At 42.5% G+C, this 69,380-nt stretch overlaps 5 protein-coding genes across 11 annotated transcripts; 4 read left to right on the top strand and 1 right to left on the bottom strand.

Annotated features, from left to right (window-relative positions):
• The first annotated feature begins 1,312 nt into the window (after nucleotides 1-1,312).
• Nucleotides 1,313-13,320, top strand: LOC121309463 (high affinity cGMP-specific 3',5'-cyclic phosphodiesterase 9A). 2 transcript variants are annotated; one of them, XM_041242405.1, is made up of 20 exons: nucleotides 1,313-2,828; nucleotides 3,276-3,516; nucleotides 5,662-5,732; nucleotides 5,867-5,944; nucleotides 6,085-6,128; nucleotides 6,265-6,319; nucleotides 6,560-6,630; nucleotides 7,013-7,097; nucleotides 7,831-7,912; nucleotides 8,099-8,173; nucleotides 8,663-8,749; nucleotides 8,867-8,971; nucleotides 9,313-9,395; nucleotides 9,774-9,930; nucleotides 10,182-10,295; nucleotides 10,435-10,539; nucleotides 10,672-10,800; nucleotides 11,109-11,204; nucleotides 12,143-12,219; nucleotides 12,917-13,320. In XM_041242405.1, the coding sequence occupies exons 2-19, from the start codon at nucleotides 3,448-3,450 to the stop codon at nucleotides 12,191-12,193; spliced, it is 1,557 nt and encodes a 518-aa protein (XP_041098339.1). In that variant the 5' UTR covers nucleotides 1,313-2,828; nucleotides 3,276-3,447; the 3' UTR covers nucleotides 12,194-12,219; nucleotides 12,917-13,320. The 2 variants fall into 2 exon arrangements, with proteins under 2 accessions (XP_041098339.1, XP_041098337.1); XM_041242403.1 differs by lacking the exon at nucleotides 1,313-2,828 and having other exon boundaries at nucleotides 3,129-3,516.
• A 1,338-nt stretch (nucleotides 13,321-14,658) lies between these two features.
• On the bottom strand, nucleotides 14,659-19,859 carry LOC121309470 (cell adhesion molecule 1-like). 4 transcript variants are annotated; one of them, XM_041242417.1, is made up of 7 exons: nucleotides 19,651-19,859; nucleotides 18,526-18,825; nucleotides 18,089-18,376; nucleotides 17,591-17,887; nucleotides 17,031-17,138; nucleotides 15,525-15,607; nucleotides 14,659-15,095 (listed from the first exon to the last, which is right to left on the bottom strand). In XM_041242417.1, exons 1-7 carry the CDS (start codon nucleotides 19,742-19,744, stop codon nucleotides 15,015-15,017), a joined length of 1,251 nt encoding a protein of 416 aa, XP_041098351.1. In that variant the 5' UTR covers nucleotides 19,745-19,859; the 3' UTR covers nucleotides 14,659-15,014. The 4 variants fall into 4 exon arrangements, with proteins under 4 accessions (XP_041098351.1, XP_041098349.1, XP_041098348.1 ...); XM_041242415.1 differs by having other exon boundaries at nucleotides 14,659-15,098; nucleotides 15,525-15,604; nucleotides 19,651-19,858; XM_041242414.1 differs by having other exon boundaries at nucleotides 14,660-15,098; nucleotides 19,651-19,855.
• A 14,177-nt stretch (nucleotides 19,860-34,036) lies between these two features.
• oafb (OAF homolog b (Drosophila)) lies at nucleotides 34,037-47,337 on the top strand. Its single transcript, XM_041242407.1, has 4 exons — nucleotides 34,037-34,839; nucleotides 45,070-45,204; nucleotides 45,298-45,478; nucleotides 45,694-47,337. Exons 1-4 carry the CDS (start codon nucleotides 34,609-34,611, stop codon nucleotides 45,966-45,968), a joined length of 822 nt encoding a protein of 273 aa, XP_041098341.1. The 5' UTR covers nucleotides 34,037-34,608; the 3' UTR covers nucleotides 45,969-47,337.
• Nucleotides 47,338-50,844: 3,507 nt separating this feature from the next.
• On the top strand, nucleotides 50,845-65,862 carry pou2f3 (POU class 2 homeobox 3). 3 transcript variants are annotated; one of them, XM_041242412.1, is made up of 13 exons: nucleotides 50,845-50,994; nucleotides 54,061-54,117; nucleotides 57,102-57,136; nucleotides 57,551-57,652; nucleotides 58,390-58,495; nucleotides 59,442-59,530; nucleotides 61,250-61,429; nucleotides 61,525-61,666; nucleotides 62,069-62,202; nucleotides 62,922-63,083; nucleotides 63,912-63,975; nucleotides 64,311-64,425; nucleotides 64,807-65,862. In XM_041242412.1, exons 1-13 carry the CDS (start codon nucleotides 50,967-50,969, stop codon nucleotides 64,847-64,849), a joined length of 1,257 nt encoding a protein of 418 aa, XP_041098346.1. In that variant the 5' UTR covers nucleotides 50,845-50,966; the 3' UTR covers nucleotides 64,850-65,862. The 3 variants fall into 3 exon arrangements, with proteins under 3 accessions (XP_041098346.1, XP_041098347.1, XP_041098345.1); XM_041242413.1 differs by lacking the exon at nucleotides 50,845-50,994 and adding an exon at nucleotides 53,301-53,506; XM_041242411.1 differs by lacking the exon at nucleotides 50,845-50,994 and adding an exon at nucleotides 53,796-53,888.
• Nucleotides 65,863-66,393: 531 nt separating this feature from the next.
• Nucleotides 66,394-69,177, top strand: LOC121309467 (TLC domain-containing protein 5-like). The gene is made up of 2 exons (XM_041242410.1): nucleotides 66,394-66,633; nucleotides 68,926-69,177. The coding sequence occupies exons 1-2, from the start codon at nucleotides 66,581-66,583 to the stop codon at nucleotides 69,170-69,172; spliced, it is 300 nt and encodes a 99-aa protein (XP_041098344.1). The 5' UTR covers nucleotides 66,394-66,580; the 3' UTR covers nucleotides 69,173-69,177.
• Nucleotides 69,178-69,380: the final 203 nt, after the last annotated feature.

Below are 69,380 nucleotides of genomic sequence, written 5' to 3'. Positions count from 1 at the left end.
AGTTGTACCCCCATAATATTCCACAGTCTTGGGAGTGAAAGATTTTACATTTTGTAGGTTTCACATCAAGGTGTGTCTCTGGTTTGCTGTTAGTGAATAACCTGATTTTTTTGTTTTGTTTTGTTTTTGCTGTCAATTGAAACTTGAGAGATCCTCATATGAATTTGCCCAATAATCCCGATCCATTAATTACTCTGCAGGGATCTCTCCTTTCTGTTTCTGTTCTGATTCCTTTTAATAACTGCTTTCTTCTGTTTTGGGAACTCAAAACTAATAATTTCCTCTAGAGGGTAATTAAAGTGCTCTGTGTTATTGAGAATTACAAATAAGTTAATTACATAACAGGCTTGTTCTTGTTTTGTCGTGTGTGTGTTATTTTACTTATTCAAGTTTTCAAGAGCAGAGCAGTCTGGTATAAAAGGCGCGCTAGCAAAGTTATTGCTGGTCCCCCATTGAATCTGTTGAAGTTATTTTGGCTTGGATAAACTCTAAATTATGGTGCCGCCATATCAATTATCAAATACAGCTGTGGTGGCGCTGTCCCTTTTGATTGAATTGAGGGCTTTGCTTGTATTTTGCACTTCAGTTTCGAATTGACAGGCATTTCAAAGGCGGTGCTGTAGATGAAAGTCTCCTGCTTGCTTCTCCCTCCTCACCACATCAAGATTTGTTGTTCAAACTCATTACAAAGGCTGAAGTGTAATCAGACTGTGTCACCTACAGCACAGGATCTGTTGATCTGGTATGTTGCACCATGTCCTGATTCAACACAACAAACAACTGAATTAGCCATGGGCTCAACTCTAGGTTTAGTGTGATTAAAAGCTATTGCTAGTATTTGTTACAACAACTGCCACTGGATTGAATCTCTTAATGTAAGCACAGCAATCTGCAGTTTGTTTTTTCCCTGTTGAGTGGCTTTTCTAGTAACCTGTGCATTCATGAACTGCAAAGCCACCAAGACTTCCTTGAAATAAGGATGCAGCTCTATTCAACCTTGTCCTGATTCAATATAGATTGAACGTGGCGTTAGAGCCACCTGATTATCTGCTGAAGCACGTTTTCCAAGCCCTTTTGAATTAAAAGGAATGGAAAGAAACACAGGTGCATGGTCCTGCCCAAGTGATGCACATGCACTTATTTCAGATTATCCGGTTGCTCTGAAGAGGTCACCTTCTGGAAAGGAGATGCCTCATTATGAGCTCCGGAGGTCTCTAAACCTTTGCAATGATGACCGTCTAGTCCTTATCTAAACCAGAGCTTGATTCCCATTGATTGGCCCTTGAGCTTGAGTGTAACGTGCATTTAAAAGTGTAACATTTTTGCGTTGCCTGTTACGCAGGTAGGAGGGTAGCTGGTGACTGCATTAACCAACATGTTCATCAATCTCCTGCATGTCGTGATAGATCGCTTCTGCAAACCCGAATGAGAGAAACTTATAAAACCAGAAAAGACACACCTTGTTTCGAGGACCTACACACAGTGCGATATTAAGCCTATTCTGTAACCTTTTGGTTCATGATGAAATCGAAGAAATATTTAAAGAACAAACCTGCCCATTAACAACAGCATTCCCATATTGTGCTTCCAGCTACTATATTGTGGACAGTTTTAGACTCAACGACTGCGCTTAAAGCAGAGACCAGCTGAAAGCTAAGCATCAGCTCAAGAGGCTGTCAATGACTTTCTCTGACAAAAACATCTGCGATCTCCCATCTCCCGGCCACTTGTGCTTCAATGGAAGGTGACAGCAATCTCTCTGACCTAAATAGAATGTGTTTTTTTTACATCGAGCAGAGCTACTGTTTTTATAGTCCTACACCTGAGTGCTTGAAAATATAGTGCGTGTGTGTGGAAAAAAAAAAAAACTGCCCTTACCCTCAGCCTGAACAAATTTCTCAACATGAATTATACAAGATCTCATTAGCGTGATGTTAAGGTCCACAAAGAGGTCTGGTTACTCCAAACTACAAGCAATGGCTGCTTGCTTGTTTGAATGAGAGATGTGCAAGATAAATTACATTGACGTAGTCTTTAAAACAAGGCAAAAAAAAGAAACAGTGAAATGACAGTATTTGTTTTCCCCCAAAAATAACCCAAACTTTAACAAAATTCCAGGCATTTAAACGTAGTCCTAGCCACCTGCTGGTCACTAAACTCATTACACTTGATTTAAACTTAGTCTTAGCCACCTGCTGGCCACTAAATTCATTACACTCGATTTAAACTTAGTCTTAGCCACCTGCTGACCACTCAACTCATTACACTTGATTTAACGTTGGCTTTAGCTGACTGTTGGGTACTCAAAAAATGGCACTCTATATTTTTTGCTGAATGAGGACATTGCCCATTTTATTGCAGGTTCTGTGGCCCCCACAGACCCCCAGGTGAACTGTGCACGGCAGTAGCTCAGCTGCAGTCACAGACAGCAATCACTACTTATTCCATCCATGACACTCCCGCCACACAGCACAATGAAGATGCCTCTAACGAGCGAGGAACTGTCGCTTCCTTCTCCTTGGCAACGGTGCCTTGGTAACGGCAGGGAAATTGAACATCAAACTCAAACTAGTCCCATCCTTCCACCACCATTGCCCCCTCCCCTCCCCTCCCCTCACTACTCCTTTACTTGTCACTGTGCATCAGCTGCACCTGCAGACAGAGAGAACAAGCAACACAGACACAGCAAGAGACAGAGCCGAGAGGAAAGGGAAGCTTACTTCTTCACTTCCAGAGAAGGGCAGCTAACGCTAGCTCTGTGTTTGTTGCTGGAACAACACTGGGAGCCTAAAATCGTTTGACAGAGAAAAACAACAGAAAGCATACAAGTAAGAAGAGAGAGGTAACACAAACGGGTTTGCTTTAAAAAGGTGGAGGTAACTCCTGCGGAATGAGGATAATATTATATTTGTTTCTCAGCACAGCAGTCTAAAAGCTTCCACTTTGGAAGCTCTTGCGGTGCTTCTTTGCGGTGGAGTGCGAATGGACAGACTCTTCGATCTTGCTCGTTTTAATAGATCTCTATGTACTGGTACAATGCATGTTTATTTCCTATCATGGACAATATTTAGACAGCGTTTTAAAACCCTTTCTTTTACAATGTACTTGTTTACACATCTTTAGGCTTCTGTGAAACTGTATTCTGAAACAAATTCAAACACGATTTACGTTAGTACACATTAGCATATGGGTCATCTTGGATATTTGAGTTTGCAGGTGTTGGAGATCTGACCATGAAATATTCTCTCTGCTTTTTTTTCTGGTGAACAAACAAGGTGTAAAGCCCTGTGTGAGTGCTTTGACCCAGAGAATCGTGGAAGACAACAGCAGGGTCTGTGACTCTAGAGGAGGAGGGAGCCAGAGAGCCAAGGCTAGCGTCAAGCAGGCCTTATCTGTCCTGCAGCAGCCTCTTTTCCACACCTGAAGAAAAGGAGAATAAACAGCAAGATGGGATCTGGTTCTTCAGCCTACGCCCCCAGAACCATCCACCTGGACGTGGAAGGGAAGGTGCAGAAGGTATTAGAATAATACTGTAACACTCTGCAATGGAACTGCGCTCGTGGTTTCGTTTTTGATGACGTTAAGCTAATAGCTGTTGCTACTGGTGCCGTGATAAGATCCGTTCAATGGCATGAGCAACAAGCAAGCACAGCAACTAACTCTCTAGAGTCTAGGTGGGCAATCGCAAGCTACTATTTCCATTGTGTTCATGCTGTACCACTATCCTTACAGTGACCAAAATACTACTAATAATAATAATAATAATAATAATAATAATAATAATAATAATAATAATAATAATAATAATAATAATAATAATAATAATAATGATAATGATAATGATGATAATAATAATATTAATTAATTAATTAATTAAAGTCACGTGACTATTTGCAATTTCATTGTGCATTTTAAAAAAGCATGAACTATATTTATCTCTGTTTTTGTTATTTGGTACTTATTTAAAGGTGTTGTCCAAGACCCACTATTTATATATTCCCTCACTATGGTGCAGCGTGTGAGACACTGAGGGCAGTCGAGAAATAGTTCTGTTGAGCACGGGGCCAGGCATGTGATTGCGCCGAGTAAACATCAAGCAACAGCTTCATAAACCCGATCCTACCGTACAACATGTCCCTTATTATTCAAAATGGGCATCGATCGAGTCAGCCAGGTGCTGTCACACACGAAGACGCAATCGCTGTAGTGTGCTACTGGATAGACACCCGCTTGAACACAGCTTGATGTCTGATTAGAGCAAAGCTGATATTGTGATAATTATAAAGGCTGCTAAAACCCAGTGGAAACGGATACTCAGACTGCCTGGCATGCTGTCAGACTTTACTGCAGTTTGTCTTTGACGCGCTGCAGGGCTCTGGTCATCTCACCAGTCTCATGCATTATTTCTATGCGAGGCCTGTGAAGGCGACGCGAGTTTATAGACCGCGTTGCTACAAAAGAGTGAAGAAAACATTTCAGAAACGAAATTCACAGTGAATCCTGGCTGACTGCCACAGGAACGACACTTGAATATCTTCTGCGCGTCCTCGGAGTTCTGGCGCAATTCGCTCTGAATTCAGCCCCCCTGTGAATTCCTGTTTAATTACCTGTACGCATTCCACGATCCTTTGTAACGAATGATGCTGGACACGAGTACAAGGTCATTCATAAGTTGAAATCTTTAGTGCTTTGTGTGTGTACTGTATTTGTTCAAACACAGCAGTGGATGTTTTGTATCTGCTGTTGTAAGAGATAGTGTTTCACAGCAGAACCTGTTGCAGCCGTTTCATTAAAAAAAAAAATAATCTGCTGGCAAAATGATTGCATGAGGAGGATTTCAATGTCCAGAATCAATTCTACTTACCTAGTCAATACTAATTTTAATCACCAATGTTGTAATGGAAACTGATCACAAAACATTTATATATATATATATATATATATATATATATATATATATATATATATATATATATATATATATATATATATATATATATACACACACACACAACTCAAAGCAAACTGCTGGCAATAAATCATAAAAGATATTTAAACAGTTCACGTTTTGTGAAGGGGAATCAGCATCTCGCCACAGTGTGTGTGTGTGTGCATTTACTGTAATCACATCTAACCACAGCAATCATTTCCGTCGCTGTCTGTCTGTCTGTCTGTCTGTCTGACTCTGGTGGGCTTCTGTGTTTTAATTTTATCCCCAGATTCAAAACTAGGTCAGGCAGGTTCAGCTGATTGATAAGAGGGCAGCTGTAAGTGACCTTTTGTAAACCACAGAGGAGACAAAGGGCTTGTAGCAGGAGCGTGTGTTTGTCTTCACCAGCTGCTCCCGGAGCATGCGCACTGCCGAGCTTTCACAGCTTATCCAAACGTATTGGAATGAGAGAGTGTCTGATCCTATTAGCAGTGTGTACCAGTTCTTTCTTTCTTTCTTTCTTTCTTTCTTTCTTTCTTTCTTTCTTTCTTTCTTTCTTTCTTTCTTTCTTTCTGTACAATATTTACCCCGCCCTATATTACACACGTTCAACACTAATGGGGTAACTTTTGAAGGTAACCCTAATACAGTCAGTAAGATGGTTCCCAGGTCTTACCGTCTCCGTGTCTGCGGTGTTGAAAGGGTTAACTGTTGCTGTCTGTTTTGCTCAGGTGATGTTCAGCCGACACTGCAGTCCATGTGATATCAAGGAGCTGCTGTGTTCTTCGTCTAATATCCCCAGGTCAGTGCCCTGGTCAGCGCCTCTATATAACGCAGCATGACACACAGAGCCCATTGCAATACATTTCCTACTGTACAAAACACGTGCTTATTATATACGATCATACCGAACACGCGTTTTCATTTCGCTTTTAGAAACACTGCAATCATGCTGGTGGACCGAGAAGGAGCCATCATTTCCATTGACCCTACAATGCCATCGAATTCCCGCAGGTGAGCGGCACATTCTACCCGGGGCAGAAGAACTAGCGTCGTCACGGCTGTGGTCAGCTGAGCTGTCTCAGAATATGGAAGTTTCTGAATGAGTTCGAAATTATGATTTTTTTTTTCTTCTTTTTCTTCTTGTTTTACAGTAGTCTGTACAAAGTCGTCCCTTTATCGACTGGTCAGCTGGGAGGTAATGGAGCAGCCGTGCTCTTACTTGAACTGTTACATTAGGAACTGGATCCAGTTCTTTATAGCCGCTGTTAGCCGTTCAGCATTGAGCGGAGGGACCGGGGTAACACTGACCCTCCCTGTGTTTGTCTCTGCAGAGAAAGAGGACATGTTTCAGAATGTCTTGTCCCAGGTGGCTGAGCAGTTCAGCAGGTAATACGTATCTGTCTCTCTCTATATTTATGATGCGATCCTTAGCGTGTTTACAGTTTAGCTTTCCTTGCCTTTATATTTAGTGTATTATATAAAATGAATAATTACAGAAATGCTAGCGCAGTTTAAACAGGAACACGCATTTTGTATACAGACATCTTCCCCCCTGCGCACTCGGTACCAAGGTTGTGGGTATTACCAATGCAAATGCTTGTCAATTCAATCTAACTTATTTTGCAGAGCCTTTAGGATCAACGAGCTGAAGACAGAGGTGACGAACAGACTGGCCATGCTAGAGAAGAGAGTGGAGTGTAAGTACACAAAAAAACACAAACCACTGCACTGAATCAGCCAAAAATAAGGCAAAGGATACCGGACTGTAATTGCACACTGTATATTTGTAGTGTCACTGGATGTTGAAAATACAGACTTGCAGAAATGACAGCTGCAGTTACAGTATAAGGCCAGCAGGTGTAGACATTTAACTTTTCTTAAAAACAGTGCCATGAGAAACAGAAACACGTAGTACTGTAAGTTCCTGGCAAACTCGGAGCTGCAAACTTGCACGATCACACAGTTCACTCATTGTTTATAAACAACGCAACAGAATAAGCGAGGAAACACAGGGGTGCCATTAGCTGTTGATGGAAATTGTTAGCCAGCTGAACTGTGAGCTGCATGTCTGACTTTCAGTGGAGGGTCTGAAGGTGGTGGAGATTGAGAAGTGTAAGAACGACTTGAAGAAGCTCAGGGATGAGATGACTTCCAGAGGCAGCAGGTGAGATCCCACCCCCCTGCTCACTAATCCCACCCCCAGCAGGTGAGACCCCTCCCCCTGCCCCCCTGATCCCACCCCCATCAGGTGAGACCCCTCTCCCTGCTCCCTAGTCCCATCCCAGAAGATAAGACGCCTCCCCCGGCCCCTAATCACACCCCCAAGATGAACAGCAGAACAGGAGCATGGCAAACCTGCTTGCATGTGAAAGACTTTGATACTGGAATCAACAGCGCTAATCTGGACTTCCGTGACATATCAAAACCGTATAAAACAAACTGCAAAGACAGCTTTTAAACTGTTCAAATGAGAAGGAGAGGAGAAAGTGCATTTAGTTACAATGCCCCCAGATTGTGGACCGCAATGCCCTTTTCTATTAGAGATGTTGCTTAAAGATTTTCTTTTATAGTTTAGCCTCTTTTTTTTTTAACCTGACCTGCAAGTATCAGTTTGATTTGCTTATTTTTGTAATCTTGTGTTTTATCAGTCTAATTAATTTCCTGTTTTCTTCAGTTGTTTTATTTGGATTTTATAATAATAATAATAATAATAATAATAATAATAATAATAATAATAATAATAATAATAATAATAACTTTGTCATTTGTACTACTTCTTGATAGTCCATACTCGTGTAAAATGCTTTCAGATGGTGGTATGAAAGGCTCTGTACACATTAATAAATGGTAGAATCCTATAGCAGCAGTTTGAATTGTCTCTCTTGTCTGTGGTTTAGAGTGAACTGCCCTTGTAAGTATAACTTCCCTGATGATGGTAAGAAGATGACACCCAGGAGGGATGTCCCCAGCTATCCCAAGGTAATTCAAGCAACTGACGGCAAAAAGGAAGTAGGACTCATTTCAAGACATATTAAGATCTGACATTTGCGTGGCTTCCTTGACTTGGAAAATGCTGCACGCTATACTGTGCCATTACATTTCTGAAAAGCAGCTGTCCAGACAGTGCTGCTCTGTGACGCCAGGGTGTCGTTTCTGTGTCCACAGTACACTCTGTCCCAGGAGACCATCGAGGCTCTGAAGAAGCCTACCTTTGATGTGTGGCACTGGGAACACAATGAGGTGGGAGAAGCACAGATATTCCATTGGCATGTGCCCCACTTTGAACTGGCATGCATTCTGGTTAGCCCACTCAGTCTATAGACGGCATTGTTTTTGTACTACTGAGCCATCTGATGGCCGATAATAATGCCTCTTTTGTATGATGCGCCTTTCAAATGAACTCAAATGCTGCTCTAGATCTGCAATTAGAACCAGAAATGGTTTTTCAGCATGCTCTGTCATATTGTCATATGTTGCAACAGTGTTGAAAGGGGGAGACTAGATGATTGACTTTGTATGTTTTCTGCCAGGATCCCCTTGGAAATGAAATGCATATCTCAATGGTTCTGTCCCGGTTATGAAAATCCATTTGAAATCTGAAATTTTGCATGAATTGAACAGTGAATGAAGCATTGTTATTTTTTCCACATTGAGCGAGAGTAATAGATCCAGGATGTGATTGCGCGCAGCTGTGCACCAGTGATGTGTTCTGTGTTGATCTCTGTGCAGATGCTGAGCTGTTTGGAGTATATGTACCATGATCTGGGCCTGGTAAAGGAGTTCAACATGAACCCAATCACACTAAAACGCTGGCTGGTAAGGGCATCACATTACAACACTGGGGCTTCCTAACCCCACACCTTTGCCGTGCAGGCAGACCAGTATATATGGGCAATGTGCTGATTAACCTCTCCGGCTCTCTTGCGCCCCCAGCTGAGCATTCAGGAGAACTACCGCAACAACCCCTTCCACAACTTCCGTCACTGCTTCTGCGTCAGCCAGATGATGTACGGCATGATTCACCTGTGCAACCTGCAGGTAACGTGCTATAACATGGACTGCGGCACACAGCCAGTCGCACCCAGTCATAGATGCGCTCAAGCAAGCAATATGCAAAGGGCAGTACAGCATACCGTCGTAAATATGATGAGACAACTAAGTATGTATAACAGTTCGCTTCACTCTACTTCCGCAAGCCTCAATCTTGACGTTTTTTTTTATTGTTTTGGTCGAGAATGTCTTGCACTTTTACCCGCGGCATGCAAGTTCGACTAGAATCACGAGACAAGCGAGTGTGCTCTCTGCTGACGTGCTGTAACTCCCCAGCACGATGTTTGCTGTGGTGTATGTCGTAAACACTTCTTGTTTATTCTGTCTAGGAGAAGCTGACCCAGACTGACATGGGGATTCTCATGACTGCAGCAGTGTGCCACGACCTGGATCACCCCGGCTACAACAACACGTGAGTAGAGCAGCAGCCCTGTCGTTGAACAGAGCGGAGATCAGACAAGCTCCAGGGAGCTAAGATCTTGAAGAGGGAGAGGTCTGTTTGAAGCGTCTGAATACTCTGTAGTCACCCTTCTTTTTATTTCAATCTTGGATACAGTACAGCGATGGAAATAAGACTCCCGTTGAATAGCAGTTTGATCCATTCCTGTTTTTACTATTTCATAAGACACCTGAGCTTTTTACCTATACACACGGGGACTAATCAAGCTCTTAGTAAAACCAGGCACGGGTGAAACTGCTATGCAATGGGAGTCGTATTTCCGGTTACATAAAAAGGAAAATGCAGTATGACGATGATGATTTTGAAAGCGTTCATGTCTCTTTGCCCCAGTTATCAGATCAACGCGCGCACGGAGCTGGCTGTCCGCTACAATGACATCTCTCCACTGGAGAACCACCACTGCGCCGTGGCCTTCCAAATCCTCACCCAGCCGGAGTGCAACATCTTTGGCAATGTGGACTCCGAGGTCTTCAAGCAGATCAGACAGGTGAGGGGCGGGGCATGGGGAGGGGCATAGGCTGGACATGGGTGGGGCATAGGCAGGGCTTGGATGGGGTAGGGGTGGGGCAGGGTCGGGGCATGGGCGGAGTTAAGAGCTCTTGAAATGCTTGTCTAAATGAGGCTGCCAGTTGGTATTCCATTATTCTTTAGTATATGGAAAGCCATTGGTTTGTATTTTTTCTTTCTAAGACAAGCCGCTGCAGGCTTATTTCACTGTCTGTTTGCTGTTCTTCACAGGCCATCATCACCCTGGTCCTAGCCACTGACATGGCCCGCCACGGAGAGATACTAGACTCTTTCAAACAGAAAGTGGACAACTTTGACTTTACAAACGAGGAGCATGTGACCTGTGTGAGTAGCGCAGAAACAGAAAACGACGCTAATAACAAAGAAACGCTGCCTGTGAAGATAGTGTGATGCTGCAGAGGTTTCTTTTGGCAATGCGGTTTGAGTTGTATCCTAAATGAATGCTCTGCTTGCCTCTCTCTAGTTGAAGATGGTGCTGATTAAGTGCTGTGACATCTCCAATGAGGTGCGACCCACAGAAGTGGCAGAGCCCTGGGTGGACTGCCTGCTAGAGGAGTACTTCATGCAGGTACAGCAGACTGGCTGGGATACAGGGCAGGGGGAGAGCTCAAAGTGGGCACTGCAAAGTGGGGACACCTCTTGGGCTGTAATGCGTCACTGTGTTCCTCTTCATTCTGATCCGTTTCGTCCCTTCCTGCAGAGTGACCGGGAGAAGTCGGAAGGGCTCCCAGTAGCTCCCTTCATGGACCGGGACAAAGTCACCAAGCCCACGGCTCAGATCGGCTTCATCAAATTCGTTCTGATCCCCATGTTTGAAACGGTCATGAAGGTGCGTGCCACAGGGATTTTAGGGAATCCTTTTTTTTTTTCTGGCTAGCTTTTCTGTCGTTATCGATCAGTGCCACAAGCACGACCTCCAGCAGGATATTCACAAGCAGGATGCGCTCTGAATGTATTAATAATGCTAATGTAGTTACTGTCAGGGTGGCGGTAGTAATCTGTCACTGTTGAGACTGTTGAAACAGACTCTGCAGTGTGCTGGAAGCTGGCAGATACAGCAGGAGTGCCTGTGTTTGTGTCATTGAGGGTGCTGTTGCATGTGCTCAGTGTGAACGTCTCTCCTGGTGTCCCTCTCAGCTGTTCCCTCAGATCGAGGAGATCATGGTGCAGCCGCTGAGAGACTCCCGTGATCACTACGAGGAGCTGAAGCAAATCGACGATGCCATGACCGAGGTAGCCCCCCCTCCCTCTCCCAGCCAGCCCCCCCCCCCCTCCCAGGGGGGGAGAGGGTCGGACGGGGGGATCCCCCCACCTGCCAGGGTCGGGACAGGGGGCCCCCCCTCCCCTCGGGGGGGAGGGGAGAGGGTCCCGGGTGGATGGAGAGGGTCGGACATGGGGTAGAGCCTGCCCCCCCTCCCTCCCAGAGAGGGTCCCTCGAGGGGAAGGAGAGGGTGGGACTCTCCCACCCTGCCCCCTTCCCTCTCCCAGAAGGAGAGTGTCTCACACCCTGCCCCCCTCCCTCTGGGAGGGGGGAAGGAGAGTGTGGGACCTGGGAAGGAGAGTACCACACCCTACCCCCTCCCTCTCCCATCCTGTCCCCCTCCCTCTCCCTTCCACCTGGCTCCTTTCAGGACCGCCAGCAATCAGCTTCACTGTGACCCAAAACGTTAAACAGATTAATAAATAAACAGAAAACAAAACAAGTCAATAAATAAGAATAATCTGACAATCTGTGTTTAATACTGAGCAGTGGAAATAGTTGAACTATTCTGTTTTTGTGTTAAGTTTTCTCTTAGTATATTCTGCACAGTAGTTGGAATTAATTACCAGATATATCCTTTGGGGTATATTTACCAGAATGGTCACATAAACTAACTAACTAACTAACTAAATAAATAAATAAATAAACATTGAAATTATTATTATATTATTATTATTATATTTATTATTATTATTATTATTATTATTATTATTATTATTATTATTATTATTATTTATTTAATAACAGCTGATGATTACCTTCTACATGTTTAATTTAATAATAAAATAAACAGAAAGTTGAACCTAACAGGCCTGCTGAATCTCGGAGTGCCTGACTCGGGTTGGGTGCTGTGAATCGTACTGACTGCAGTATATGCTAACATTAAGGTGTGTCTTTTGTTCTATATGAGGCACAGAAGAAAAAAACTGAAAATATGTCACTAGGAGGGAAGAAGAAATAGGAAAGCCCTCGCCAGTGTGGTATTGTGTAAGTAAATTAGTAGTGAACTGTAGTGCTAATCTTGAGCACCTTCTCTTGTGCCTCTTTGTGGAGGACACTGTTTACGCCTTTTCCCCCTGCCGTTCTGAATTTCTGCTTCAGGGCAGTGCTTGCCACAACAGAGCTATATTTACTCCGCTTTTGCGACAGCACAAAATTGTCATCACTGTAAGGCAGCAGTCAGACGTTTCCTACGGTGCTTTCACGTACAGTACAGAAGTTATTTTCAGATTAGCTTTACAACTTTACCAAGCCGACCGCAGCTTCGTCATCAATTGTAGCCAAAAGCATCCAAACCCAGCTGTTGCTTTGGCTTGGGGTTTCTTTGGCATGGAAGCCAGGAAGTGGTGAGACTTTGTGCTGCCACAAGAGCTTGATAATCAGGGCACAGACGATTGCAACAAATTGAAATCCCAGAGTATTGTCCTCGTTTTTTTATCCTGGCTGCACCCAGCATAGTAAATAGTAAATAAATATAAAACGAATAATTGTCTAGCTGACTGCGAGCAAAGACAGCGATACCTGCTATAAGCGTGACCCTGCTAAAATAAGCCATGTCCTCTGAAGTTGTTAGAAGCTGTTTCCTAGTCATGCTTGCTTTGAGACGCTTCGTTGTTTGAAACCTCACGCAGAAATCTCGTTCCTGTGTCATTGTTCTTTCTTGTCGCTGTGTGCTTCGTTGCAGGGATCGTGGTTGTCCGTTCGGTTTGGGGATCTCAACAGGCCTTCCAGCTGAGGCTGGCGCTGTGGGATTGAGTCTTCCTTCATGAGCCACTCACAGCAGTGGTCGGAGAGTTTCACAGTCCAGCGGATTTGTTCCTACAAAGGATTTTGGAATTAGTTATTGGTAACGCTTCATTCTAGGTAGCATTAGTTACACAATAAAGACACCCTGAAAGAGACAAGCTTCCCACCGTCTCGGTGTGTTTAACATGCCTTTGCCAAGGGAGTGTGTGTGTGAAAACAAACAGTGGAGGTACTTGTAGGCTTTGATGCCATGGTAACAATACTAACTTTTAAATCAATTAATGTGTTTGCAATGTCATTTATTACATAATTAATGATCTGCTATTCCTTTCTATTTAAATCGTCAGGTATATATATATATATATATATATATATATAAAGATATATATATTTATATGGCCAATAGTTTTGCATCACCCAATAGAATTATCAAATTTCGCTTCAGAAAGTCAAATGAAACCTGCTGAATAATGTCACATCTAACATACTATTTTAATTATGTCTCAATCCTGAAATCCTAGGGGATGGTGATGCAAAGCATTTGGCCATAGCTGTACATATATGCATGTATATATGTATAGGGGATTCCTGGGGAACTGCAAAGCTGTTGCTGCATATAGGTAGCAATACTTAGGACACATCTTTGAATGTATTTACGTACAATGAAATCTGAATTGACCGTTGGTCACCGAAGGTACTGAAAATGCGTGCCACTGGAGAGCAGTGGTGACTCATCCATGATACAGTGTTGTTTCAGGAACACGATTCCCAGTCAGGTCACTGCTGAGAAGTTATTCCCTTCAACTTATTATATATATATATATATATAATATATATATATATATATATATATATATATATATATATATTTTTACAGAAATTCAACTTTGTGCCTATTGACGGCCTAAAGCAAAAAATCTAAAAGCAAAAAGCTTTCTTCAGTCAGTTTTCACTTCCATCAGCTCACCCTTTCATTTGGAAAAGGTTTGGTAACTTTACAAACACCTCTGAAGGTACAGCAATAAAGAGCAGCTCTTTGCTCTGGGTCAGTCATCTGGTAATAGTGTCCTCCAGTGTTTAATGACTCTTTCAGAGGAAACTATAAACTCTGCATCTTTCACTGTTTTTCCAAAACTGCTAACAGAAGCAGCAATGACACAATGTTTGGTTCCGGCATGAATAATTTATTGAGACCAAAACCCTGACTTAGGCCTCAGTCGGTTCAAAGTTTATGGCAGTGCCATAGTTATGCTGAATAATGGTCATGGCAGCGCCATACTTTTGATTTGATCCAGGCCTTAGCCAATTTTTGCTTTAGACAATCACTTTTTATATAATGTTTTGAAACTGTAGTCTAGCACACCTAGCGTGTTTATAAGGTTGTATTTTAAGCGTAGTTGTATCTGGATTATTTCACTATTTTTGTGCACATGTTTGAGGGAAAAAAAAAAGTTTGCTATTGCATTTTTAAAAGTGGCATAGACTGTATGATTGTATCCCACATCCAAATAGAAAAATGCTGTTAGGAATTTCTTTTATTTCCTTTTCTTTTTGATACCTAATGTATAATTATTTTCTCTTATATGCTAGAGCTGTATAAATCAATAAAACAATAAATATCTTGCTATCATTTGAGGGTTTTTGAATGAGAATTGTGGGGGTGCAGAAACTGACAATAACAGCGTCACCAGAAAACAGTGGCTAAAATAGCAGTAAAGGTTTAATTAACAACTCACTATAGAAATAATCACAGTACGTTTTTTTTTTTAAAGCCTTTTAAGTAATGTGTTTATTAACTTGTTAACTTGAAAGGGAGATCATTTACAATGCAGATCAGAAATACCAATTGAAAAGCACACATAAAGCCATATTCACACAGCATAGGTGTGCAACAGTGGAATTCATTTTGGAGTGCTCTTCAAACAGCGGGACTCTTGAACTGGCATTCACTCGCTTTCAGACAAACAAGCAAAGACAACGCTGCATCTGTGAGCTGCCGTCTGCACAGCACCTAGGAGGGCCAGTGCAGTGTGTCTTCACTCTCTGTCCGGCCCACTGGAGAGACTGACCAGAGGGCACACAGTATTCATCCGGCTTGATCCTCCCGAGCCCAGATCCTTCTAGGAACATCAGATCAGGAAACAGTAAGGCATTGTAAAACATACGAATCAAAAGGCTTGTCTGCCAGTGTAAGACATTTATATAGTTTACTTAGATTTTATGACAATGCTGTTTGATGATTGTTTAATTTAATGCATGGATATGGTAGCTGTTGCATTGCATGTATGACGACATAAGAGTCTTCAAAATGAGTCAAGATTGTTATACAAGCCTGGCAGGCTGCTGTCTCCCGAGTACACTTGATGCGCCCTCTAGTTACAGTTACATGACAATTGATTTGGGTGCATTCGTCTCATACACAAGCACTCGTTGTTATACGATGAGTAACCATGGAACAATGGAGCCATGGTGAGCTGCATGTGTGGGCCAGTCAGCCCGCCGCTCATCAGTGCCTCTCTTTGTTCGTTATTATTATCATTGCTTACCGTAGGCAGTTGGCAGTGGGCTTTTGGCTGGGGTGTGCCCATTACAAATCTTACTTCCGAAAAGACCACCTCCTGCTTCTCTGCTATGGAAGGAGGCACAGATACCCGCTTGCTTTTAAAAAGGCCAGTATTGAAAAACGCAGTGAGCCACATTCCTTTGCACACTGATGCTGTAGGCTTTGTGAACACAGCTCACTGTATTCGAAATGCAATGAAGTAGAATTTAAAATGACTGTTTCTAGACTCCTTCATTTGCTTCCTTTTGTATATTAACCCGTACTGCACTTCTGAAATGTAGAAGTGCAATGATAAGTGACTGTGTTAGATAGTTAACAGCAGCCTCATGGCATATGCCATGAAACATGAATATAACAGTCAAGCCTTCATTTAAGGAGGTGAGAGCAATGTAGGGTTTATACAGTGAAATCAGAGGCCTAAACTGTACAGTACAGGTAGAGCTCAGATTGGAAACTGAACGGGGTACAGAATATGTACCAAGTAACACGTGCAGAACAGTTGCAATGATCTTATACAAAAACTGTAAGATGCATTTAATTCCAAGTCTCTTTGCCTCTATACAGTAAAATCCAGGACAGGTATAAATTACTGTTGCAGAACTGGTTTTGTGGGTTAACAGATCGTGAAATATTAATAACCCGGGAGCCCTGTGTCTTTATCTCAGTTTTTTCTTTGTTGAAAAAAAAAAGTTGGGTTGACTTGACAGTCTCGAGTAATTTATATCTTGTTGCCGCTGTTGGTTTATAAATAAACAGAATGTTGCATTTTCATCTTTAAAACATTCAGAGTTAATTAAAGACCAGAGCTAACTTCTCGAAAACACGGCCTATAGGGACCTATTCCTAATTAAATATTTGTAATGCAGAAAAGAGCATTCTTTAAATAACTCCGGAGTTACAGCAAAAGCAGAAGGTTCTGTGCAGTGGGCTGGGAGCCGCTGACACGACACATGCTTTGTATTGACAGATATAGCACTTGCATGCAGGCTCCACGGTGTTTATTTTGGTAGATATATATATATATATATATATATATATATATATATATATATATATATATATATATATATATATATATATATATATATATATATGTATACTCAGCGATATATATAGTCTCCGACTTTGCAAACATTAGTTTAAAAACAAGGATATTGTACGTTTTTGTTGTACCGATGAGACTCTTGTTGTTTTTTTTGGAAAGTAGCCCAGTTTTTCGAATCGCTATAGTTCTTTTTTATCTAACCGTGAATTACACCAAATTAAGCTTTTTTTAAAAGATGGTGCAATTTATATACAGCTGGGCAAATGCAGTGTAAACGTGTTTTTATCGCGACATTACTTAGCGAGCAAATACACTGCAGTAATTCACTAAACGAATAGACCATTTTACCTTCACATCAATTACTGAAACATACTTTATGCATATATATTTTCCTACTGTATTAATAACAATGTAAAGTGTTAGTGGAAAAGCTGTCCCGCTTACCCTTTGGATTCCTTTTATCCTGGGATTTACTGCTTACCATGGTCACTATAATCACCAGGACGGTTAAGGAAGTCAGAACCACGATGAAAATGAAAGGAAGTGAAGGCACTGCAAGTAAAACAAACCAAGCATTTAATTCCTAAATAAATACAACAGTGGTTACATTTGTTTCCATATCTCCTGGCCTCATAAGAGTCTCTCATTTGTTTCTTCCATATGTCCCCATATAAAGACCAGAAGAGAGCTTAATCTATATGTCCCCATATGAGGTCGCCATGCATGAAAGGGTTAGGGTACAGTTATGTAAAGCTGCTATGAATCTGATAATCGCTACTCAAACTCACAGAATTGAATGGCTGATGTGTTAATCATTGTGAACCAGCAGTCAATATTTCTCATTACTGTACATGTAACTGCTGCTGGGTCTTGACGGCTTTCATGCAAAATCAAACTAGTGTTATTATGAACCATGAAAACCAGGAAGGCTCCTTCACCATTCAGGTACACCTCTACAACAATAATAACACAAGCAGCTGTGCAGTGCTTTGCTGCACTCTTACCTCTGGGTTTAACCCGTACTGCCACACTGCTGTTGCCTGCTCCGTTGCTGTTATTTGCCATGCACCAGTATGTCCCCTCATCCTCCACTCTCACTCCATCTATCACCAGATGCGCACTTTTGAAATCTGCTGCGGAATTGCGCTCTATTAGCCAGGAAACAGATGACTGTGGATTGCTCTGGAATGCACAGTGCAACCGCAGGGTTGACATCTCAGGGGCATAGATTCCAGCTTTCTCTACAGGCTGTGGAGTCTTCGAATCGATGCTGTAAGTCACGTTGAAGGATCTGGGGCTATCTGTGTCAGTGAAGAGCAAATCAAGACTTCAGAGAAAGCATTTGTTGGAGGTTAAGCTATCAGGAGCCAAAACATTTGGTCTAACGTTAGTTTCTTACACCAGTGTACCCTAACGGGTTATTCTTTACAGCCACTAGTGTGCGCCTTGTGATGGTACGGACACAACGCGCATGAGAAGTAATGAACCATTTCCATACGTACACGTCACATTGAGCGTAGTCAGTCGAGTGAGGGTCTCTGAGAGTGAGCTGTGGTTGATGTGACACCCCACAGTAGCCCCGTTGTCCGCGGGGTCAGGCGTGAATCTAAGCCGGCTGTAGGCGCTGAAGGTCCCGTCGGCGTGGTTGACTCTGTTGTTCTGAACGGCACTGTGGAGTGCTCCCCTTGTCCAGGTGAATGCGATCTCCTCCGGGTAAAACCCAGTGGCAGAGCAGTTCAGCTCCAACTCCTCACCCCCGACCACCACCTCCTCGACTGAGACCACTTTTTCTAAGAAACAGAAGGGGACATTGCTAAATCGCATGTTGACGTCGATGGCTATGAATTCACGCAGCTGTTTGCTTACTTTGCACAAGAACAAAAGCTGATGCGATATGTACAAATGCATATATTTAAAAAAAAAAAAAAAAAAAAACTACCATAAACAATTATTCTTGTCCCATTGCCGGTCGTCTCCGCAGCAGCATCCGGAGGCTTTACTGCACAGAAGTAGGTGTCCGTGTGCTGGAGTGTGAGGTTCTTAATTTCCATTGTTACAGTGCAGGCAGACATCAGCGCAGTGCAGATTAAAGAAATCCTGTCGACTGATTGGTTCGAAGTCATTCTTTCCCATTTGCCGAAAGCCCTCTCGCTTTCTGCGCACTCAAAGGTGCAGTTTACTGTTCTTGTGTCTCCCACCAGTGCAGTGATCAAGGGGGGTTGGTAGAGGTGTCTAATCCCTATACATGTTAGAAATAAGAAAGGAAATATATGTACAATAGAATCGTAACAGCGTCCCTCGGTAGAACACCTGATGTCCTTTTTTTGATTTTCTAAGCCATGCCAGATCTTAACCATGAAAGCAGGGTTTACATACGTTTGCAGATATGCGCAAAATATTCTTTTCAAGAAAGAATATCTGTGCCAGTGCCCTGTGATCTCTTTTGTAGTATGTTTTGTAGTATTTCGATTAATAAGTAAATTAAGTAAATAGCTTAGCGGAAAGCATCAAACACAGAAGCACCAGAAAACCAAGAACAAATTCCTATTTGCATGTAATTGATTGCAACGCAGAGTTAATTATTTATTATATTGTAGAATCTGAATAGTGACCGGTTCTTAATTATATCACTGAGTTCACACTATAAGTCAAGCATTTACAAGTTAAACCGAAGTCTTAATGCAACAGATTGTAAACACATTATATTATTATTATGGTATGATATTTAATTTGTCACACTTTTTTGTGTGTCTGAAGTACAGTCAAAAACTATCCAAACACAGTCTCAAATGTGTTTATAATCTATTATATAAAACGTGTGTTTACTATTTTGCAGTGCATGACAGTGTAAGGTCATCAATGCAGGTTAACATAGAATTTGTGTTTTCTTTTATTAAGATAGTCTGACAATCCTATTTCTCTATTAAAGAATGCACAAACCACCTACTTACACCAATCCTGTGGTTAGCGTATGATAAAGCCTGTTTGCTGTGCCCTAATGCTGCAGTTAAGGATCTAGCATGAGTGTGCAGAATGAACGCATTAAGTAAATAAATACTTGTACCTCTCCCAGAAGCTTGAGTTTCTAGAGCCCTGAGCCCCACCGCGAGGACAAAAAGGAGAACCTGATTCCTCAACATGTCTGCTCTTAAAAGCATTCCTCAATTTCCACATCCCACCAACCAAGCCGAACCTCCGAAGCCCAGAAGCCAAGGTACTCCTGCGAGTGCAGCGGATTTCTAAACAGTAAAACCCAGCACAGCGACACACACCAGGGAGCTGTGCTGTGTGGTTTTAACAAGGGAAGAGTAACAGGTTTTGAGGGTAAGGAACACCTCATCAGTGTGCACCACCAATACGTTTGCGCACTACTTTTAAAGGCACCTAGGTTTGTTTTTATTTGTCTTAATGGAAAGTTTCAGTCTAAAAGAAGCCTGCTTAAAACCGCTCCTGTTTAAGATGACGCTCAACCACGAGCCTTACCAAATGCAAGCCTCTCTTTTCGACTGCGACGCTATTTATTGGAAGTTATGTAATACTCCCGGTACGTGTGTCTTGAACACGCATTACTTGTTTTTACTCCTGTGTTCGTGGTCGGATTGACCGTTGTAGTTTTGTTATTTTTAAAGAAACCGTGTTTGGGGATATCACAGTTACTTAGAGACAGCCCAGAGCAGAACCCCTTGACTTCCACGCATTCGTTAGGCCAAGGTAGTACAAAGAAAATATGAACTCACTGACATATAGATCATGTTTGACAAAGCAGCCACAATAAATACTTATAAAAAATCATATGTGAATAACCAAATCTAAGACTATCAGGAAGAAGAGCTGTTTACTTTCCCACTGGCTCTGTTCATAGTCCAACTGCACAGACGAAAGAGTTTAACACTTGAGACATTTGAGAACCCTCCAAACAGCAGACAGCATGAAGCTGCGTACACTGGTGCGCTATAAGTACTTCCCACACCGTGGCGATGTTGACCCGGCTGGGTCTCTCTCAAGCGGACTGCTATCTGTGTCATCAAACAGTCAAGTGTGAGCCCATCAAACTCCGCTCTCTGTACCTCCAACGTCCTGCGCTCCAGACAGAGAATCGGAAAGACGGTTTTAAAAATTCATTTTAAAAGAGATCTACATGACAAACCCGCTTTTCAGATCGTTAGACTTTTACAACAATGACGAGGGGAGAGATGAAGGCAACAAATCTCCACGTTTGCGTCGACTAATAGACACAAGGTAATATAAAAGAGTGTTTGTTTGTTTTGTTTTTTAAAGATCGGAAAGGGGCATTTAAAAATGCACAGCGTATAATTTTGATTTGCTGTCATAAATGTGTCATTTAACTTTTTGCAAGAAGACTTACAAGACGTTGCGTAAAACACGCGCTTGGTAATATGACCCTCGCGAAGGACACTTTTAAAGCAGGGAAAGGTACTTTATCAAAGCTTATCAGCAGAAGCTGATTACTTTCAAAACGATGTTGGTCACTAAACGCACTTAGGATAACTTGATTTCCTACCTATAATATTTGAATAGTGACAGCAAAATACAGTGGCAGAGAAGTGTTAATCAGAGGAAGAATTTCTGTTCCTAGCGTTAGAGTTACCCTTTTATATACAGTATGTTAAATAAGCATTGTGACTGTATTAAGGCTAACTATCTACATGCAAATAATCTATAGACTACCACAGAAAACGATAGCATTTACTGTAGAATGCGTATTATCCTGGAGTGTACTGCAGTATGCAGCACTACAATGAATACTGTAGTACACTGTAGTAATCTATAGTATTTACTGTATTACTTTGTAATACATTGTGGTACACTCTACAAAAAAGTTAACCATTGCAATTACCATATTACCGTAGTACCTTAAAAATTATTTACTGTGGTTTTTCATTCGACTAAAATGTGTCAAAGTTTCCAAACATGCATAATATCAGCAAAAAGTCAATTAATTAATAAGTGTTAAAACAAAGTAAGATGAATACTAAAATACAGACACCACCACCCCCCCCCCCCCCCCCCCCCCCCCCCCCCCATTATTAATTGTGAGAATCTTAGCAAGGGTGGTACCAGAGCCTGAGGCTGTTGGCAGCTGACCTGGTCCTGTGAAGCCTTCAAAAGGAGGGCATACGGCCCCCCCAGGAGTGACCCTCTGCTTAGGAATGCCTGGGGTGGGAGGCTAGCTTGAAAAACTCCAGAGCAGGACATTTCTGTAGAGGCGATACAACTGCACATTTTCAAAAGTTTGATTATTTCCCTCTCACATAAATCTCCTTCAAGATTTTGGTCTTGTTTTTTTATCACAAAGTGTAAATTGTCTGTCTCCTTTTAGGCCGTAATTTCTTTTTTTTTTTTTTTAAAGCGAAGATGACGACCGCGGTGGCCAGGCCTGTTCTTAGAGGAAGAGAAACAGCGCTTTCAGCTTTTTATCTTTAAATCCCATTTTTGGCAACGCTCTAATGGTGTCAAAAAAAATCAATTTTCGTTGCTGGTGTTGCTGTGATCCAGAGTTGCGCTTGTCCGTACCTGTCGGCTTGTTGTTTAAATCAACATCAATGTGTTTTTGAACACCCTCCTCTGCTTTCACAGTTCCCAGGGGAATGGGAATATACAAATTAAACCCTTAGCGCCGAGAACATAAAGACCGAGCTTCTTGCAGTGTTAACCCTTTGCAACTCGGCGCAAGCGCTTGAAGGGCTGAAAGCTGATGCATGCTGTGGAGTAAACTAGAAACGCTCCCCGTGGCTTTGGATATGAAACGTGCAACGTTCTCTTAAACGATGCCTTCTGCTTTTCTTAATTAACTCCGTATAGAGGTTTCTGTTCCAATCATTCCATCAGCAGGATTATTACCACAAACACTGCCCCTTAGCGGAGTTAAGAAGTGCATCACCAATACAGCAAGGAACACATTTGGTGTTGTTTACTAACTGTTATAATGCTTTACAAGGGGTTAAAGGGAACGGAAACAGTTTTGCCCCATCTTCTTAACTTGCTTGTTGAGCTTTTTGAAAAGCCCTCGTGGTGCGTTTGCAGCGAGGAGACACAACACAGTTGGCAGGTATGCAAGCATCTTGCATAGCAAGACAGAAAGGAGCCGCTGCCAAGAGGGAGATGCGAAGTCACAATTCAAGAGGGGAGAAGAAAGGGACTTGAAAGAATTTGGCAGGAGGCAAAAAAAAAAAGGGGGGGGGGGTTTAAAAAAGATACTTGAAATACTGCACATAAATTTAGAGCTTTCCTCCCGAGGGTTTGGCAGGAAAGAAAAGAAGTGTTCTTCTCTTTTCTTTCTTCTTTTTTTGTTTTGCCATGCGCAAATTTATCCGCAGGAGATGCTCTCCTATTGGTTAATCCAAGAGGAATGTGAGGTATGAAAAGTCTGATCATCACCACTAACTTTCATTAGGTGTTTCGCTGCTAAAATCAAAGCACCTCCATAAAATCAGAGCACGGAGAGGCATTCTCTCATATTATAGGAATGATCGTCTTAATTAAAAACTACCTTTCCGGCTCCAAATATCCAAACCCTAACCTCTACCGCTGTCTATTTACAGCCGAGCCACATTGGCGCTACATGTCATCACAGGAGAAGTCAGCCCACTTGTCATAACCTTTGAGAACATCTGCCAATGTCATTTCAAGAACAAATAAATACAATAAATCAAAACCAATTCCAAAAGCATCAGTGCAAAGTTCATGTAATGATGAAACACATGTTAAATATTCCAGCCCTGCCTGCTGAATGATGAGTACAGGGCTGCGAGGATAGTCGTGCTCATCATCGCCTTTAAGAAGTATTTATCAGCCGGTATTAAACAAATCCATTCATTAACACGTAGATGTCAAAACACAAGAGGCTCTCCTTCCCTCACTTTTACAGCTGGGTACCAATCAATGGCATTTGACTTCTGCACTGCCTGATTTAAAAGCAGAGGCACTGACATTTGTACTGCCATACTGCCCTGCCGAACATATTCAGTGTCTCTCATAGACAGATGCACACAAACACTCTCACAGATGCACGCACACACAGACTCACAGATACACACATACACACACAAACTTATAAGCAGACTCACAGATACACACACACACACACACACACACACACACACAGACTCACAGATACACAAGGTTAATGTCTAGCTTTTCGGTCCTGGGGGGAGAATGGGTGCAAGTTATAACAATAAACAATGAGCACTTGTGTAAGCAGATGCAAAGAGACCGCTTACATGTGTTTTATTGTAGGGTGTAAGTCCAAAATCCTCACTGTCAAATGTTGGATAGTAATGTCTTTACTGCTGTTTTGAACTTCCTCTGACATCAGTTTGACCCGAAAAGTAATTACTTCGGTTGAGTCGGTCAAAGCTGAATGCTAGTGGTACGCTGGGACTTGTGCAGGTGTGCATACTGGACTATATTAAAACCTGTCTCACTACCTGTGCGTTTCAGACTCCCTTGATGGTAGCTGACTGGTAGCCTTTGACCAGCTTCTCCTGTCTGGGGTGGGGCTCGATGGCATGCCTCTGTGTGTCGGGGTCCTGTCCTTGCTTTAATCTTTCTCAGTGCAGCACCAGTATAACCAATCAGGACACGCCATAGAACCAGGGATATAAAATCACAAAACACATGTCTGAGGCAGGCAGCTAGTACCCTGTGTGTTATACCTTCTACTGCTGCCAGTCAGACCAAATGTGATTTTTTTTCATTTCTCGAAGCTGCACTTCTTGTTTTTAATGAGTAAATTGAATATAAACCACACCTTCTGATTAGTAACCCTGATTTGCCTTGCTCCAGTTTGCCACCTGTAGAAATCTGAGACCCAGGGAGTTTCAATTAGTACACACGGAAGACAGATCAGCCAAGATCCGTTCACAATTTCAAATTGGGCGTTTGCAAAGCATGCAACGCTGCTCTTCCTGCTCATAAAGTTTTTTCTTAAATAGGTCCCTCTGAAGTTGTCTCAAGTTAAGGTCTCCATGGTAACGTGATCTTCTGCTACCTGATCTGCACCGACAATGGCATCAGCTGCAAGGATTTAGAGGGCCAGTGGAGAGCTCAACTCCCCCCGACCCCTCTCTCTCTACGTTTGCATTAGCCCTTCGAGAATGTCTGCCTGAACTTTTGCCCTGTTGCTGTATTATTTAATAACTAAGCAGGGTTCAATACATGTTTGAAACCTCTGACACAATCAGGAACAGATGTTTCAAAATAAGAACAAGCCAGGATCTGGAGTGACTTGACGTACCACCAACTCTCAACATCGGACACATAGGTTATGAGAAGGCCTGCAAGAGATGTCATTTGGGACTTTAGTACTTGTTTTGATAGACTCTTTGAGATCCTAAGTTCCTGTTGGCTGTACCACAAACCTATGATCTCCACCCCAGCTGCATTCAATGAGTTGCCAGCTGTCTGTTCTCTATAGACTGCCTGGGAAGTACACATTCCTTTTAATCAACCCTCCCATAAAACAGCAGGCAGGGGTTCACCAGCGGTGTGGACTCAAGCCACAAAACACCATTGTCTGATTTTTTTACTAAAATTGCAGATGAGGGCTTAGCGCCAGGTGGGCAGATTGGGCCCGGAGCGTAGCTGCTTGGTACCAGAAACACTGAGAGAAATAAATGTGGACTGTTCTTTCTTCAGGCACCACGTGGTTTGTGACTTCTCCAAGCCCACTATTGTCACACCAGGTTGAATCAGAATGTTTTCCAATAACCCTGCCTTTGTGTGAGAGGACAATAATCCGCCCTGTATTGAATTAACAGCTTTAAAATGTGAAAAAAAAGAATGGGAGACAGGTAGGCTCTGCTTAATAGTCTAAACCAGGTCATGTCTTTATACCATTAAACCCATAAACCTGCTGTAACGTGTTTAGTGATGTTTAGAAAGGGATGAATAGCACATAGATCTGTCGCTGTTAAGATGATTAAAATAGACTTCAAATATTAAAGGTGCACAGGCCATAACAAGTTTGTTTAGCCTGCTAGAAAAAAGATGGTCTTTACTTAGCACTGGAGCAAAAACAGTGTGATCTGGGACCCCCATCGAAACAAGGTCTTGTACCTCATTGTGACTATCTCGGTATGCACACAATTAAAAAAAAAAAAAAAAAAAACATGACGCTTCTTTAAACAGTTTGAAAAGAGCGCTGCTGTACTGTGTCTTCGAAAGCCTTCAGTGCAGCTGGGGTGAGAAAAGTACAGACAACAGGGGGTTTGTTTAAACCTGTCTGGACACGGGAATGGGGCGTCTGGGGCTCCACGCAGGTGCATTTCCAGAGCCCTGCTTCTCTGTCCGCTCTGATACATGCAGCACGTGTGTGGCGAGTTTCTGTTCCTGCATGCACGTCCTTCCCGCCCCACAAACCTCATTTCAAATCTATTTATTGCCTTGGTAATAACTAGGGCGGTTGATTTTGACACTTCCTTTGATTTTATTAATCAGAGCAAGATGTAAAGCACCTTCCTTTCGCAGCTCCTGGCAGCAAGTTCTGAATTAGCTAACGATTCACTGAGGAAAATCACCTGACTCAGCAACAGAAGAAAGAGCTATTTTAGATTGAGTTGATTCTAAGCCACTCAGATACAAACACCCAGGAGATGTAATGGGGTAATGCCTTGTGTTCAATAGTACAAATACTAGTGTATCTTATTTTAGATGGTCAATGTGTTGTTGTTTTTTCTTCTCTTGCTCTGCTAACAGTTTGAAACATGTTGTCCTGTACTGTAAGTGAATACATTGTGTGTAGTGTGTCTTTTACTCTGTAAGAGCTGTCATCTCCTGCAGTTTGGGTGAGAGGACAGCAAAGTGAAGCTGAGCTCTTCTGGCTGCTCAAACTGTGTGAAATGCAGTCTCTTATTTGAATTCTGATATGTGATTTACTTTAAACAGACCCGTGGACTGAGATGCTAAAAAAGGATGATTAGACTAAGGCAAGACAACACCACCCAGTCTGAAAGCAGTACCTGTTAAACCTGGTGCAGAACGGACCTCCAGGACAGGAGCTGCCCATCCCTGAGCTGCAGGTGGCACTCCAAAGAGCAAAACTGATCAAGCTGATGAATCACTGAAATCCCTTCTGGAAGAGACGGAGGGAGCTTTTCATATGACTTGCGTGAATCCTATTCTTTCCAGTTATAATGAATTTGATTAGGACTGAAAAACAATTATATATAGCTCCAGGCGCCAAGGTCTTGTGGGATGACGCTAATGAAATGGTTTCTATAAAGTGTCAGAGTAATACTCTCATCAGGGGCTAACAGTAGAGCCTTGTTTACCTGGCTCCTCTTCCACAGAGGCACAGAACTTGTGCACATCAGCAATACTGCAAGTGCTGAATTTTACAGATGCCAACAGCTTCCTGGCTCCATTTAACAAGACGGGCCACACCTCCTGAGAATCTAGTCAAAAGTGCAACGTGCCAGATGGATTTAAAAATAGTTTTATGTGCTTCACGGAGCTGCTACCATCAAAGCCCCATGTTGGAGATATAAACTTTTTAAAGGTCTTGTCTGTAACTACACTGAGGTACCCACATTGGAACAATCTGAAGAATCAGAGATGGCGAGTGCTTTAAAATGAGTAGACAAAAATAATTATATGTGTGAGTAGAAACAGGCTTAGAACTGAGGTGTGGAATGTGTAGCTAGTGTAGAATGACCTTCAGGACAAGTGTTCCCCAATGCTGCTGTAATGATGGTGCATATTTGTGACCTGTTCTGTAACTTGTGTTACTAAAAGGAGTTAGCTGGGTCATTTCCTGTGTCATTTAGGTAATCAACTTAAGACCTATAGGCTTTGGGGAGACTAATAGCAGATTGGATAACCTGGTCCTTTTGTTACATTGCTGAACAAGGTAGGTCAATTAGACTCTCTTCCCTCTACAGCTATCATGTGAATGACAATCGCATTGTCTCAGTGGAAGTGTTAAGCTGGCGTTAGACTCGTGCGGGCTCCAGGCAGAGGCTGAGGCTCGCCCGCACGCTGGGTGACTTCCACTCCAGCTTTGCTTGGAAAAGGACTTTCCCACAAGAAATAAACACTTTCAAAATTCAGAATGAATGAATGAAGAACTAAATGATCAGTAGGCCTAATTATTGTTAGGGGCCTGTTAAAAGGTAATGGTTACATTTTATAGTAACAACATTTTATATAAATGTCCCTCCTCTGCAGTCGCATGCCACAAATGCTGCGATTACAAAATGACAGCAAATGATATCAATTAAAGCTACACAGTCTTTTAATTTCACCCAGTGCTTGGGAATCACTTACAAAAAAAAAAATATATATATATATATATATATTAATTGCATCTGAAAGAGAGAAAGCATGATTTATCCAAAATATAATGCAGATTAGCAGCAGATGTGCTGACAAATCCTTCAACCTCCAGTCTTTCTAATATCTTGCCATGTTACTGAAAGCTTGTTTCACAGCTTTTAGGATACAATGGATTTGATTATTTATTTAATCAAACTGAAATCAGTAAAAAAAAAAAAAAAACTAAAAGCTTTTCTTTCCCCAAAGGGACGTGTCTCAACAAGCATGTTTATTTTTACATCTGGAGTTTTTCTTTTGAAGCGGGAATTTCCACGGAAACAAATAAAGGATCGTGTTGTTTCTTCTAAATGTGGCCCTTTGCTTCTTCTCTGTACATCAATAAATTATTACATCAGGGGTTTAAAAATCCTGTTCCTTTTCAGAAATGTAAACGGCGGTGACGTTTCTGTTGGGCTGTGATCGTAACAGTCCACAGCTTCTTGTTTCATCCTTTGGCACAAGGAACATTAATTCTGGGCCTACTCTTTAATCCACTTTCATAAGACGACTTGCACAGTCTTTAAAAAGCAACAGCCGTCCACAACCTTTGACTATCAGGCTATGTTTAATTCTACATTTTTTAGAACAAATCTTTATATAACACAGCTTTGTAAATAAGGTTCATTCGTTGGCAGTGATTCAGTACTGAATAACTTCCACCACCATTTGCACCATTTGCACCATTTGCACCATTTGCACCATTTGCAGTGAGTGCTCGCTCCCTGCCCCCTTGCTAGACTTGGGCTTACTGCTGCAACCCACGCTTGCTGGGAACTGACTTTCTGATAGGAAATCCTCAGCCAGCTGTGAGTTTTCTCAGCTCCATGTGAAACAGACTGCAAACGAGCCCTAAATGCAAACAGCTGGAGGAACTGAACGCTGGCTGCTTCTGCGAGGATTAACTCAGGGGTTGCTTCTGAGGTGCAGAATTGTGCTGAAGGACTCAGAGATAATCTCAGAGACACAGCACACACACAGTATCAAGACTATCAATCTCAGCTATCATTCTGTTTGCAAGCTTAAATATCCCACATACAGGTTTATTCATAGTTGTACAAAGCTGTGTTTATATTGTAGAATCAACAGGAGTGGCAATAGACAAAGTTGAATCTGGTAGTGCATGGGTTAACTTTATTGGGGAGAGGTGGCCATGCTTAGGCACAGGAAGGATCACACCACCTCAATCAGTGACAGCAGGGGTTGCTAGAGTTGTTTAATCAGGAAGAGTCCCAGTGCCACGTCAGCTGAGTCAGTAACCAGGGGAAATTGAAGACATGTTGCCTTGTTGTGTGCAGCGATAGAAATCTTCCTCCCTCCCACTCCCAATCCAGACTCCACACCGGCCCAGGAGCCTTGGACTGAGCTCACATCCCACAACGGCAACAGAGACCAAGTAACAGGATACCCCTTCCCCCTTTAAAACCCTCCAACGCTTATTAAACTGTTTGCTCTGCGCAGAGGCCAGCAGTGCTTTCTGAATCCCAATAAACAACTAGCTTCCGGGTATAATGCAATTGCTCTTGAATAATGTTCACATCAGTCCTGTGCTTTTGACAACAAGAAACCCCAGTTATTGGGAATCGCTGGCCAGGATTGCATCCATCCACCAGGCACTGTTATCATGCAAATGAAGATATTTAACTACAATGAACCCTGTGAAGTCGTACCTAGATTGGTCTCAGTCTATAAAGTGCTGGATTTCTCAGGTTTTTACACTGATGGAAACTCTCACCCCTTGTGTGTACCTCATTTACTCCGAGCCCCCCCCCCCCCTGTAAACTAGCTCTCAGCTCCTGCTATTAACACTTCATAGAGCTGTGTGACTCTGTTCTCTCCAGCTTGTACACTCTTCAGCTTGAATGCCACTGTAAAGTTCTGAAAGATCACAGCTTTCTTCTCTAATGTATTGTTATCTGTGTTTACAATCACTTTGTTTATAATTTGCTGTTTCAGCCATCCAACCCTGCTGACTTTTTGAAACATAAAGATTTAAAGCACCCCAGTGACTTCATAAGGGTTCTTAAAGGGCACATAAGGACCTTTGTATTTTATTGTGTTACATGTTCCCATGTGTTGTTACAACCTCTTAGAACTACATTTCCCATCCTCCTCCTGCTCACATATGTAACTGAGATGGGTTTACCAATGGGGGGGGGGGGGTAATAGTTACAGCTGCATTGCCCGAAGGCACAGACAAGCAATAGCCCCCTACTAACGTATGTCACTTCCTGAGAGTAAAATGTGATTCTTCAGCCAAGTTCCTTTGTAATCCCAAAGGGCGCATTAAAGATGATTAATTCCTAAAGAAACAAGATAGCCATACAAGGAGAAACACCATCAAACCCACAGATTGGGTCTGGCTGCTGAGGTTCTTCAAATCCAAAGCATGTCCGGAAAATGCTTGTATCTCTTCAGGGGACCAAAGGGTTGGTTTGTGCAGTTGGGAAGCTTGTGGGTTAGACAACATACAAACTGTATAGGGGAGATAAACAAGCTGCCAGGCTCTACTAGCCAGGCTCATGCAATTGCATGATTTTAACATAAAGAAAGAGCACAGTCCTCTATTCATGCGTCACTCAAGTCTGATGAACTATTTACTGCTAGCGAGGCGTCCCATTACTTATGGGTAGTCCCCCCTTTATATATTTTTGTTTTTAATCATGTTACCATTTTTTCTGAGATTAGTTTATTACTTTAAAACTAACAGATAGAAAACAAAATATAAACCAACACTGGTTATCTCAATTCAAGGGCTTATATATGCTGAGGCCCTGGCTAGACCGCACTGTGGCTGATCCCTGGAGCCAGCATCGCAGCCGTTGTGTGTGCTGATGCGCTGGGGAGGCAAAAGGCTGATCCCTGGAGCCAGCATTATACTTCAGCCATCAACACCAGGCAGAAGGATATCTGCATCATCAGATGGAAGGAAACACAAATGGATGGAGATGCAGATGGATCACATTAGTTTACTGTAAAGCTACGTCTTAGCTGGTGCTTATCTTGGCGAGAGCCGAGTTCAAATCAGCATGAAGTTCAACATCTACTCTCATGCAATTGAAATCATTTTTTTTTTTTTTTTTTTTTGCAAGGGCAAAAGCTTAGTGTTCGTTTCCAGTACCTCATCATCTTTCATCACTCTACCCAAACACATGAGGATAATGGCTCTCTGCCTACTGCCATCAACATACTGGGACTGACTCATTTGCAGTCACTCTTGTGGAAATTTTTTATTTTTCTTTGATCGTTCCAGGTGATAATGTTTTGCTTTCATGACAGACCAGCGTTTCCCCTTGTTCAAGCTGATGTGCTCAGGGGGAGCATGTGTGTAGCCTGGGTGCAGTTCATACATTACTAACAGAGCGATCTGGGGTGCAGTGATTTGACTTTGTTCTTGTTAAGGTGACATTATCGTTGCTCTTTTCTTCCTTTGATCGTGATCCCTCTGTAATGCTAAAGTAGCATCATCACTGACCAAACTACATGCAGACAGGCTGACACTAAACGAGACAGATAGACAGATATCTATTGTAAATTACCGTTCAACCCTTAACAGTCTGTATATAGAACAAACGAAGTCCAAACATGTGTCTGGGACCGATACTGACTTCGCATACTGTCATCGCTTTGTGCTCTGTGAGGCACGGGGGGCAGAGGGGGGCAGCCCCCTTGCTGTGCACCCGGACTCCCCTCTGCGCCTCCTCTCTCAGTGTCAGAGCCTCGCCTGTAAATCAGCAGGACAGACTGATCGGGGACAAAAGGAGTTAGTATACTTCCATCCCAAGAACGAAGCGCCCCCGCCGCCCAGAACCATGGGCCCCCGTCGGGAAAGTTAGAATATTGATGTGCTGGGGCCGCTCAGTGGTACAGATTCTGCGTTTTGACCTTATGCTGCTGTAATGGGACTTCACAATCTAGAAGTTTAATTGTAAGTGCACGATGTAAATGGTTTGGTTGTATGCTAGGAACTGGTTATCAGAATCAAGCAATCTTATGTTTTGACGCCCTGGTTGGCAGAGCAAAAAAACAAGGGACTCTCGGACAACTCGTGTGGTCCTCTTAGCTATGTGTTATTTATACAGGTGGGATAGTTGCTTGTTTTTAAAACAGCAGAAAACTTTAAACTTCCTGTCTTTTCACTAACAGACAGAGGCTCATAAAATGTGTGTGTATATACAGAGGTCGATTTTTTTATTGCCTCGACTTACACAATAAATCAAATTGTAACACTGCTGGCATTATTCGTTTTCTCTTCTTTATAAACGCATTTCTTATCGTCTGGGATTAAGGAATATTGTATTTAAAATCATATTGTGAAATAAATAAATAAATAGAGTGTTTCTACGTCTTCCTATGTTGTCATGGAGACAGTGCATAATAAGCAACACTTGTTTATGAAATAAGGAAAAAAAAAAATTGTTTAATTGCGCCTTTTAGCCTAAGTTGAAAATATCTGGCCAAAAAAACCCACACCTCATCATCAAACTCTAACATTAACTGAAGCATCTCCTTTTGGCTCACACAGATAGTTACACTTTAGACAGTAAACAAACAAACTGGACAAGAACAAAAGTATGTTTGTTCCTTTTTTTTTTTTTTTTAATAGAACCGAGTACACAGCTAAACTATGGGAATGACAGAGATACAAGGAATTATTTTTCAATATATAAATAAACCCCAGTTTGGACAGCTGTCAGGCTACACAATGGAAAAAAACCGTGTCAATTTCACTTTACTCAGTACCCTTATAGCGTTGTTCACTATGCTGTGGGCGGTGTGTAAATAACGAAAAGAAACCCGCACTCAACACGCAGAGACCCAGGGAATGCAATCGACTGGAAATGCGCTTTTGAAATGTAACGCAGTGCCCATATAATGATCATGATATGCGGTCAATCAATAATGTCACACACTTCTCATCTATCACAAAGCTTGTGACTGCAGTTTCTGGGCCAGGTTTGTCTTGTTTCCCTCTGTATATTATGTTATAGTCTTAGGCCTACTGTTATTGTTCTAGACGGAACACAGGGAAATATTTGCTCGCGTATCTTCGCTTGTTCTAATTTGCGAGCGGTTGGTATTATTGTAGGTTCATATTCTTTGGCTGTTTTTCTCAGGCTGGAAACCTATCTGTTTGTTTTACTCTGGCCCCTGATGAAGTGTGGCTACATGCCACAGCCTCTCCGGCAGCCAAAAGTTAATCTCCCGTGAACTAGGTGGAACGCGATTGCACAGACGCAGATAATAATGCGCTTCACCTGCAGTCGTTCTGTTTTTACCTTCTTAAAACAGGCATCTCTCTTTCTCTTAATACGTAGTGTTTGGGTATTTATTTATGTAGCCTGTTTCTTTTCTGAAATGTGTTTTTACATGTTGTACGTATTCCCCCGTGGCCTACTCCGTGTCTCTCACTGCCGGTTGCGATTTTGAGTTGCGCTCCAGATCACTTCTGCTCGCTATAATGAAAGCGCAAAGCATAAAAACGCGCGGAACCGCCGTCTGCGCTGCGCCAGAAGCGATACCCCAATGGAAACACGATACACCACATTACTTCATAGTCCGCTAACAAATTACCCAGAGTAAAATGCATGCCAGGAACCTCGAGGCATATCCTACTAGCACATGGTGGTGATGAGAAGCTGATAAATCTGATTGCCGGTCTGGTGTAACGCTTTCCACATCAGTTAAACTTTGTCGTTCAAAAACCATTAAAAAAAAAAAAAAAATTGAAAAAAACATTCCAGGTACATTTATTTGATTTATATTATGCTTTTTTTTCATAATAATTGTTTTCTCTGTGGTTTTATTGTATCTACTATACTCCATTTTATGACAACTCTTTTGTAAATATGATATTATTTAATGCCAGTGTTCATTATTATTATTATTATTATTATTATTATTATTTATTATTATTATTATTATCTGTATTTATATATTCATAGTTTTTTTTTTTAGACTAATCTAGTGGTAAGTCTAATACTATACAGTATAGACTAGTCAGTAGTGCTCTGTTTGCTCCCTTGCTGCGCAGCGCGTAGTGCGTGGGAGGTTTTTCGTTTTTTTTTTTAAAGCGCTGTGCCTTTAAGAACTCGAAAGCTGTGTGCTGTCCCTTGAAACTTGGGAACTTCTGGAAAGTCAGTCTGCGCCGTGGATTGTGATGTTTCTGAAGGAAGTGACGGTATGAATGAAGGGGGGGGAAAAACAGTATCCTAAGGAGAAAAACAGAATCCGAGTATTAAAGGCACAGAGCGAGCCACGGAGACGGAGAGCGTTTGCAAAGCTGCTGGTGAATAGCATCGGTTTGCCGGAGAACACACACGAAACAGCATTGCTCAGCTTGTCTCAGACCGCAATCTCGGACACAAAGAAGAGACACTTTTTTTTTCTTCTACTTTGTTGTATCTGGAACTGTAGCATTGTTAGCCAAAAAAAAAACATGATACTTTTCTCGCATTGCAAGACAAGAATGGAAGGTTTGAAAGCAACCGGCAGTTCCTGTTATCAGCGGTTGTAAACTTTATTTGCGTTTTTATTTTATTTAACAAACGCAATTCTGCTTTGTTTTGAAGAAGTTTTGGAAAAGTTAAGGATCGCGCTTTTGCGCCCCTGTGTTTTCCCGTCCTCGGTTCGGTTCTGCGGTTTGTTCCGGTTGTTTTTTTTTTGTTTGTTTGTTTTTTTTGTGGTTGGGATGTTTGCGGTGTGGATCTTGCCTGGTTCAGAACGGATTTCCCGGGTTCTAGCGGCGCTCGTCCTCCTGTTTCTTGCTGGGCAGTGCTCGGAGTTAAAGGTGCGGGTCCGATTGTCAGATGGGCAAGTCACAGAGGAAAGTTTAGAAGCGGACAGCGAGAGAGACTCCATAAGTTTGGAGTTTAAACAAGGGGATGGTACCCTTATCACGTTCATCGCAGATATCAAACAGGTAAGAAGTCAAAACACATCCAGCGGTCCATTTTTGCCTATAGCTCATTAAGTCATCCCATAAGATATACCCATCTTCCTCACAATACACGTGTTGATTTAATGGGCATATATAGGCTAAACGTAGAGCATTTTCCAGACAACTTTTAGTTATTAGGTTAAAGTATTTGAATGTTCCACTAAGTGATGTGAAATATACATATAACCCATGTCACTACAGTGTAACTAGAAGGAAAATGATTAAGCATTTAATTTAACATACCGTACAGAAAAAAAAAAAAACAACTTAAAGAACATTTGTTTGCAGTATGTTTTATTTATGTATTTACGTATGTGTGTTTGTTTGTTTTTACATTTCAAATTAAGCAAACTGTGTTGTGACTTCCTCATCGCTGACCCGAGTAAACATTGCAGAGACAGTACATGAAAATCTGTCAGAAGGCAGCTGCACTGCAAGCAAGATTAATAAGTAATTTATACCGCAGCGACCTGGTTAGGAATTTGTCATCAGAAATTCCCGACCTAAACTAACTCGCTGACTATTGCAGATCTGCACATTTCGCAACCAGACGTGGGTTTAACATTTACCAAGTCCGTCCCGTTTTGAAATGAGTTCAACTTGCTTTACTGTTTCGCGAGGGACATTGTTTTTTGTAGGTCTCTGTTTTGTTTTCCCGAGAGTGACAGTGACGCTCTTCGGTTGTGGTACTGTGCAAGTTGAGTTTCCACAGTTAAGAGATGGCTTAGACTAGGGGTCACAGTGCCAAGCCACAAAATCACTTCAGACCATTGCGAAATCAGCCGCCGCGCTGCACCGGGTACCATGAGGTTAACACTGGCGAGGGTGGATAGTTGCAGCTTCTGAATTCCACCAATCGGCTTGGGTTAGCAGAACACTGTACCCGTTTGTAGACCTTTGAGAGAAGGACGGAGAGAGTAAGAGAGATAGACCACAAACCCCAGTTGATACTGTTAAAACACCTCCTGCCTCAACCAAAACTGTGTTACTGCAATGTGCCTGCCTCTCGCTAAGGGTACACCTGTTTCAAAACTATTTCATGATTACAACGCTTGGAGTAAGATGACTGGCACCAGTGAAAAGTTGGCACCTGTTAATCAGTTTGGGATACAAACTACTGTATAATCAGCACAGAAAAGCAATGGCCTCTTATTTGCTTGTTATTGGTTTATCAAACAATTTAAAAAAAAAAAAATAGTTAAAGCTTAGAAAATATAACAAAGTTCAATTCTACTAGAAACTAGTACTGGATTTACAAGACAATATAAACAGTTTACGAAAGCAGTACCACATGTTTATAACATTGCATTCATCTCTGGCTTGAAAAAGTTTTCATCCTAGTACTGTTAGGTTGTAACTCAGAATATCCAGTATTCAGTGTAAAATAAGTCTTCTTGTATGAAATACTTTCTGTTTATTGCCATGTGAACAATTAGGGGTGTGCCAAAACTCCCCAGAGCATGTATTTACCCCACAAGCAACACTGATGTGTGAACCTCAAATAACAATCGCAAGGAGACCCTTTCGCCCCTCCTGCGCTCAGCTCAAATCATTAACTTGCTAAACTTTCAGTTCTGGAATGTGCATTTCGTCCCCAAACCAAACACTGTGATTCCTGGCCTGATCTGGTATACATTTTACAGGCATGCTGCCAGACTGGGAGACCTGGGGCTTAGGAGGAATGTTTTAACTCTCAGCTATACAGCTTGAAAACATTGACATCAGTCCTAAGTCCTAGTATGAGGCACCAAACACCTGCCTATTGTCCACTCTTACTCTGAGTTCAGAGACACAAAGGTAATTTTTGGCTGGCAATTCTTGCGCTGTCACAGCATGTTTTGGTGTCAGACAGTGGCCCAGAGGAAAGGGGTGGTCTGTGGAACAAAACCATTCAATTTTGAAGCATTTATTTAATTGACCGATGTTATTGCACAAGTTTAAACAACAATGCAGGCGGTTTGAAATGAGATACTATAAAAGTTTTCTTTGTGGACTCTACGGTCTTTTCTCCTCCGAGCTGTTGGAAGCTAGCCATCTCTCCTACTATGACGTCATTCAAACGCCCATACAGTCACCTACCCTAGACCCCAACTGAATTCCATTTATAAACCCACTGTGGAAGAATGACCATTTTCATCTGCTCCTTAAAATGCAGTTTTGTTGAACTCAAGTTCTTCAAGCTCAGCAGAACCCCCCCAGACGTTGGTGGCTTACTTTTGAGCCCATGCCATTTTGTCCTCCTTGCTATCAGACTTCAGGGTCTGTTTCTCATGAAAAGTGAAACATTGGATTCATCAGCTTCTCTTGAAGAGGTCAGCGTTAGCTAGTATCATCATAAGAGGTGGCTTTGTACCTGCAGGCAGCGTTAGGGTTATTTTGTGACTTGATTGCCACAGCTTTGACCTGCTGCCTTTGTCTTGTCTCCTTCAACCTTGCACTTTTATCCGCATCTCTACTGAGGTCACACTTTTTAAGTGTTTGTAACCTGGCTCAGGTTTCTAAAGTTAAGAAACTGCGTCTTTAGTGCAAGTTTAAAAACCCTGATTGCAGTTCACTTCCAAAGCGTTACTGAGTTACTTTATCGTACGATGTGTGGTGTACAATTGCAGAACCGAAAGGCTGATCTCGTATCGCAGTTATACCACTTTGGCTGAGTCTTTACTTTCCACAGCCCTTTCTAATCAAGTTATTGTTTAGGTCTGGGGGGGGGGGGGGGTTGCTGAAAAATTCTGCAGTGATCTGCTGTTTCCACAAACTGAGCCAGGATGAAAGGACCTGGTCTCTGTCGTTCGTTCTCGTTCATTTGTTTTTTTAACATCTTCTCCCTGAGTCATGCATAAATTCATTTGTCAGTTGCATGCTGACTGATTTCCCCTTGCAGACCAAGGGAAGGAAATAATCTTTACATATTGCTGACTGTGAATAACTTCCTTCACAACTTGTCAATATTGTCAAGTATCCAGGGATGGAAATAAGACTCCCAATACATTGCAGTTTCCCCCGTTCCTGGTTTTATTATGAGCTTGATTAGCCACAGTGTACTGGTAACAAGCTCAGGTGTGTTCTATTAAACTCGCCTCAAAACCAGGAATGGATCAAACTGAACTGTGTTGTCACTACTAACCCTGTCCTTGGAGCTCACTTTTGGCTCTTTCAGTCCGTTCCAGCCCAGGATATTGTTGCAACCAAAGAGAGACCTCTTTGGAAGCAAGCTGTTGTCTTCTGAATTCAGTAAATTAGGACATGGCTGGGACGAGGTTTGGACTGATTGGAAAGAGCTGCAGCTTGTAACTAAGAACCAAGGCTTTCAGAAGGGTTGAAATTGGGTTTCCCTGCATCTTAGTACCATTGCCAAGGGAGGCACGGTATGCTTACAGCTTGACCTTTGAGTTTGAAGAACTCGCAAGATACCAAGAAGAAGCACTAACTTCATCTCTAGCGTTGTCTTTGAAATGTACTGCATATTCCAGATTGAAGTATGCAAGACAGCCGTCTTCAACAGATGAAAAGGAATAACATTGACTTTGCTCTTAAGGTAATGGGTTTTTAAATGCTTGGTTAGAAATCCTTTAATCCAGTTAATTAAAAAATCAATCAACAGCGTCCCAATCAATTTCACCTGAAAGGGCGCTGTTTTGTCTTAACCTTTGTGTGTATGTGTTTGCTAATTTTCTTAATTTAGAGTTATCTAAAGTTGGAGAATGGAACACAGAGCCGGAGCTGAATCCAGCCTGTTTGTAATTCAAGGTGATCAGGGACCGTGGATTGGGTATTCGTGTCGGTTCTGCTGATGTAATTCCATTGGTTGCTCGCCTTTGAAACGGCAAGGACCTGCATGGAAATCTAAAACACATGTACTCCCAGCAGGGCTGGAAGCTGTCGTGGTCTAGCTCTGATTACAGATTTCATTTGTTCTGCAGAGCGCCGCTCAAAAGCATTTGTGGTCAGGAAGCTTGCTACACACACAACTGCCAGTTCTGTGCTGCACCAAGGACTGAATAATTGAGGTTGTAAGGTTGAGAAAGAAAAAGGGAAAAAAAAAGCAATTTGCAGTTGCCTAAGTCTTGAGTTAATGTGGTTAGTTAAAAGTAGGTCAGCGCTGCATGCAAAATATTTCATGTTGAATAGCCACTGATAAACCTGAACTGAAACACACATATTTAAAATGTTTAAACCGCAAGCAGGAAACTATCAACTTAACTGGAAACTGAAAGCCGTCATTTCATGTAAGTTTGCATGCTTCTTTGTTTAAACATATGTCTGCCTTATTCCAGGGTAGTACACATATGCATTCAAATACATGAATAATGAACTAAAGACAACAGTTATAGGCTAGGCTTAATATCACTTGGAATCTGGTAAGAGATTTGATTTGCTGGTCAGAAAGTAGCTAGCGGGGTTTCCGGCAGTAGCTGATACTGATGCGGACGTGAGAGTGTTCCTGAGGGCTCCCAAAAAATGAGAGGAGAAAATCCTCGAGTCCCGAGCAGGTCCTTCAAGTGCGCATTGTGCCTGTGTGCACAGCTGTTCTGCAGCCCTGGCGTGTATATCTGCATGATGTTTGTATCTTTCTTCCTCCCACGATTCCGATCGTCTTCATGTGGGATGCATACTTATTTAATCTTAATTGCAATTCAACAGCTGAGCTGTGTCCTCTGCCGTGTTTCTTACTGATGTAAATACGTCCTGTAGAGGGCAGAGTGTTGCAGGGGGGGACTGATTAATGGTTACACTCTGGTGTAGCAGATGTACAGTATTCTGCAGGTAGACGTGATCCTGAGAGCTCTAGGGATGCCACAGGGGTTTCAGACAGTTCAAAGTTATAAAAAGTCACCAGGATGTGTTGACTGAAACAGAAAATGAAGTGAATCTAAACAAGCACACATCAGTTCGGATAACCCTGCTGCTTCACACCCGTTTGGTACTGTAGCAAGACTGTGTTCAGCACTGTGCAGGGAAATGTTTTTGCAATGGAAAGTTGTATCTGGAATATAGTTTTAATAGGCGGATAAGCAGACTTTTATCATGTTCCAGTGAAATTTACTGAAGGATTCACTGTTCTGAGTAAATCATTCATTCTGGCTTTTCCTCATTCGGTGCCAGGCCCTGCAGTACACTGTGAAACACCCCTTGCTCCGTATCTGCTTGAAGGAGCGCCAGATAGCATTTAAAATGAGACGTAAATCGCTGCTGAGAAAGACCTGGCAATAGCCTTGTTGGTGGTTTGTATATGTTTCAGTTGTTAATTATGTTTTTGTATTAAGTGGCTAATTTATTGGTGCCTAGTTTCTTCATGTATTACCTGTCTACAGAAGAACACCTTGTTCTAAATTCCCATGGAAGTCAAGGCAATCTGCAAGGTCAGCATTTCGCTTAATTAATTTGCCAAGGGCTTCAGCAGAGGCGAAATGCATGTGGGGACAGATCTGCACTCCGATGAATGAATATAGACCGGGCTTGGCAGATGCAGCAGTGGGGTTTCAAACAGTTGATCGGGTGTTTGCGCAGGGATGGGAATTGCGGTGCAACTGTCTGTAGTTTCGCTACTGTGCTAATCGATCTCCCACACCAGTTGTACGCAGCGTTGGCACTGGCTGCCCTGCGCTCTGCCTGATGAGCTGGCCATGCCCGGCTGCTCGTAAATCTGCCAGAACCTGCTCTGCATCTCGTTCTGTCGCTCACACACTCCAGTCTCTGTGATGTGAATTCATTGAAGAACAAACTCTGGTATCCAAGACTCATGGGTGGAACGCTACGCTAAGGGTGATCATACTTGACCACTGGTTAGGGACTGTTTAGTTAAAAGGCAAATGCTAAATGAGATAGTCAAACAATTTAGCAATTTGCTAAATTATACAAGAAGCAGGTGCGTTCTGTGTTGTCCTTTTGGTCCCACATGACGGTACATGCCTTGGTCCTGAATTGCAGCATGTAAAGGAAGCATCATGATTCATTGGCGCACAGTGGATCGCTGCATCTTAATCCTGCTTTTTTGAGCTGTATTGTTTTCACTGTTCAGGGGAGTGGGTTAATGGTATCTCTGGCTGCTCTGCAGTGAAATGCCTTCAGAGACTTTTCAAAAGGGGAATTATAAATGAGGAGAAGTGGAGCGAGCCAAGTGCAAAGTGTAGGACAGAGCTGTCGGTTCATGTTGTGCATTGCTGGATCTCAGACTGTGTGGCTCTCCAGTGAGAGGTGGGCTGGTTACTCAGCAGTTTGCCACAGCCACTCCCTTATCCTGTTAGTTCAATAGCTGACTCACACTTGAAGTTCCCAGAACTCAGTTAGCAGGGACAAGTAAAGGTAGCATGATTGTTGGAAAAGAGCCCTCCTTCACCACACCTTCCTGCTCTTGAGTCAGGATCCTTATCATTAATCACAAAACCTGGGGATATTATTGGGAAATAGAGACACTCACTGTAGCTCTTGTGAATCTCACTTGCAGGTCACACTGACCTGAGGCTTTCACTTCACTCCTTCAAGCACACCTAAAAAGGAAAGTTTTGTGCAGAAACCAGCATTGCTCACATGTGCTGAAAATCTACTTTTTAACAAACCAAACACAATGGCCAGTCTGTATGATCAAATTGATGAGGACAATAGCAGATGGTTGGTTTCTGGGATGGGAATAAGACTCCCGTTACATAGCAGTTTGGTCCATTCCTGGTTTTAAAACAAGCTTAATAAGACACACCTGAGCTTGTTACCTATACACTGTGGCTAATCAAGCTCGTTTTAAAACCTGGAATGGATCAAACTGCTATGCAATAGGAGTCCTATTTCCATCCCTGTGTTTACATGACTTTGCCTCAGGAATACATAAATAAAAGAAGACACCTATATCCTTACAGAGGCTCTCCAAGAGTATCGAGTAACAAATCAAACACACATACAGTGGCACAGTACAAAAAGCTCTTTTTAAGCTGCTGGAAGGACAGAGAGCCATAATTAAAAGGCATTTCTAGGGTTACAAAGCTAGTGACTCCGCCCAGTTGCCCATGCTGCTGCTTACTGTAGATCCAGTGTAGAATCATTTCCTCTTTGCCTGTTTAGCAGTAGAGGAGAAGGAGGAGGAGGGAGAGGGAGAGTTGGTGGTTTTGTAATTTGAAATCCTTCAACCGTGAATGATCCTGTGACATCACTCCAATCGGGGGCGGCGTTTCATGCTACATTTCCCATGGTTTCCATTCATGCAGGTTTGAGCTGCTTACTTTATCTGCAAATATGTGTAACAAAAACACCCAGATAACTGCCGGAAGAGCTGCTGTGGGCACTTGAAACCGATCCAGCATTCCTTTAAAATGAAACTCCCCTTAATGCACATTAGCCCCGGTGTTTTGAGATCCAGTGCAATAGCAAATCACCCGACACTTCAGCTGCTGTGTTAGTCACACAGGGGAGCACGAACAGTGCAGGTTCTGTAGTTATAGGATGTGCTTATCACAAGATAGTAATGGCTGAAGTGTAATTATGTTAAGAAGGAAAATGCAACACATGTGCTGTTCCTACGTTGTCTCGCATCAAGATGGGTTCAAACGAATCCAGTTGAAGCAGTTCAAGTTAATCCTTTTGTATTTTGACGTTCCTGTTTTAAGCTTGTTTTTGCCCCTGCTTCCTGTTTAAAAGGTGTCTCTCCGCCTCTCCTTTCATCACAGGCTCATTAGAAGTAATTACAGTGATATTCTTATTGGATTACGCAGCTCGAGGAGATGCTTTGCTGGGGAGCGCAGTAGCTGGGAAACCTGTCTGCAGGTTGGGACGCTCCCATTCCTTTCACTGGCTCCACTCCTAACTCTCATTAGCTGAAACACAGGTCCTCACATTTTAAAGTCTGAGTGAACAGGCACGCTGTTTTCTTGTACACTCCACAGTGTTTCGTCTTTGTTTTAGACACAATCGCCGTTTGTTTTTTTTTTTGTTTGTTTTGTTTGGTTTGTTTGCATGACCTGGTTGAATAACCAACTGGGACTTTGCACCACCCAATAAGTTTCCCAGGGCCCCGCCATTCCTCTTTGGAGAAACTGGGATATTTGCGTTCAGAAAGCGCAGTTAAGACCTGTGGGGCTGGCACGTTCAATGTAGTGAAAGAGAGAGCAGGGATAGAGACGCCCAGTAAACCCACTCATAATTTCTACAATGCACTGTAATTGAAGGGGCCCATGCTAGAGCAGGCTACAGTGTTTGAGCAAATTCTGTTCAACTGATTCATAAAACTTGAACTCCTGAGTTAAATATCTGACTACCTGCCACCCTGGCTTGACTCTGTGGCTATCTATCTGTCTGTCTGCCTGCCTGTCTATCCGTCTGTCTGCCTGTCTCACTCGCTTGCTTGTTACTCGCTTGCTTGCTTGCTCCTGGCTGACTGTGTGGCTATCTATATCTCTCTCTCTCTCTCTCTCTCTCGCTCGCTCCTGGCTGACTCTTTCCAGCCTGCGGAAGGATGTTGTTCAGTCAAAGAGGAAGTAGTTGGCACGGCTTTCACACCATTAACTGTGTTATAAGAGCAGCAAAGGCAGTCTGCGGTTTTTCTGTGTGCTAGCCGTGGAAATGAGACCTGCTGAATATCTCTCCCTCTCTCTGCTGCCGTTTAATAGGACTTGTTTTTAAAAATAAAAGGAGGGATTTGCCTCCACAGAAGAGTAATCTTCACCAGTTATTCCAGCAGGGTTGGGCTCCTGAAGGACAGAATTGGAGTTGACCCCACCCCTGTTTACGTGGGTGCAGATACAGTGTTGTATTGTGAAGGTAGGACAGCACTGTGCAGGCAGTCAGTCAGTGGGAAACCATACCTCGTTCCTGCAACTCTCTGAGAAGATACAACCTGTCAGCCCGCTGCTTCCCTTCCTGCTTACTCTGTCACTAGACTGCTTTCCCTGTTGTTGTAGAGTGCTTTGGGATTACCTATTTCCCTTTCATCTTGGCGGGAAGGGAGTGGAGTGCCAGGCTTATCCCCTCTCAGCTGTACCTTCTCCTGTTGTTATCTGAGTCTAGTGTTACTTTGTCCGCTTCATTCTGACGGAGCCCCTTACCAGAGTGTGAAGCCCAGTCTCACAGGGATACAACAGCAACAGAAATGTCAGTCACAACACTGCTTTTGAAGTTTTCTTGTTGAGCTTAAACTCATTTTAAAAGAAGTTGGTCAAATAGTTCTTACACACAGGAGCAATTCAAATCGGATGATTGTTGCCAAGGGGCACGCATTTATCTTGTTGTTGGAGCTTTCTTATCTCCCAACTGTAAGCTGTGATAAATTGTTCATTGGAGCTTTCTTATCTCCCAACTGTAAGCTGTGATAAATTGTTCATTGGAGCTTTTTTATCTCCCTGTTGTATGCTGTAATAAAACACACCCTGGCCAGATGCTGTATGAAACACATAAAGCATGTCGGTGAGACTGGAACACTGATGTGCTAACAGCTGCTTGGCGGGTACATTCTCTTGTGTGCCCCACACCGGAGGTAAAAGTGCAGCCCTTCACCTAGGAAGACTGGGCAGAGACTTGGCTCCCACCCCCCCAGAGAGGGTCTGCCAGGCATGGCCGGCCCTTCTAGGAGATCTGGAAGGTTTATGGCTCCCTCACCTGGAGGGACGAACCTCCCTGGAAACGACTGCCTTCGTTACTTTTTAGATCTTTTTTTTTTTTTCTTCTTTTGGAGGTTTATAAATGTTTTAAAGCTCTGTTCACTGGAAAATAATAAAAAGCATTGTGAATTGCCACTTTTACTTGTGCCTAATTATTTAACAGCAGTGGCTGTTCTGTTATTGCCTCCCTACCAGTGCAGTTATGTAGCAGTTCCTTAGTTTCCCTGTGAAGGGTAAACGGCTCTGGCTTCATGTAGTAGTTCAAAGAGTCTGCGGCGATGGCAGAAGCAGGCTGGTCCATGCTCCAGGAAGACTTGCTGGAGATCACTCCATTAAAGGCAAAAGAATGATAACTTCTGCGTTGCAATGTGTGTGAGAGAGAGAGAGAGAGAGAGAGAGAGAGATGCAAAGTAAGCCAGAAGCAATCCTAGGAAAGACCTGACCACTTAGACCAAGCTCTGCACTTAGCAATGTCATTCCACCGGAACGAATGCAAGATGTTTTTAAAGTGAAGTGCAGTAACAATAATATTTGCACAGATTGACTCCTGTAGTCTTGGCGTTCTTCAGTGCTAGCGCTTTGGACGCTGCAGAGTTGCTCCTCAGTTGCTGACCCCGTATGTCTTGTGCAGGGTGTGAAGGTGTTCCGCTCGCTGATCCTGGGCGAGCTGGAGAGGGGGCAGAGCCAGTACCAGGCGCTGTGCTTCATCACCAGGCTCGACCACAGCGAGATCATCCCCAGCGAGTCCATGGCCAAGCTGAGACAGGTGAGGGTTACCTAGCAAGGCTCCTGCCCCCGGCCCTAGCGTACAGAGCTACAGAGGTGGTGACGCAGGGTTTGCTGTGTTGGTTTATTTCAGAAAAACCCGCGTGCGATCCGGACTGCGGAGGAGCAGAGGGGGGTGGAGCAGCTGACGATGAACGTGGCGGTGAACTTCAGCAAGGCATCGCAGCTCAGCGGACACATCCACAACGTCTGTGCGGAGGCACAGGAGGCCGTCTACACACGAGAGGCTGACGTCAAGTACTGGCTGGAGAGAGGTAGGGCACGGGGAGGAGGGGGTGGGCAGAGAACAGGATCAACAATCTCTCTATTCAAATCCGTAACAAACAACATGTGGCATTATCATTTTGACTGTTCAAGTTACATGCCTACTTTCTGGCGCTCCTTGGCTTTTTATAATACCACTGTGAAAGAAACCACCACCACTGCCACCTTATCTACCTAAACGCTTCCTGTGCATGTTCCTCTGCAGGTGTGGACGGCTCCATGTTCGAGATCCTTCCCCAGGCTGTCGACTTCCCTGAGCTGCAGGGCTGCCAGTCCAGCACAGACCTGTGGAGGCCCTGCACCTGCAGCTACAGCCTGAAGCTTGAGTGGTACCCCTGCCTGCTGAAGTACTGCCGCAGCCGGGACGCCACCGGTAAGATGACCCCCTACAAGTGTGGCATCAAGAGCTGCCGTAAAGGATACCAGTTTGACTATTACGTGCCGCAGAAACTGCTCTGCCTTTGGGACGAGGAGACCTAGCTTCCACCCTCGTCATGAAGCACTGTGGATTCTTTTGTTCTCATTAAATTATTAAGTGTATTTTTATTTATATATATATATACACATTGGAGCTGTGATGTTGAAATCCAAGTAGTTGTGCAGCAGCCAGTCTTAACCAGCTGCAGGAGTCTGCATTGGCGTGTACCTCCCCAAGTTGCTTCGCTCAGTGCACAACCTCAGTGCTGGAGCAGCCGTATTCACTGATCCCTAACGCTCTGAGGTCCTGCACACCTTGGTCCAGTTTGCTGGCTTTGTTCACATTGACTGCACTTGTAATGTAATATACCTGCCTGGATACCTGCGCGGAGTTGGAGAGGAGTCCACAAGCCCTGGAGGTTTCTCCTCGGATCCTGTACAATACAGAGGCTGTCTGCTCTTGACATTGAAGGGCAGTGGTGGAGTGCTTTGGACTGTGCAGGTTTGTGCAGTCTGACCACATCGCAAATGGAAACTCAGGACAGACTCTTGCATAGTTACAGTTGCTTTAAAGGACCTCTAACATGCAGGTTATTGTCAGTTGCAGACTAACATGTTACACAGAAGGTAGGATGGGTGAGCATCTTTTTACAGCCTTACGTCAAAAACTAATTTGAACCCCACGGCCAGTAACGCTAACACCGCGCTCTAATTGAGATATTCGGGGGATCACAAAAGATCCGGCTGGAGGATTAAGTTCTCCACAGTACCAGTGATCCGAGGTTTAACCAGTCTGTCTACGTGTCGGATACAGTGGCCAGCTTACGCTGTGTGTTCGTTTCGATGACTCACTTTACTGGGGTGCAGTCATGCGCGGCAGTCCTGTCTACTACCAAGTCCAGCAGTGACAGCGGGAAGGCAAATTATTATTTTTGGTACATGAAACATTTCAGGAATACCTGAATCCTCCAAACGTCCGCACACATCGTGCAGGCTCTGTGATGAAGTCAGCGCTCGTTTGTTTTATGACGACACCACAAGTGAAGTGAAGCAAACCACTTCAAAGAACCGTGGCAGGTGCACCAGTGGAAGAGGTGCTGCTGGCCAGGCTGGAGAACCCCCTGGCTGCTTTCTTCCTTGTACGTGGGGTGGTTTGCAAGAGAAGAATACAAGACAAAATGTTTCTGCTTCTGTAATGTCAGTTTTTAATATGCTGTATATATATATATTAATAACTACAAAAGCCAAAAAGCAGTCTTCTCTGTATAAAACACTAAAAAAGCTGCCATTTTATGTTTTGAAGTGCCTTAACTTGAGCTGTAAAGCCTTGATTACTACATTGAGTCACAGACAGAATTATTTTTGTATTAAAATGTTGTGTTGCGGGGAGGGGGAGTTTATTTCAGAAAAAAAAATGAAGTAATTTGTAAAATATATATATAATTTATAATCCAAATAAAAAAAAAGGCTTATTTCTTGTGTTTTGTGAGTGTACGAGTTTGTGCTGAAGATGCTGGGATTTGATTGGTTGGAAAGGCGACAGGTGAAGAAGCGAAATCAAAAGGGAAATGAACGGTTCATTTGAAATCCCAGGTTCCCAAAGACGGTGGGTAAAGCGTGTCTGTAGCAAATGGACTTTAATATGAAACAATTACCAGGCGGTGATTGTGAGCCAACGATTCAGAAAACCCGTGTTGTTTTCCTCTCCGAGGGAGGCTGTGCGATGAAGGCATGCCAAGTGTTTAATTGTGGTGCTCTGGCGCCACCTGCTGGACATAAATATCTTTTTTTTTATTTTATATTTTAAAAACACGTCTCTTGTATACATTACATAACAAATAACATTATATCTCCCATAGACCCATTATTATTGTATTTTTTTAAATACAAATAAATAATTAAATAAATAGGCTAATAAATGAAGTGGCTAAGTGTCATTTTATATATGTAACACATTATATGATAGGCAGTATTTCAACTTTACTGTGTTTTATAATAACCAAAAGGGTAGTTCTCTAACAACAAATAACCTGCAATTTAACTGGGAAAAAGAAAAGATGTAAGATGTTAAGATGCTTCGTCTCGATGAATTATACCAGCTTCTTAGTCAAACTCAGTCTAGCATCAGCAATACTCACTTCCTTGCTGTAACCTTGCCTGGCCAGCAGGGGCAGCATTATCCCCCCCCCCCCCCCCCCCCCCCCCCCCCGTGCATGTAAAGATCCCACAGCACTTTACCGAGGAAGAGAGAGGGAATTCCTAGCCCCCTCACCAGACTCCAGACCCAGTCCTACACTGACTAACTCCCAAGGCATGTTTCCTCTTACTGTCCCACATGAATATGATGGGTTCAAATACATTTCTCATAACAACAAACACTGAGTTGCTGTAAAACTACAGTACAGTAAAACCCTTGCTTTACCTCCATAATCCAGACCACTTTATGCTATAGTGCGGGTGCTGTTTTTATATTAATATATTTAATTAATCTCTTCTCTATGATGTTTTTAATGTCTTATTACTATTATAAAATATTGCATTTGAATTCAATTTTTGATATTTTCTGTGTTACTTTGAAAGATCACTCATAAATTACCAACGCTGGAAATAAGACTCCTCTATAGCACGTTTACCCAAATCCAGGTTTTACTATGAGCCTCATTAGCTCACAGGTTACAGGTAACAAGCTCAGGTGTTTCTGATTAAACTTTTAATAAAACCAGGAATGGATCAAACTGCTATGCAATGGGAGTCCATCCCCGGATTACATACCAGTACTATTCAATAAAAATATATAGGTTTGCATTCCTGATGAAATGTCTTCTCGTTTGTAAAGGCTGTGTTTAAATGTGTGCTCGTGGTTTTGTGCTTGTCACAGTTCAGTATCTGAGCTGCCCGAGGGCAGGGAGGTACACAGTGGCAGAGACATCACCTCTGGTTTCTTTCCCTGGAACTAATTTTTGACGCTGTAGGGAACCCTTACTGGTCGTGGAAAGCCTGCTTAATAAATTAAACAAGAACATGTAACTCATTTACCTAAAAGCACAACCAGACACGGGGCTGGGGCAGAGCAAGGCTAGGGGGCTGGGGCAGAGCAAGGCTAGGGGGCTGGGGCAGAGCAAGGCTAGGGGGCTGGGGCAGAGCAAGGCTAGGGGGCTGGGGCAGAGCAAGGCTAGGGAGCTGGGGCAGAGCAAGGCTAGGGGACTGGGACAGAGCAAGGCTAGGGGACTGGGGCAGAGCAAGACTAGGGGGGGTGTTCTTGCCTGTCCGGGCTTCATTTGCATACATTTGCATATCACATGTCACAAAACAAAGAGAAAAAACAAGTTTTATTACATCACCGGTTATTTCTTTTTTAAATACACTTTACGGGTATTGACCAAGGAATTACAGTTGAACCGGTTTACAATGGATATATCTGAATATATTACAAAATATATTACAAAAGCTGATCAATTCTGGGATGTGTTGGAGACCAAAAATATATATGCACGCCCAGCACAGCAATGACTATCCCAAAAAATGTTGGGTACTTTTTTATTCCGGGATAAAAGTGATTCAAATGCTGTCATCTGAGTGGCTGAAACATTGTTGGCGGGAAAGCAATGCTCCCCAGTCCCGGGTAGCGCACAGTGGTCCAGCAGCACACTGGTGTCTGTGCTGGTTCTTACCACTGGGATCCTTACTGGGGTGACTTCCAGTGTGCTGCCTATGCCTCTCAGTACAGAACCATTGTAGAGGCACTCCTTCGTTTCTGCAGAAGATCGTTTGGAAAGGTGGGGACAGCACAAAGAAGGCTTTAGCACTAAGCCCCCTGTATTATACTACATTATTATTATTAACTCTGAAGGGTGCAAGTTGGAGAGCTGTACCATGTGAGCCAATGAGCCTCCTTTTTGGGACGACCTTGACAAACTGCGGTCAGAGCCGTTTTGGGATTTGCATAGCAACGAGCTCACAGCGAGCCGTTGTGAAAATTCAGTTTGTGAGAAGAGAGGGGGTTTTGTTTTTTGTTTTTAGGTGCATGTTTTTATTCTAGTGGGCAGTGGCATGGCAGGGCTAGTTGTACAGAGGATGCCCTAATGCTTATATCTGAGATAGCTTTAACGTACACTGTGTGTCGATGTAGCAAACCTTAACTGAGACCTGATAACTCTGTCGGAACTGACTTCTATTCACAGAGAGCTAAAGGTTATGGCTTGTGGTTGCCGTTTTGGCTACTTACTTTAGATTATTGAGTTTTTATTTTATTATTATCATGGCGCTCTCCTTACAGTGCCTTTTTAAAAGTACCGAAAATAACAAAAACGATGACAGTAAAATTTAACACAAAGCCCTCAGCTGTCTTTAACCTTTGCTTTTTAAAAGCTGCTGTAAGGAATTGAAATTTAATCTTTGGGATTGCCACCATCGTGCTGAACTGACCTGCTGGTGGCCTGCAGATTCCTTCACCAGGTAGACAAATGTGAACTAAGAGTTCACCAGCTTGCACAGTGAAATGCGTATTTTGTGATTTGTTGGCATGGCTTGTTGTTTTTTTTTTCCTATTGGGGTTAGTCACTTAATTCTAAGAAACTATCATTGCATGTTCATCAGGCTTCCAAGGAAATGGGTAGGTAGGGTGTTCAAGCTAACAGATTGAAATGCAGTGCAAAGGTCCGTCACAAGGATGCCTGTACTGGAACCTCAACGGACAGTCCACTTCAGTGCCCTTGTACAGATGACCCTGTACTGGAACAGACAGCAGTGTGCTGCTCACTGTATGCCTATTCAAGCCAGCCAGTGTTAGCACACTAAATATTACTTTATCCACGGCAGCCTTCACTTCTCTGCATGCAAATCGGCTAATTTGCATGGGCTGGGAGCCAGAGTTCCAAAGGGAGAGATCCGGGCTGAACTAACGATCATGTCTGCCTCTGCTCTCTGTGGCACTCCCCTGCCCATGTGGTGGTCTCAACGTAGTATGAGTTTTTAGATGCGTGTTGTGTGCTGTGCGGTGCATTCCATTTGCAGCACTGAAAGTGAAGAAGCGGACTGATATTTCATCAAGACATTAAAGAAATGGTCAATTTTGATTCCCAGCACACAGGTAAGAAGTAATGATTGATGCATGTAGAGGGTGTTTGAATCGTGCATGCTGGTATAGGATTTTAGACACTACAGGTATGATACGTGTACATTATATTACTGCAAAACTATCTATATATCGATCTATCGGCATCTCTATAGTTTTTGGGAATATAGCTTTGTACTAACATAAGGAACAAAATTAAAAAGTTATTCTGTATAGAAATTGTTAGTTGAGATATTAGCATTAGCATTATTTTTCATATAATTGCACTGATAACAAATAATATTTGATCAAAGTCACATTGTTCCATTGTTGCATTTTATTATTTCAGTCTCTGAGTCTGCAGTGGTGTTCAGATTTGCTGATGCTCTTATTTTGGAACAGATTGTGGAGCTGGTTGCTCGTGATGGCTCTGGTTTGATAGTACTGTCTAATTATGCACAGAGGAGGGATAGCACAAGCATTGACAACGTGGGCTTTCCTGCACTGCCCTGCAAGCGTGCATCAGTGCGTTAGGGACCTCACATACTCAGCATTCACACCCATTTCAATCTCCGTTTTTAGGGTTGCAAGCAAAGGTGCAAATTCTGAGGACTGTGTGCTGTTTCTTAGTGATTTCTACTGTTTTCTTTTCCACAGTTTAATACAAAACATGAATGTCTTTCGGACCAGATTCTATTTCCATACACTGCTTTCCCACAGTTTGCATTTTGTGAGTTTAAACCCCGAGTAAATCAATCCGATCTTGTGATATTTGATATCTCAAATCCCAGTCCATATTAAAATTATAAACAGATAGATGAATGCTTTGGTTTATGTTCTGTTCTGTGTTTGTTGTTGCTGTAGCTCATATTTACCTGTATGCTAATGTGCGTTAGCTGATACCATGGTGTAAACTAGCTGGGTCAAAGATTCCTCCACCACTAGGGCTGTGAAGTATTTAGGGCAAGCTTTCCAGGAACAGTACTGCAAAATAACCATAATCACTGCATTGCATTGTACTGCAAGTTATTTAAGTATATCTGAAATATTGCATTATACTGAGAGGTTGCAGTGTAACTCATATGAGCAGAAGAACAGTGTTGTGTGATGCTGGGCAGCGTTACGCTAGATCCTGTCCATAAGAGATAATATAAAGCCTCTGCAGCCACTCAAAGACTTGCTTTGCCTTCAATGAAAATGGTAGCACAAGAGAAACTACTGCCGAGATGCTACTACGGTTGACGCAAAAGGAGAATGATGATATTTTGCTGTGTTTCACTTCAGCTGTTAACTCTGTCATTCAGTCCGTTGCCACTCTCAAGAGAGACTGATGGTCACAGAGGTTTTGTTCATTGAAAGTCATGCAAGTCTAGCAAAGGACCCTTGGATTAATACACTGATGTCATTCTGGGTGTCCGCTGAGGACATCTTCAAATCCTAAATGTGTGGGTGTTGTTCCCCGTCTAGAACGTCTGCTACATCAATGCTGCACAGCCCATGCTACTCATAAAAGCATTCCTATTTTCTGTGAGAGTCATATAGTAGGCCTACATAATAATCAGTCCCTGTACACCAACACAGCCCACGCAAGTTCTAATAATCCACAGCCAGTTTGAGGTTTCCACATGATTGTACATTGTGCCTTTACTTGGCGTGGCCAACCACAAGATTTCGATTTAGAAAAGGAAATCTATAGGATTATTCAGTGCTGCCCAAACTGTAGAATTAAGACAAGATTGAAGGCAGGAGTGAGATATAATAGAGTAGCATCATTCCCGACTAGCTGACTTGTAGTTTATGGATGTTTCTTTGACAAGCTTTTCAACTCTAAGTTTTTGTCAGTGCATTATATTGCTAAGTTTATTTTAGCATACATACATTATACAGGACTTGTTTACAATATTCTTTCTTTGCATTCCTACTCATTCCTTCTAGCCACAGATAGATAGATAGATAGATAGATAGATAGATCTTTACTGCTATTTGTTATTTGCACATTGTATCTCCAGAAAGAAAGAAAAAAACACACACGCCCACACACTATACATTTTCAAAACTAGAAACAAACAACACAGACCATTCATTTTGGAGCCTGTGAATATTCTGAGTGTGTTTCTTATTCATTCTGACTGATCAACTATCTCTGAGAACACAGGTTTATGTGGCTTTCTTAATAAAGCATACAAGAGATTATCACAATGACGCCATCAGAAAGCCAGCTTTCTGACTTGCGAATCAAGTCGCTGTTTTATGCAAATGAGACGACGCTTCCAATTGGCTGTGGAGGTCTCATGCAAATATCCGTTTACCTTTCAGGTGGCCTGTTGCGTTTCGATAAGAGGGTTCAAGCGCCTGCACTGACCCACCTGGCGCGCACCTTTGTGTCCCAGAGGAGTTTAGGAATAATATTTGAATAAAACACGGTGACCCTTTAATCGACAGGAGTCTTGGGTTGAACAGACAGAGGGAGAGTATCGTTAGGGTTCAGCTGATACGGGACACAAGGGAGTCTTGGCGCATACAAAAAAAAAAGATTAATTTTGTACAGGTAATTAATAGTTCTATCGGTTTAACACACAGAAAAAAAATTGCGTAATTTGCATTTAATATTAAATATAGGTATATTATGAATTATATATAATTATATATATATAATATATATATATATATAGATATATATATATATATATATATATATATATATATATATATATATTTAATGTTTTAATTTTAAATAGGTGTCAAAATCCAGATAGAAGTATTGATTATAACTAACAGAACTATGACTACTAATGATAACCCTATAACTGCTAGTTCCAATAGCTGTGAGATTAACGTTGAATGTGCAGGGTGAAGCTGAGTGAAGGAAAAGCAACAGATGAGAGGGAGGATTGATGAAGAAAAACAGCCACAGGATATATTGGAGATAGGTTAGTGGTCACAATTCACAGGGGAACCCGCTAACTTATGAATATTTTACTAGCAGCATTTGCGTGAGGAGAGAACAACGAATATATTAGTATAATATGATGGTGAAGAACAATCCCTGTTTCTGCATAAATGTGTGACCATTTAGTAAAATCAGCTGTTTTATTATTGCAGGTATTAAGATGAGCGGCGAGTCAGCGGAACCCGCAGATGCCCGAAACGACCCAGCAGGTGAGGATGCGAGACTGTTATTTATCAGCGTTCAACGTTTTATTAGGGCTTGGAAACCCGTGCAAAGTGTGGGGGACTGTAGCTTGGGAGACGCGCAGAATTAAAGTGATTGATAGCATTCTTTAAATATAAATCAAGTTACACTGGTATCATTAATTGACGATCGAGTCACTTTTAGAAATGATATTTGCTGTACCTGTTTTGGCTGTGTTTATTATTATTATTATTATTATTATTATTATTATTATTATTATTATATTATTATTGTTTTTCTTGATTCCGGTTCATGGTTTTGGACTCTGTGTCACAATTACAGTATTTATCCTGAACAGAAGTGAAAGGTGCTCTCTGTTGAGGGAACTCGGCGGCAGGATTTCTGGTCAAGGTGGAACTGAGTTTTTCTGCATTTTTTTTACCAAACAAAACAGCAAATAGAGAAGTTCGTGTTCCCCTGCAAACTGTGAATTTGAGGTTCAAACATGTATTGCCTTTCGTTTCAACTGTGTTTTTAGATCCACGTTTAGATTTGTGTCAAATGCAGTACTGTACAAACACTCTCACTGTGAAAGCGATACTCTGTGACAGAGAGTCAGGAACGTTTGTCTTTCGCTTAAACAAAGTTATACTGCCGCGCATAAGCGTCAAGCTTCGTTTTGTGATTTACATTGTGGTATCTAATATTTGTTGAACTTTTTTTTTTTTTTTTTAAATCATGTGTGTACTTCAGTTTCAAACCTTTAATAATTAAACATAGCTCTATATAATGCATATGTGCGATTTCTAATTCACAGTATGTAGTCTACAGTGTAAACAGCTCATTTAAAATCGTGCAAATTAACTCTTAATAAAAAAGAGTTTATATGCGTTACAGAGCCGCCACAGCAGCAGCAAGATTCAACCAGCAATAACCGCGCCTCGGATTAAATGCATAGGCTGCGATACTGCCAGCATTGAACCGAGCGGAGAACCGAGATAGTAACACAGGGGATAGAGAGAGGGCTAGCCCACTGCAAGATCTGACCTGCCACAAGACACTGAGCACACACACAACAGGAACAAAGCACATCAATGGCGAGGGATCACGAAGGACATGTCAATGTACATATAACTGTGCAACCGCACATCACATTTAACACACAGTAACACACAATCACACTGTTAAAACACTACTGTGTGCAATCGGCCCTGCAGTAGATATTGGGATTCCGGTTTTAACGTGATTAGATGTAATATCTACGGTATTTAACCGTCAACGCTACCTGTGTTTTTTTTTTTTTTTTTTTTAAAGAAGTGTGGTCTGTTAAAACAACGGAAAATTTCTGTTTTTACTTTTGTAATGTAAAAAAACTGATTTATTTATTTATTTATTTTAAAAGGAAATGTTCTGTAAAAATAAACACATTTTCTTGTTTTTAGTATGAAGGTAATTTGTACTTACATTTATGGTAAATTGTCATTTCATAAGAGAAGGCTGTTTACCAGAACTTTAGTGTTGGACTTAAGAACATTTTTTACAGTGTAAGTCTGGATATGAAGGTGTTTCCAACACAGCGCTTTAGGTGGAAGGGCTGCTTCCTGGTACGTTTATCACTTCCTGTGTTGCAGTCAGTCATTTCCCACAGATTTCTATGCAATACATGTTTAATTATTACTACCAATGTGCCATCAGACTGTACTTGCAGTTCAACTGCTGTGTGTAGCCAAGTTGTCAGTCCAGTTACTGTGCTAGCTGCAGCCCGCGCCCTGAGGATCTATAATACACAGAACTGGAAGAGGCAGGAGAATGTGGGAATTGTTCATGGAATTTACGGAGCAGAATGGAAGCTAGGTGGTCTGATGGAACAAGCCTTCCTTGCATACTGGAACAGCAAAAATAAATGATTTAAAAAGATCATCAGTTTCAGAGTTTCATATTTAGCAATAAGTTCAATACCAATGGAATGTATGTTTTGAGCCTCACTTTGGCTCATGCCATTATGGTTTCGTTATCTGTGATCTGTTTCAGTTTCTCTGGTTATAAGCTCCTATCATTGGGCATGGTTGGATTCGTCACACATCTATGCAATCCACCTGGGAGATCAAGATAATACTGTAAGGATGACGTTGTGAAATCCGAGAACATGATTCCGATAGTTTGTGTCATTTTGGGTTTTTAGTTAGTCCACAGAAGTTCATTTTAAGTGAATAGGATCCGGTCCACACACCCTGGTCATAATCACACATTGAAAGTCCATTCTGCAGAATTATTTCCCACGAACAGTGTTCAAGGCACACCGTGTCAGAGGAGTGTCGTGCCTGTTTGTTGACGCTACACCTGTGGTTCTCTTGGAGACGGACTTCAATCTATTTGCATGAGCCCATCATTTCCATACTGGAAACTTTGCAGCTAGGGCTGAAAAATTTCCATACTGCAGGACACCAGAGCCAGAGCACGCAAGAGACACGTAGAGGCTGAAATTTGAAATTCAAATTAGGAAGATTAAAGGGTTATCTTCGCTGCTAACAAAGGCTTGTTTTTCTGCTTCATGCAGGTGCTTTTGAAATGAAGTAAAGGTTGTAGTCATTATTGGGTCTCGGTTAGTTCTGTTCTACTTTGACATTCAATAGAGTAAAACCATGATTTAAACAGATCAGAGCTAAATGGTACCATGGAAAAGCATGGAATCTGAGCTCAGCGTGAGAAATTGCAACAGTGAAGCATGCATATTCACAACAGAAGAGGGGCAGGGGTGACAGAACCAACAGCTATAGAAGCCAGATTCATACATTCTCCATAAAGAGCTTCGTCATTCACATACTTTCAGGAAAGAGCCCCCTATATCTGAGGCCAAACCGTTGCTAAAATGAACAAGACGGCACCTCAGTGATAATCAATTTATATGGGTCAAAACTAGGCTTTATATACACACAGCCAGGTCTGATGAGTCACCTGTTTTTAGACTGAATTTCAATACCTAAAAATGTGTTGTTTTTTTTTTTTTCAGGAGATGAAAGAAATGGGGTTGACTTCACAAGACACGTAAGTGGACCAGTTTGATCTCCTGATGATAGGAATCTGAACGCGCCATTCCATTCTGTGACCATCTGTACTCTACAAGCGCTTGGCAGGGAGGGGGTTAAGTACGAGGTGCACGGAGCTGGGAGCTTTATTGCAGCCCTGCTCCCCTAGCCTGGGGTCGGGCTAGGGGAGCAGAGCTGCAATAAAGCACCCAGCCTGTCAGCCTCAGACACAGCTGGGACATGCTTAGTTCGATGATATGCTATTGATTGTTTGCTACATTCTCAGTTAGATCTTATCAAATTACATTTGAATTACTGAAAGCTGTACTCCTTTTCATTTCACTGGCGTATTTCCTTTTTTTCCCTTTCTTTTGAAAGCCTGTCACGCTTCGTCTTTTCAACTCAGTCAGGTGTCGCTCATAATGTTTTTCAGATTAAGACAGAGGACATCAGCGATTCACCCCAATCTGTGGTCAATCGCAAAAACTGCCACCTGACCCAGGGCTCGTCAGCTTCAGGAGGGCAGTTGTCTGGGGTAAGTTAAGCAGATCTTGTTGTAACCGTTTATCTGAACTGCTGCACCTCAAGCGCGTTCCCAGCAGCAGGTGTGGTGAGGAAGTTAGGCGCTGGGGACAGCATCAGATCTACCCTGGGCAGTTAGCGACAGGAGGGCAGGGATGGAAATAAGACTCCCATTGCAAAGCAGTTTCATCCATTGCAGGTTTTAATATTGCTCGATTAATGTCAAGGCACCTCTAGAAACTGTTTTGCTAACAGTCCAGTTTTTATTCTTGGGAGGGAGAGGTGATTTAAAACATATGTCAAGCTGTTCTTTACCTACTGCATAACTCAAAGCTCTGTTCACACAGCTGTGGCCAGACGTTCTGCACCTCCCTATAGAATTAAGACATTTTGCTTCATAAAGTCGAATGAAACCTGCTGAATAATGTTAAGTTAACATATTGAATTACACAGCGCTTTGTAGTTTTCCATATATATGCGACAGTTCATAATCTAGCATGAAATACTGCGCTGCTATCAGAGCTTCCGTTTGTGATATCGTTTTGTAGTTTCTTTGATTACACCATGTTAAATAAAAGATTACATTAAAATTTTTATATTTTAAACCTTGTCTCAATCCTGAAAATTCTAGCTGATGCAAAATATTTAGCCGTAGCCGTCCGGCATAGTAATTTGAATTTGTTTTTCGGTGGATTGGGTTTTCTCATTCAAACGTTGTTGTGCCCCCCTCTCTTCTCCCTGCTGTTCCAGGACCTGCCCACTCTGCACCCCCTGCAGCAGCTGCTCCTGGTTCCTGGGTCACACCTGCCCCCTGCATCCCAGTTCCTGCTCTCACAGACCCAGCCAGGGCACCAAGGTACCGCAGCCAAGATCATACAGAGCTCCCTTTGTATAACGCTTCAACAAAGCATTGCTGAAACCAGAAAATACAGGGTTTTGACAATTAGCTGCTATCAATATAGCCCAACAGTGAATAAAAAAATTAAAGTACAAAATCTTTGACACAAGCAATATCCAGTTATCTACATAAAGAGGACATATTATTATTATTATTATTATTATTATTATTATTATTATTATTATTATTATTATTATTATTATTATTCTAGTAGTATTAATAATCTGCTTTTAATCATATTAGCTTTGTTAAAATTTGTTCAGCGCTTTGACAGGATCTGGTCTTGAAGGGTATGGCAAGCCAAATGATAATTTAGAGATATCTCAAATTAATGTATAAATATCTCCTAAATATTTTAAGATGTCTCAGTCATTTCCAGATATCTTTAAAAAGATATCTTAAAATATTTAATGATAAACTGCATCATTTTAAGATATCTAAAATACATTTAGAGATCTCTCAAACTTGATTTCCAGATATCTTGAAATGATGCACAGTTCACACACCCTAGTCTCGTATCTTGTAAAGCGCTTTGTGATGGTGGTCCACTATGAAAGGCGCTATATAAAAATAAAGATTATTATTATATTATTAAATATGAGCCTGAAGTTATTTCGAGGTATCTCTAAATCTCAGTTTGACGTTCCATGCTAGCAAAACATTATTTAAAGAAATCTTTATTTTATTTTTTAGAAAGTGAAATTAAGGTGTCTTCAGAATGGTTTATTTACAGCTATCTCATGTTCATTTATATCTTTTATATTAATTTGAGGTATCTCTAAATGATCAATTGGCTTGCCATAGAAAGGCGCTATGTACGTGACCACTACAATTATTGCACTTTGTTTTCGATGGAGTGTTGTTTGTTTTCTAATGTATGTTTATTTGTTTTTTTAAATTGCAGGTCTTCTGCAGCCAAACCTGCTATCCTCACCGCCACAGTCCCAGGCAGGCCTGTTCCAGCACCAGTCTGGATTAGGTCTGACTTCGCAGGTAAGAAGACCCAGCCCTGGGAAGAGATCTGGCGGGGTGTGAGAGAACACTTTTTGAAGAATGTCAAAAGCTTGACAGAAAACTAGCATGTTGCTTGACGCAATGTTTACTGCTAACCTTCCTACACACCTGGAAAACACTGGTATTTGTTTAGAGCAGGAGTGAAATTCTGCCAGTAATGAGGAGAAGTTATTTGGCAGTTTTGGTGTTAAACCAATCGGTCAGTCTCACCCGCCTCTGGATTTACAATATTTGGTCGATAACGTGTCAAAATAGTGTGCTGATACCCTCCCCTAATATCGACTAATAACAGTTTATGAAATTTAAAATATGGTAGTTCCTTATAGAAATTACATCTGAAGTAAGTCTACTGTTATGAAATGTTTAATTTAGCCTCCTGATTCATATTTTTGTTTGATCTTGTAAGCCTTCAAATAAATATGATGACATATAAGCAGTTTTCTGGGGCAGAGAAAGCTGTAATATATCATTGTTTTCTTAATGCACACGATGAAACGAAGTTCGTGCTTTTTTAATGTTATTACTCCCATAAAGACACAAATTAGTCACGCTTGTGTCCACGCTAGCTACGTACAGTTTTGTCGTGTTGAATTAAACTCTTCATAAATCCAGCTGGTGAATGATTCAGAAGCTGAATACCATGGAGCTAAAGTGACCCCGTGTAGTACGTAGTCTTTTTAACAGTGTCTGTCACATTACAAAATCCAGCCCCTATTGTGTGTTGTTTTGACTAAGACCTTTTTGCATTATTTTTAATGCAGTTTTTTGATATCATGAATATGCCCTTTTGTGTTGAGAATTTCAGCCCTGGTTTAAACCTCATGAGATATTTTCATATCCAATTGTTAGCCAGCATTTACTTGCAGAACAATCTAGGTTCCTGTTTTGTTTTTTTTCTGCTGCATCCCTGCCAAAAAGATCTGAGCCAACTGATTAGCAATCCATTCAACCGAGAACGCCTTGCTTTTCATGAGCTGGTAACACCAACAGACCTGACAGCAGATAACCCTATTGCTCATCTCCTTCCGTACTTTCGTATGCTTCCAAAATTGAAATGCTGTCTTCAGAAAGGCAGTCCAAATATTTTGTTTATATGGCAGTTAATGAATTTCAATACACAAACCAGAACATCTACTAACACAGTTCCTAGCGTGTTTGTATAACTGATACCAGGGGTGGAAATAAGACTCCCATTGCATCAGTTTCACCCATTCCAGGTTTTACTAAGAGCTCGATTTAACCACAGTGTATAAGCTCTGGTGTTTTATTAAAGTCATAGTGAAACCAGGAATGGATAAAACTGCTATGCAATGAGAGTCTTATTTCCATCCATGGATACATTTTAGGGGCTGGAGGCTCTAGCCAGCTTTCTCTAATCTGACCCCCCCTTGCAGCAGTGCAAGTGAGTGTGAGGCTAGGTTTGGGAACTAATACCTGTTGCACAACGGAAGTGAGCTTGGGCAGGAGAGCGTTTGTCCTTAGAGTGTTTGTAAGAGGCTAATGGGTTTTATCCCATGTATCGGTCACTATGAAGAGGTGAGCAACGCATCAAGTCCACTTCAATATAAACATAGACAGGTAGGTGTTAGTTTCCATCACAGTAACAGATTCTCACACACCCCAGCATGCCGGACGATACTTCACATCCTCACCACAGCAGAATATCTTAGCCTGTGTTTTGTTGTTTTATTCTCACAGGCAGTTGGTCGGACAGGCCTGTCGGGGTCAGTAGACAGCCACCTAGAGATTCCGTCACACATGCAGGTCTCCAAACTCTTGGGTTCCTCGAGTCAGCAGGACGAGCCCAGCGATCTGGAGGAGCTGGAGCAGTTTGCGAAAGCCTTCAAACAGAGACGGATCAAACTGGGCTTCACACAGGTACATACTTATCAGAGGATACCTTTCCAAACCCCCCATATACTGTACAGAAGACGCTGATGGTAATCAATACTGTGTGTGATCTTCTCCTCCAGGGCGATGTGGGCTTGGCCATGGGGAAGCTCTATGGGAACGATTTCAGTCAGACCACTATTTCCCGGTTCGAGGCTCTGAACCTGAGTTTTAAAAACATGTGCAAGCTGAAACCCCTGCTGGAGAAGTGGCTGAGCGACGCAGGTAAAGCAACACAGCCTGAAGCCCTCACACACAAACCTACAGGAAACTGTCAGCAAGACCCGTGGGAATCTCAGCAAGCCTAGCGTGGCACGGACAGCGTGGTCCATCACTACACACCGTTACTGTTCATAAACCCTCTGCTGGATCACAGCACTGTACACCTGCCCGCTGCACAATAAAGCGACTGCTATAAGAAATGCTTATTCTAGCCTTATCCTTCTAAGCATTCACCATGGTAAATTTGAATGACAAATCCTCATGCTTTCCCAAGCTTATGCATCAGCTGTGGCGATTCTTTACCGTAAGTTGTATCACGCTTACCTATGATTTGAGCACGGTGGATTCCCCTTTTGCTGATCAACCCTGTTCTCTCTCTCTCTCTCTCTCTTGATGCCCCCTTAGAGAACTCTCCTTCAGACACCATGGGGAATGCTTCCTCCATGCCCCCCCTGATCGAGGGCTTTGGGAGGAAGAGAAAGAAAAGAACGAGCATCGAGACCAACATCCGCTTGACCATGGAGAAGCGCTTTCAGGACGTGAGCACGATCTCTGGTGTTAGCTCCCTGCAGTTAATAACATACTAGCATGCACTGGCTCACTCAGACTACAGCTGGGAACCACCGCAGTGCCTCTGAGAGTCAAAGAGCTGATCCGAGCAAGCAGATACACTCAGAGATTGAATACCAAGAGCTAGATCAAGTGCAGCTTCTGAATGACACGCTTTGTAATTCTAAACTGATCATAATTTACGATTGCACACACCCCTAGATTACATTTTTTATTTTTTTTTAATTCTTGTTTAATACCTTTCTGAGTAAGCAAATGACGCTTTGGATTACAGAGCTGGGAGTGCATATTTAACTGAGCTGTTGATAGAAATCCTTTTTAACCTTTCATAATAATATGTTCTGCCCTTTTTAGTTTGAAGATCTTCGATAAAACCCCTTGAAAGTCCAGGGATGGAAATAAGACTCCTACTGCATCTCAGTTTCACCAGTTTCAGGTTTTACTTTGAGCTTGATTATCCACAGTGTATAGGTAAAAAAAGCTCAGCTGTGTCTTGTTAAACTCATAGTGAAACCAGGAAGGGATCAAACTGCTATCCAGTGGGGGTCTTATTTCCATCCCTGAAGTACAGTAGTTTGACTGGCTAAATAAAAAAAAAGATTTCAGCTACAGCTCCCTCCTCTTGTAAGTCAGCCTCTCGTGACGATTCACTCTCTTTCTTTCTGTTCCTGTCTCTGCTGTTGCCCAGAACCCCAAGCCCAGCTCAGAGGAGATCACGCTGATCTCGGAGCAGCTGGCCATGGAGAAGGAGGTGGTCCGGGTCTGGTTCTGTAACCGCCGGCAGAAGGAGAAGAGGATTTGCTGTCCCCTCTTGAACACCGTGAAGCCCCAGGTCTACAGCTCCAGACTGGTAGGACTCTTCTAGTGCCTTTCCACTGTCTGCGCAAGTGAGGGCCCTAGTCATAGACGTCACACAGAAAGTGTGCAGTGTGCCTGGCGTGTGATCCACCCTGACAGGAGTGAGCGTGCTTGGCCAGCTTGAACAACTTCAGTAAAAGTGTTCCAGGGATGGGAAGGGAAGTGGAAACGTTCCCCTTCACTTCAGCATTTGCACAGTTTATTTTTTTAAATGTCATGAGTATTGAGTCAGGAGATGACAATGATTTTCCTCTCTGTCCTGTTGTTGCCTGCGCTGGGTCATCCCCCCCCCACCCGCACCCCCTGAATGATGTCTGTTTACTCAGGAGGTGCTTTTTGGCAGCAGACTGGCGAGTGAGTGGGAGTGCGGTGCTGTCTGCACAAGCAGAAGTTCATCAGAAACATCTGAGGACTTTTGGGAGGGTTACACTTGATTTGGGAAAGACAAATCAGCCTGTTTTCATGTGACTGTCCGACCTTACATGCTCTTTCATAATATGACACTGTTTGCCAGCGAGGAATTTGAGGTTAAGGTTTTAAAGCAAGCTTTTAGTTGATCCCGTCTCTCGTCGTTATCGTTTCGTTTTTTCTGCTATGGGAAAGGAAAAGAATTTGAAACCCTCCTACAGCATGATTCCCCCCGCTGCTTCTCCTTCTTCTAATTACAAACTGCGGTGTGCCTTCACCAAAGTAACTTGCCTGCATCGCAGTGTATTAAGCTACTAAGCCGCATGTAGAATCTGCAGGTTTAAACCTTACAGTCGTAAAAGCCTGACGCGCTTCAGGAGGTCTGATCGATCTTTTTCCTTCCTTTTTTCAGGTTTCTACATCCGGATCGTTCAGTCCTCTATCAGTCTCACAGGCTCACAGCACTATGAGTGGAGGTGAGGGCCACCAGACTCTCGTGCTCATTTCAATGGTGCCTTACTGTCTCTTCAAATGTAGTTACAGGAGTCTTTACTGTTTAGGACCTCCGGATAACCGCCAGTATCGTAGCCCTCACACTCCTGGTCTTTTTTCCAAATCCTGTTCTAAATTGTTTATTGAACCAACTAAACCTCAACCCGGACCCTGAAGTAGTTTGTTATCTTGTTGTACCTGTTAAACCTGGAGTGGAGTGACCCTCCTGGACCGTGCTTGGACGCCCCTGTGTTTAGTTGTAAGTGAAGACTGTGGCACGCCTGCTTGTTGAACCCTGTTTCTCGGTCGTGTGTTTCAGTGTCGTCCAGCTCTTCACCGGGCAGTCCCAGCAGAGGGTCCCCCTCGCTCAGCATCTCATCCAGTGGCGGGGCGCTGACCTCGCAGAGCAGCGTTCAGTCTCTCAATGGAGCAGGGTAAGGGGGCTGGGGGTCCCACTAAACATGATATTCTGACCCTCAACATCTCCAGCAGTCAAGTCCGTAAATGATGACATTCACCAGTAAGGTACACTGAATGGATTGCTGAACACAGGGTTTAAAGAGAGACAGTGTGCAGTAGATCAGTGCTGATAGAGACTGGCTGTGCAGATAGTGTTTGTATGAAGGTGTGTAGCTGTGCTCTGTGCAGTAGATCAGTGCTGATAGAGACTGGCTGTGCAGATAGTGTTTGTATGAAGGTGTGTAGCTGTGCTCTGTGCAGTAGATCAGTGCTGATAGAGACTGGCTGTGCAGATAGTGTTTGTATGAAGGGTCTGCAGCCGTACGTCCTGCTCAATGTCATCTCTCTTTCCACAGGTCTTGGTATAGATCCTGGAACCACTCGTCCTATCTGCACTGAAGAGTCCAGAGAAACACAGCTCACTGTTAGCAAAGCTTCAGATCGTTTTATGCAAAAAGCAGTCCTCAATATCCACAGGCTATTTTATTCATAAAAAAAGCATTTGAGAAAAAAAAAAAGCTTCTACAAGCCTTTCAATTTCAATACATCTTACTACAGCACTCCCTCGTGGAAGAACAGAAGAGACAAAGGAAGACTGGAAATGTACACACAGTAAGACTTCATTTATATTAGAAACACGCTGCACAGAACTGGCAGCATTGAGGACTGCCATTACAAGACTGGAGACTCCTGTGTGTAGCTGGATATGATAGTACTGTACGATAACAAGTCTTTATGTATATATACTGTTATTTTGGAATACAGAGTTTAGAATAATGTTTACAGCTTCTATGTTTTTTCTTGGCATGAAGTAATCAGGTTGCGTCCGCAGTTTGAACAGCATCTGCTGTATAGAGAGCGCTCTGGTATTTCTTTATATGGGGTTTAGAGATGCTGACACGCTCACACGTGTGTATTCTGGACTGAGTATTTTTGTTTTTAATTGGAAATGTTCAGTTCTCCGTACAGCTGCGCGCTCAGAATGTTCCCCAGTAGCCATAGCTACGATCATTGCGTGCACTCGGTTCCATTCTACTTTTCTCCAAACCCTGGACCGCACCCTGCGTCACTCTGGTGAAGTCAAGCTGTTACAGTTATGATATGATATGCAAGGTCTATAATGCAGCATGTTACTGCCCATGCTCTCAACGTGTTTAATAATGAGGGAAACACCTTCTTAAATATCTAACAAATCATTAGGGCATTCCACCTCTATAATGGGGGCTTGGTTGTTGTTGTCATGTTTTCATTGTTGTTGAAGATGGACGTGCTTATGAATGTTTTGTTTATTTTTGTATTTTTTATTTTTATTGGGGTGGGGCGAGCTGGGTGGGACGGTTGAGGGCAGGCGTTTAATTTAAATTTAAATTAAATGTAGAGGGTTTTTTTTCCTACATTGACATCTTTAAAGGGGGGGCATTTTGTTATTTATAATATATATATATATATATATATATATATATATATATATATATATATATATATATATATATATATATATATATATGAAAATTAAAACCTGTAAATAAAAATGTGTTTACATGTTGTTGGTGTGTGTGTGTTTTTTTTTCTACATAATAGTGTTCTATATAAATAAATACCGGCGTGTTTTTAATACCCATATTATTTGGAAACACTATTAAGCTAAATACAATCGAACTAGCTGCTGCAGTCAGTGTTCAGTTGGACAGACGTCTCTACAGATTTGTTAATATTTAGTTATTTAAACAGTCAGTTTAATTCTAATTAAAACACGCAGCGTGTCCTATAAATTATGCATTTTAGAGAACAGCATATATAACGGCGATTAGGATGCTCTCTGTTCAATCAGTCGGCCGCACATCAACGCGTGTGAGCGACGCTTGAGAGGCATCACAGGGTATTGTAATGACCTTTCCAATCCAGCAGGGGTCGCTAATCTTCATTCTGTGCCGACAGCGCCCTTGTTTACGGGCACTCTCCCCTCTCTTGGAGGTTCTGTTGTTGACGCTCTGTTGCCCGCAGTTACGCGCAGCTGTTGCCAATGTGAGGGCGCAGGAAGGAGGCGGTTGCAGCGACAGCTCGTCCTTTATTAGTCTTTGTGGGGATAATATTAATAACGCGGTCTGTGTAACGCATCAGCATGCGAATATGTGCCGGAGCGGGCCGATTCGTGATTCAGCTGCAACCACGGAGGATCACATGTGCGTTTATACAGGTAACCTTACTCTGCATGCAGACCAAGAGCATGCATGGACCGGATTATTGTGCCGGCAGCGCTGATTACAATTCAGAGTCCATGCATTAATATTCCTATCCGATTAATATAGATTGTTTCCCATGACAAAGGTATGTTAAACATGCCGAAACGCGGGGAAGTTTTGAGCAGTGTAAGAACTGATGCTGTTAAGTTGCGTTCGAGCAGTTGGGCTCACGGGGGTTTATAGTTGTATTTTTAGATTAGATGTAAGGGATATTCATAATCGGTTTACAGTAAGTGTTAACACAGCACTTTGCATTCGGACACTTGTTACTCTTAAATTGATATTCGCACAGTACGCTGAAGCTGAATTCCCCATGCGGTTAAGATTACACTGGTGTATTTTGACAGGCTTTGGTTGATGTGAAATCACTAAAGAGACTACAATACAGGAACGTATTATTATCGATTAACTTTAAAAGAACTGGGCAGTTACTAATGTCGAAGTCATTTTGCTGACCAGTCAACGAAGGACCTAAGGAAGGTACTGCTGTTATAACATGACATTATAATTTAAGCATTGTGCAAGCGAATTGCAGTACAAATAATGCTTCAGACAGTTCACAGGATTAACTATTTCCAATTGTTATTAGGTATAGTTTGCCAAAGGAGGTAGATTTTCCATTATTGTCCAAGTACTTCTGAAGGTTACCTGTGAAATGCATCATCATCATCATCATCATCATCATCATCATCATAATATTGTTCTTCCCTGTTGTAAAATAAAGTCTAATACAACTTTTTTTTTTTTTTTTTTTATTCATTTGAAAAGGAGTAAGGGATGACATAGGGCACCGGGCAAGGCCCAAAATAAACATTTTTGTTTTTAAACCAAATAACTTTGAAACGAAAGTAGCGCCAAACTTGCACAGTAGCCTTATCTATCTTGCAGGGTCTGCTTCCTCCAGAAGTTTCTCCTCAGTAGTGCAGCAGAGGCATTGCTGTTACATGGCAGTTTGGCCCCTGCCCTCGTAATTCCTAATTCCTAACCCTAGACAGCCGCCCCCACACCTCCAGAACTGAGGTGGCCATCTCCCGATCTCTGACACTGCAGATGGTTAACATGCTTCACATTCTGGTGTGCTGAGTTGTAGCCTTGGCATTGTCCCGCTGTCCCTCTCGCACGCACTCGGTGCCTTGAACTGACCTGCTCTGCGCGTCGGCACAGACCCTGTTAAAGATTGCCAGCTGACGTCACTCTTCCTGGATCAGAATTATCCCCTGTCCAAAAGCAGGGCCAAGCCCTTTAGCTTGTTAACACAGAATTGAGAGTTAATAACCATTGCAGCGTTAGCGAGCACGCTCCCTGAAATGTTCTCGCTGGGCTGCCTGCTGCGTGCTCCACATTGCTGCAATTTCTTCTTAAACACGTCCGCTTTGTGCAAACACAAATAGAGGAGGCAGCTGTGCATTTTGTTATTTATTCCAGGGGTTTCCATGTCGCTGGAGAGCAGCTCCGGAACTATGAGGCGTAACACAAACTTTGCAAAGGAGAGCCTCTCTGAATGCCTGCAAACGTCGCTACATTCTAAGATAATGAAACTGCTTGATCTTTAATCTGTTTTGAGTTTTCTGATGGGCTGAGGGGGTTCCACGCAGAGCGCACCGTAATCCTGATACCCAGAGCTCCAGTTTTGTGCCTGCTGTTTAAGCCTGCAAGACCGCTGAAGATGACACGGCTTCAATTCTGTAAAGGAATGCATGAGTTCTGTGCAATTTGGGGCTGGAATTTTGAAGATAATAAATAACAGATGGCCAGTGTTTTCACCTCGTTTTGTCTGAATTCACTCCACCCACACACTACCCACTGCTGTAGCAGCAATTGCTTGTATTTAGCTGAAATGTGTCTTTTTAGTGTTTGAAACGAGTAGAGCTGGTGGTAGAGTTTGTTTTAGAAATGTTAATGGTTTAAGACAGTGTTGCTATTGCTCTAAGGTGTCTAGACTCAGGCAATGCACTTTAGTTTCCAAATAGTGCACAAGCAACAGCTGAGTGGAGCGAAGTGCACAGAGCGATTTCTGCAGTGTTGCAGTGGATGTTCTGAGGTGCCAAAGAGGAACAAAGTACACCCCGAGAGCTGCTTAAAACAAAGTCACTCCCAGCGCACGTGGTACCTCAGCTGCAAGCCAGTGCAGTATGACCAGGGGTATGTGAGCACTGAATAAGCAGCTCTCTGCAGTGTTCTTTCACTGTGGTTTCGTGCTTTTTTTAAAATGTATTCTTTTATAAATTTCAGCGAGGAGATGACATCGTTGATTCTGCAGGTTGCCTGCAGCCTGATTGGGTGGATCTCGTTGTACGCCTCGCTCTGCGGTCTGAACGGTCGCCGTGGTTACGAGTGGAACTGCCGCCTGGTGACGCTGTTTCACGGGGTTCTGATCGTATGTCTGTCTGCCTACGTGGGATTCATTGATGGCCCGTGGCCCTTCACAGACCCAGGTGATTCAGTAAAGAGGCATTTAGCCCAAACCTTGGGTACTTAAACTGTTTCTCCCCCCCCATATATATATATATATATATATATATATATATATATAATAAAATATGCTGTTTTCATAGTGTGCATTTTTACCTTGTGCTTTGAGAATGTAGCTCGATGCAATTGCCATCAGAAACAGCAATAAACACTAGCTTGCCAAGTTTTGAAAGTGCTTCAGATTCTATGAAGTAACGGGCAGGAGTAATGAGATC

The sequence above is a fragment of the Polyodon spathula genome, unplaced genomic scaffold (assembly GCF_017654505.1).
Source record: "Polyodon spathula isolate WHYD16114869_AA unplaced genomic scaffold, ASM1765450v1 scaffolds_1285, whole genome shotgun sequence".
Lineage (NCBI taxonomy): Eukaryota > Metazoa > Chordata > Actinopteri > Acipenseriformes > Polyodontidae > Polyodon > Polyodon spathula.
This window is presented reverse-complemented; position numbering and strand designations above follow the sequence as displayed.

Bases quoted from the DNA above. Each gene is read 5' to 3' on its own strand.
- LOC121309470 (XM_041242414.1), bottom strand. From the start codon at position 19,744: ATGCTTTTAAGAGCAGACATGTTGAGGAATCAGGTTCTCCTTTTTGTC. The intron at 18,377-18,525 runs GTAGTTTTTTTT...TCTGTTTCTTAG, and splicing joins GACAAGAATAATTGTTTATG to AAAAAGTGGTCTCAGTCGAG. The intron at 17,139-17,590 runs GTAAGAGTGCAG...TTTTACTTGCAG, and splicing joins AGTACGGGTTAAACCCAGAG to TGCCTTCACTTCCTTTCATT.
- oafb (XM_041242407.1), top strand. From the start codon at position 34,609: ATGTTTGCGGTGTGGATCTTGCCTGGTTCAGAACGGATTTCCCGGGTT. The intron at 34,840-45,069 runs GTAAGAAGTCAA...TGTCTTGTGCAG, and splicing joins TCATCGCAGATATCAAACAG to GGTGTGAAGGTGTTCCGCTC. The intron at 45,479-45,693 runs GTAGGGCACGGG...GTTCCTCTGCAG, and splicing joins CAAGTACTGGCTGGAGAGAG to GTGTGGACGGCTCCATGTTC.
- LOC121309467 (XM_041242410.1), top strand. From the start codon at position 66,581: ATGTGCCGGAGCGGGCCGATTCGTGATTCAGCTGCAACCACGGAGGAT. The intron at 66,634-68,925 runs GTGCGTTTATAC...TATAAATTTCAG, and splicing joins GCAACCACGGAGGATCACAT to CGAGGAGATGACATCGTTGA.
- LOC121309463 (XM_041242405.1), top strand. From the start codon at position 3,448: ATGGGATCTGGTTCTTCAGCCTACGCCCCCAGAACCATCCACCTGGAC. The intron at 9,396-9,773 runs GTGAGTAGAGCA...TCTTTGCCCCAG, and splicing joins CACCCCGGCTACAACAACAC to TTATCAGATCAACGCGCGCA. The intron at 9,931-10,181 runs GTGAGGGGCGGG...TGTTCTTCACAG, and splicing joins TCTTCAAGCAGATCAGACAG to GCCATCATCACCCTGGTCCT.
- pou2f3 (XM_041242411.1), top strand. From the start codon at position 53,837: ATGAGAGGGAGGATTGATGAAGAAAAACAGCCACAGGATATATTGGAG. The intron at 54,118-57,101 runs GTGAGGATGCGA...TTTTTTTTTCAG, and splicing joins TGCCCGAAACGACCCAGCAG to GAGATGAAAGAAATGGGGTT. The intron at 61,667-62,068 runs GTAAAGCAACAC...ATGCCCCCTTAG, and splicing joins GAAGTGGCTGAGCGACGCAG to AGAACTCTCCTTCAGACACC.